The sequence below is a fragment of the Bidens hawaiensis genome, unplaced genomic scaffold, assembly GCF_021521415.1.
Source record: "Bidens hawaiensis isolate Kalapana, Puna unplaced genomic scaffold, B.hawaiensis_p1.1 tig00051326_1, whole genome shotgun sequence".
Taxonomy (NCBI): domain Eukaryota; kingdom Viridiplantae; phylum Streptophyta; class Magnoliopsida; order Asterales; family Asteraceae; genus Bidens; species Bidens hawaiensis.
Genome location: NW_027499193.1, coordinates 17,640 through 81,985, shown reverse-complemented (window position 1 = coordinate 81,985; position 64,346 = coordinate 17,640). Strand labels below are relative to the sequence as shown.

General features: G+C 35.6%; 3 protein-coding genes across 3 annotated transcripts; all 3 read right to left on the bottom strand.

Annotated features, from left to right (window-relative positions):
* Positions 1 to 5,437: 5,437 nt before the first annotated feature.
* Positions 5,438 to 6,911, bottom strand: LOC143598976 (UPF0481 protein At3g47200-like). The gene has a single exon (XM_077077053.1). It carries the CDS (start codon positions 6,909 to 6,911, stop codon positions 5,592 to 5,594), a length of 1,320 nt encoding a protein of 439 aa, XP_076933168.1. The 3' UTR covers positions 5,438 to 5,591.
* A 14,287-nt stretch (positions 6,912 to 21,198) lies between these two features.
* Positions 21,199 to 21,726, bottom strand: LOC143598977 (uncharacterized). The gene has a single exon (XM_077077054.1). It carries the CDS (start codon positions 21,724 to 21,726, stop codon positions 21,199 to 21,201), a length of 528 nt encoding a protein of 175 aa, XP_076933169.1.
* A 4,612-nt stretch (positions 21,727 to 26,338) lies between these two features.
* LOC143598975 (uncharacterized) lies at positions 26,339 to 30,339 on the bottom strand. Its single transcript, XM_077077052.1, has 3 exons — positions 29,688 to 30,339; positions 27,583 to 27,766; positions 26,339 to 26,818 (listed from the first exon to the last, which is right to left on the bottom strand). The coding sequence occupies exons 1-3, from the start codon at positions 30,330 to 30,332 to the stop codon at positions 26,379 to 26,381; spliced, it is 1,269 nt and encodes a 422-aa protein (XP_076933167.1). The 5' UTR covers positions 30,333 to 30,339; the 3' UTR covers positions 26,339 to 26,378.
* Between the last annotated feature and the right edge of the window lie 34,007 nt (positions 30,340 to 64,346).

The window sequence follows — 64,346 nt, the reverse complement described above, 5'->3', positions numbered from 1 at the left end:
CATAACAAATTATACAATAAATCTATTTTGCATTCTCAAACTTTTAAAAATACTCAGAAATTTCGTTTTTGACCCGTAACAAATTTTGACCTAAATGTAGTTAACTTGTACCAAACAATCTATTTACCAACTTTTGACCCACAAAATCAAATTTAAGTTCCAAAAAAAAACCCGAAACAATTTTCATTTGAGAAACATGATTTGTTGTTGATTTTTGGAATTCACCAAGTACTTTGAAATATAGTAAAATAATATGTTAATATTTATATTTACAAAAATATATAGATATTATATAAATATAATTTAAAAGGATATTATATAAATATAATTCACCAAGTAATTATTGATTTATTACATATATTAGTGTATATGAGTTTTGGTGGGAAAAAATTATGAGAATTAACCAAAACATGATAAGTGTCCACATTTATTTTACTTTATTAGAATAGGTAGATGGGGTGATTTAAAAGTATTTTTAAAATTGGGTGGTTTAAATTATCATTATTAGGGTTGATTTATTATTATTATTATTATTATTTTAACTAATTTATTATAAATTTCTTTTATTTTTTTTATTCAATCGACCTATTATAAGCTTTTTATTACTTTTCTTCAATTAATTCATTACAGTTTTTGTTTATTTTTTAATTAAGATATTATAATTTTTCTAAAACAAAATAATGTTAGATACAACTAAAAGAATCGTATAAATAAACCTGAAATGTGAATTACGATGAAATAGAAAAATTCAACAAACATTAAAACTACAATCTCAAGATAAAATTCAAACAAAAAAAAAAGACAATTCGCTAATCATCTCAATGTATTTGTAGAAGCATTCAAGCTTCCATCTTCAGAGAGGTAATCACGTATCTTAAAGAGCATCTTAACCTTGAAGCCACCCCATCGAGCTAATCATTTACTCCCACCACTACCTTCGACACCATTGCCTTCACTGGTTTCTACCCGTTAACATTGACTCCTACGAATCTCACTTTATAGATAAATGAAAAACTTTGCCCTGCCACAATCTCTAGCTAGGGCTGCCATTTTTATTTGCAACCCTAAAACCTGACCCAAAATCTATTAACCCAAACCTAAAAATACACATACTTATGAAACCTGAACCACAATCTAACAAACCCGAACCCAACCCGAACTAATTCGAGTTGAATACCGAGTACTTTTTAGTGGTTTTCATGTAAACCTGAATAACTAGTTTAACCTAGTTGCCAATAATAAATGCTATCATATCGCACACTCATATTCTGCATTGTTCTATGTTGTATCGCATGTTTCAATTCTACCTGTTACTCAATTGATTGCATTGTAACATACGTTTAAGATTTATTTGAATATTCCCTTTAATCTTGCAATCATATTTTTAGAGTAATGCAAGAGTTTGGTTTGAGTACATAAAAATACAAATGGATTATTTTTAAACCAGCAAAACTATTACATAAATTTTATAACATAATGAACTAAGGGTATGTTTGGTTGAAGGTAATGGAATGAAGGGAGAATGGAATGGGAGAAGTAATGAAATAGACAAGGGAATGGAATGGATCATTACCATTCCTTTGTCTTGTTTGGTTAACCTATGGGAATGAAATAAATTATTACTTTATGTTATTTGGTATCCAAAGAAATTGTATGAATTAATTACTTGTTGGGAAATAGGTATTATTAATAATTTTTTTTACCAAAAAAAAGAAAGAAAAAAAAACCGCAATGACGATGGTGGTGGTGTTAGCTCCGGTGACTAAAATGGTGGTGGTAGTGGCGACGGTGATGGTGGGGGTGGGGGTGGTCAAGCGGTGGTAGCATTGGTAGTGATGGCGATGATAAGGTGGCGGCGACGGTGGTGGTGGTTAGGAAGCGACAGTGGCGGCCGGTGATGGTCAGGCGGCGATGATGACAATGTTTACGATGGTTACGGCGACGACGGTGGCGGCGGTGGTTGCACGGGTGTTAAGGTGGTGGTGGCGGAGGCGGTAGTGGTGGCGACGGTGGTGATCAGGTGTTGGTGGTGGTTATGGTAGTGGTGGTGGTTGTGTTATTGTTAGGTGATGGTGGTGTTGAGAAAGTAGGGTAAAGGAGGAATGAAATGAAAAAAAAGAAGGGAGGTGGGAAGGAATTGTTTTGATGGAATGGGATTCCATGTGTAATGGATGATTCCATTCCATTAAGCAACCAAACACCATTTTTTTCATTCTCACGCAATGAATCATTCCATTCTTCCTATCATTCCTGCATACCAAACGCTACCTAAATGTTTAATTATAAACTTTCATAAAATATTATACGAATAAGAAAACTAATAGGAATCTCGTTACAAATTGTTCCCCGTCACATCGCATGAGTTTCCTCATAATAGTAATAATAATAATAATTGTAGTAGTAGTAGTAGTAATAATAATCTCATATATCTGGTAATTAAAAAATTATTAAAAAGTTAATGGAAAGAAAGATTATTGTAGCGATTCATATATAAACTATTAATCTCATAGATAGTAACAAATTCCGAAAACGTTTAGTACACATGCCGGTAATAATTCAAAAATTATGGTAAGAGAAAAAAAATGACGGTAAGAACTCCTGTAGTTCAATTCTTATTTATTTATTTTCTTTTTATATTTGAATTAAAAGCTTAAATATTGAAAACAGTAAACCAGGATAGAAGATAATGAAATGGTACAAAGGTTAAGTTTGTATCATGCTTTCATGTATCAAACCTTTTGTGATTTTCGTTTGTATATCTAGACCCGTATCTTTGTTTTTGTGCCGCGTAAGAAGTTCGCATTCCTACGTAGTCATTTTCTCTTTCGCTCACAAATCCTCTCTTGGTCCCTTTCTTTTTCTTATTTACTAGTGAACATTGATTTTATATTAGTTACAAAGTTTTAAGTGTGAGAATCGTAGGAAATTATTTAAATGTTTGATATTACTAATTTAGCAATATTGGGGCCGTGACAAGATATAAATGTCTGAAAGTGTGAAAAAAAATACTTAAATTTAGGCTACATCTAGCTTCTATCAAATTTTTAAACTCAAAATTATATGTTGACCTTTTCTTTTTCTTAAATAATCAGACGTATGTATACGTTAGACTTTTTTTTAAAATACATAAATAAATATAATTTATATTCTATAATAATACAAGAGTACAATTATAAAGAAACAAAATTACATTTTTCTTAATGTTAAACAACATATAAAAGAATTAAAGAATTAAAGTAATTTTGTATAAAGCATACGCACTTGAGGATCGAATACTTCACTTGTCACCTTCTTTCACAACACCACCACCAAGGTTTACGGTCTTGACTTTAAAACGCTCAAGTTTCTGAGTCAATTCGTCGTCAATACTTGAACCTCTTTCAGTGACTACAAAACCTTTGTCTTTTTGAGCTTTCAATTTATTGCCTACTTTAGTGACCATCTTTCCCAAAAAGTCGCTAGCTCGCGAGTCCCCTATCGCTTCTCGTGCAAGTGTTGCTATTGGAATTTCGACATACCCATCGGAAACAACTTTGCTGAACAATTCTTTTGCTTTTATATCAATTTCATCTAAGCATTCTTTAAAGGCGCCGATTATGTGATTGTCCATCTCATTTTGGTCTTGTTCTTCCAAATATGTATCACCTTGTAGTGTAAATGATGGGATTCTTTCGAACGTTGAGTTGAGCTGAGGGAAATATTGGGTGGATTTTGTGTCACGGACAAGCTCGTTTATCGTCATTATGAAAGTTGTAAATGTAAAATTAAGTAATGATATGGTAATACAATAATTGTTTGTGGGTTGCTCGATCGGGATTATTGTCAGATGGTTTGTGAAGGTTTTTGTATTTGTGAATTTTTCTTGGTGATAAATCTTGATGAGATATGTGAGGGTGTGGATGATATTTATATCTAATCTTGGTGTGCCAACAAGCTTGACTTGAACATTCCATGGTTGACTAATCAAAGTTCTATCTTTTGTTACTCGTTTTCATTGTTTCTAAATTCCAATTGTCTAGTTGAACAAGTCTTTATTGATTGCTTCCACGCCAAGGTACCTTAGACTCCCTACAAGAAACATGTTTATAAAATTTTTACGAAATATACAACATATATATAGAATTAGAAACATTGTCTTCGTGAACTACTCGGGACTAATTGTCTTAAATTTTAAATCTAGTCAAACTCAAACAAGCTCGAGTTTAAAACTAAGTTTGTTTATTGAACGATCCCCGACATCACTAATTGAGATCGAGTATGTTTGTAAGCCTACGGTAACGTTATTAATATTCTTTTTCTAGCTGATTTTATGGTTCATTTATGATTATATCATTATATGTGTATAACTAATCAAACCAAATCAACAATAAAATCGATATCTATATTTTTTTCAAAGAATTTCAAATATTAAAATTAACTCAGCAGACTTAATTGATCAAACATTCAACAAAATCTTGTGAAAAAACTAGCTTTAAACTTATACTAACTTTTTACCTAAGTCAAAGATACAAAGGTAGAAGAAGTTAGCTGACAAAAATAATGTTCAGTTGGTCAGATTTAGTATGCAAGTCGTTGAAGGCTAATGAAAAAGTCATACGGTCCATGGCTGCCATACAACACAATAATGTTTTCTACCTAACACTTGTAATAATTTTATGGCGTCATTATAATTGTATAAGCCTATTTCACATCTGTCATATACCAAACTTCATTTCTTTTTAATAATCTATCACTAACCGAAAAACTCACACACCTATTAATATATATACGTACATGTTAACCAATAGGTTAGATAAATTACAATTTACGCTAATAGGTGACCTTCAAATGGTTATTATTAGAAACAATTTGAATCGAGATTCGAATTTTATGCCTATGTAAATGAAGAATTAGGTTTTTACAGTTTTCCACCATGTACCCATTTTTTTGTGTAATTAGGTGGAGATTTGAAACAGATTGTTTTGATAGAAAATTAGGAAGCATGTTTATGGGTATATTTTGTGTTTAATAATTGTGAGCAGAAAGTTATTTCATACACGATCAATTTTTGATTTTCTTATTTCATAATACTGGATAAGTGTATGTTGATACCGGAGATTATTTCTAGTTACTTAAATAACATGAGAATTCGGTAAAATATATAAAACAGTTTATCACCACTCGTACAGTGTTGATAAAGTATATCACATGTTTCCTCATTGTAACTTAGAAACTGATTAGTAAAAACTCAAAACACGTCATTTGACTGAATGATAACTGAAAATTTCCTTGCAAGTAAACAACACACTCGCCACCTTGAGTTAACAAGATATAATTTCGATAGTTGTTTTTGTTTGACCTAGACAAGCACAAAAAGCAATATTGTATACCACCAAAACTTTTCATGACCATAATAAACCATGAGACATATATACATCAATGGAACATATGTTATTATCCCACCTAATGTGGTTTTGCTAATATGCTAACTTGCTAATGGACATTATAATATAATGACCACTTCATACGAAATATTTACCAACAACCTCATATTAAAGTATACAAAGTTCTAACAAAAAATGATCAACACTCTATGGTTGTACGTAAACTGATCAAGGAGGACGAACATAGCCAAGTATCGTGTAAAATGTCTGCGCAACGGTTAGAATCAACAAAACCAAAGCCGCCAACGCAGACACCAAAGACCAAGGCGTGTTAAAATAAGTGTACTTGAAACTCGCTAATTGAACATGCCACCCACTATGATAATGTCGGTTTACATTGTCAAATAACCGAGCCAAGTAACACACATCGATGTCGAAAGTAATATCCTTTCCCATATTGTTAAAAAATGTTGCAACTTCAGCGTCTGTACCCAAATAATTCTCGATAATGTTCCAATCACATAACAACTCGACGTCTTTAGACGTGTTTATTAGGCAATCGAGCAACGTAGCGTATGTGGTAAATATTTTAAAGGATCCGTTGTGGCATTGTTCAAATGCAACCGTGTTTAATAAAAACGCACACATGAAATCGTCGATGGCTATAGTCGGCATGTGGATTACACCGTGTTTGAAGTTAACCACAAGGAAGCTTTCGGCTTCCCATGGCTTTAACTTTATTCCCGATCGCCGCAGCTTTGAGATGCTGTGAATTACATGTGGTGGTGGACGGTTGTCGGGTTTTGTGGAATATTCGAGATCCGATGGAAGGAAACTTGATCGGAGAAGATCAAGCAAGTGTTTTGCTTTAACGTTGGAGTATTTCTCCAAAACATGTTCAGGCCTCTGTACAGCTAAATTGAAGAAGCCCAACGCTAGCGTAGCTAGCGTTGGGCTTTCAGAAGTTTTGGTCAATTGGAATAAACATTCCAGAACCACATACGGGATCTGGTTCTCCAGCCGAACCAGATCCCGTAAAAAAAATGAAACGATCCGCGACATGGCTATAAGTGGATCAGAATCCTCAACCTCCACCAAGCCACCAAACTTTCTAAAAAGCTCAATTATAAAGCAACCGTCGAGCACCATCATCTCAATGAACTCGTCGGTTGTGTAAGGAATAGTAACAGAATAACACTCACGGGCCGTGACCTCCAGCTGTTGCACGGCCCGTAAGTAGTCCTCCAAAACCAACCCTCTAGGTTGCGTTCTGTTTAACAACTGGCGTAGGAACCGCCACTTGTGCTCCTCGATCATCTCGAGGTGCGGTTGACCGTGGTGGAACGGTCCGATGGAGATGATGTGGGGTTGGTATGATTTACCGTTGATGTCTATTAGGGTTTGTGGGACTTTGAATATGGAGCAGGTGGTACGGCCAGCCGCGACACTTAATAGTTTCGGTTTCTCAGAAAGTTTGTGGTGCATGGCTGTTACTCGATCTCTGTTGATTTCCCATATTGTGACGGCTTGTTGTTGATCAATATCCATCTTTTTGTAATTTGAGAGACAAAACTTATTGTTTTGATTGATGTTTAAAGTTAAATATGTGAAGGGCTGATTAGGGGTAGAGGATACCAACACGTTAGTTTGTTGACCTGAAACAGTGAAATGAATAATTTATGAACAGCTTGTTTTTGCTGGCTACCACTCTTCTTTCTTTTGTAACGTTTTTCTTGCTTTTTGTTTTTAGCCGCCGTATTTCATTCTCACGCAAACGCAAAATTTGAATTTCTATTAGGCTGAGGGGTGTGGAGCGCTAGAAAGGGCGCAAGAGGCCAGACGATCGCGCCCCGGGGCGCGAGCACCACACCACCGAGGCGCGAGAGGGGCGCGAGAGCGGAAAAAGAGGCAGGCGCCAGGGGGTTCGCGGGACAGGTTGAGCGCTAGGGTGCTTGGGGTTTTGTGAATATAGCCGTTTGAAAGATAAATGAGCCGTTGGCTCTTAATATTTAAAAAAAAAAAATTTTTTCTACTACTATATATTACCCATTTTATACAACACTTTAACACAACTTCAAAAAACACCAAACTTACCCATTTCTTTATACAACACTTCCTATATATTACCCATTTCTTTCAAACTTTTTTAAAAAAAACCTTTACAAAATCCTATATAATACCCCTAAATCAACCCATTTTTACCATATCAAACACAACTTCAATCTCCAAACAACCCATCGTCCCATTTTTTTTTTTTAAAATAATGTCGTCGTACTCGTCTGATTCCGACTCCTCCGAAGAGGATGATTTGCTTCTTCATGTAGGGGGAGTTTTGACCGCAGCCGTGGTAAATCTCTTGCAAAATCAAGCCCATCAACCCCGACTCCCGAGGGTTAGAGCACCACCTCGTGATCGTGATCGATCGGGTGCTAACGATACTTTGATGAGGCATTATTTTAGCCCTCAACCGGTATACGCGGAGTCGGATTTTCGAACTCGTTTTCGAATGAGCAGGCAATTGTTCACGCGTATAGCGAGTGATTTAGAGGCACGGTATCCCTTTTTCCAACAAAGGGAGGATGCTAGGGGTCTTCCCGGTTTTACCCCTCTTCAAAAATGCACGGCTGCTATCCGTCAACTAGCGTACGGCATCTCGTCGGACGCTTTGGATGAGTATTTACAGATGTCGAAAAGGGTTGCACGTGAATCCCTTCATTTTTTCTGCCAAGGTAAAAAACATTAATTTTACTTTTTATTAAATATTTATTACATTTTTTAATATATATTGTACGTAGGAGTCATATCGACTTACGCTCGGAGATATCTGCGTAAACCTACAACGTATGACATCCAACGCATATATGAGGTGCACGCAGAAAAACATGGTTTTCCTGGGATGCTAGGTAGCATCGATTGTACGCATGTTGGATGGGCTATGTGTCCAACGGCCTGGCGAGGTCAGTTCCACCGTGGTGATCATGAAGGGCCGACCCTCATACTTGAGGCGGCGGTGTCACAGGATCTTTGGTTTTGGCATGCTTTTTTTGGTGTTGCTGGGTCAAATAACGACCTTAATGTTATCGATCAGTCACATTTGATCAACGACCTTATCGACGGGGTTGAACCACCTCAATCTTTTGTTGCAAATGAAGAACTCTTCAAGTACGGGTACTATCTGGTCGATGGTATTTACAACGAATGGGCTGTGTTAGTTCAAGCTTTTACAGATCCAGTCGCCGACAAAAGGAAGTATTTTACGAAGAAGCAAGAGTCTGCTAGAAAAGATATTGAAAGAGCTTTTGGAGCTATAAAAAAACAATATTATGTTCTGGCGAACCCGATACGTTATTGGACTCGGGAGAGGATAATGGACGTCGTCTACACGTGTCTTATCCTACACAACATGACGTTAGAAGACGAGGGCAAAACTATATGCCAAAACTACCAAGGTGACATTTCGCCACAACCGTCCACAATCAGTGATCAACAAAAACTTCATAACATAGCAAATATCAAGAGCCGTGAGATACACGGGGATCTTCGACATGAGTTGGTTGAACATTTGTGGGCGAGGCGACCAGAGGATCTTGTATTAGATTAGTTTTATTATTAAATATTATTGTTTGTTTAATTTTTAGTATGTTTTTTTTATTATATGAATTTTCAAAAAAATTTGTGTTTTTTTAAATAATTTCTTGTTTTTTTAATAATACGTTTTTTTAATACATTTATAAAAAAATAAACCGCTCGCGCCCCCTCTCGCGCCCCTCCACACCATGGCCCGGGGCGCTATCACCACTACCAACACCCATCTTATCAAGTTTCTCTCTCTGCCACACGTCACAATATTATTGGCTCGCGCCCCCACTCGCGCCCCCCACACCCCTCAGCGTGTGGGGGGCGCGAGAGGGGGCGCGAGTGGGGGCGCGAGCCAATAATATTGTGACGTGTGACAGAGAGAGAAACTTGATAAGATGGGTGTTGGTAGTGGTGATAGCGCCCCGAGCCATGGTGTGGAGGGGCGCGAGAGGGGGCGCGAGCGGTTTATTTTTTTATTTTTTTATAAATGTATTAAAAAAACGTATTATTAAAAAAACAAGAAATTATTTAAAAAAACACACATTAATTAAAAAAACACATTAATATATAAAAAAAAAATTAAAGTACTAAAGAAAAACATTATTCTTATTCTTCGGCTTCGTCTTCTTCGATCAACCTCTTCCGGATACGTTCCTTTTGTTTTTCCATCAGCATTTGGTCGACCGGATTTAGGTGGCTGAAGTCTCTTGCAAGGAAGTCCAAATCTCTCATTCTTTTTTTTTTCCTTTTTGTCAATAGAGACCACCTCCATGGTTTTGTTGAATTTATTGAGGGATTCAACAAGATCGTTGATGTTTACGGCTTCCCCCTCAGCCGGTTTTTTCCCCCTGGCGTCCCTTCCCAATGGCCGCCTCCTCGGCGGTGAAGACGTTTCCTCCCCCGCAACGTTTAGGTCGAATCCAACCCGGCAATCCGACCCGGCGGAAGTGCTGTACGCTCCAGACGAACTAGTTTTAGTCCGTTTCGGCCCTACTTCCGCATCAAGGTCCGGCGCCACCAGCTCAACCCACTTGGAACACCTTCTCAACCTCTCCCACACCTTTACACCGTCCCACGTCTTCACCGTCCCATACCTCCGCAGGCACTCCTGCCTCCACTCTTCGACAGTGAAATTATAGACCGCCAAATCGTCACTGCCACTTGGTCTCATACGACCGGCGTTCCTGTTGAACAGATTAGTAAACAAGCCGACAAATTTTCTGATTTCGGTCCACCGACCCGAAATCATATCGGGGTTCCGCTCTGTACTCCCAACGAGCGAATAGAACGTCTCCCTAACCTTTGTCCAAAAGACCTTGCTCCTTTGGTAGTCGGCTGCAAAATGCATAAATAAATTTGTAAGTCATTTAACTTTTTTATTTAACTTTTTTTTAAAATCATTTTTAAAAACGTTAAAACAATTACCGCAACGCCGATCCTCAGAAATGGCTATCCAAGCCCGACACAGGGCTTCCTTCTCATCCGATGACCACGGAGTGATTTTCCGTTTCGCCCTTCCGGTCGAAGCCGAACCCGACCCGTCCGTTGCAACTTGTTTTTTCCGGTGGACGCGTCTTCTTTGTCCCGCAGCTTCACCTTCTGGTTCTGGTTCTTGTGTCTCCGGAACTACAAAGTTAGGAGACGGTTGTATGTTGGATGGTTGAAAGCCGGATGGTTGTTGCGACCCCGAATAAAACATCGGTTGGTCCGGTGCCGACCATAAATCGTCGTAACTGTAATCTGATTCTAGGTTTGGGTACCAATTTCCAGCCATGTTTTTAAAAAAAGGTTTGGAAGATGGGGTGATTTTGGGTTTTGGGTGTGGTATGTGATATTGGTATGTGATATTGGTGTTTGTTTGGGTTTGATATAGGTTGAAAATCGAGTTTGATTTTGTGTTCCGGATGGTATGTTAATATATAGGGTTTGAAATTTTTTTTTTTTATTAACAAAACCCACCCAACGGCTCTTTTTCACGCATTCCAAGCCACATTCACGCCCCCCCCAGTCGCTAGCCCACCCGCGCCTGCCTCTTTTTCCGCGCTCGCGCCCCTCTCGCGCCCCTATAGCGCCTCGGTGGTGTGGTCCTCGCGCCCCGGGGCGCGACCGCCTCGCCACTTGCGCCCTTTCTCGCGCTCCGCACCCCTCAGCCTTAGAGTTTTGACTATCTTTTGAATTTGATTTTTTTATAACTTGCTTAACTCTCAGTCACATCAAATTTACTGATGATGCAATTGTATTATTCATGTGTTCCATAGATCATATAAAAATATATATTTTTTCGTATTTTTATGGGTTAGAATCTTAAACCAAAAATAAATTTTAAGAAAAAAAAAGTTGATTTTTGTTTATTTTTGTGCTTCTTAAAAGTTGAGCCGGCATTTGGTCACTCAACAAATAGGAAATTTGTTAAGAAATAGAGAATAAATAAGATAAAATTCGAATGAAAGAGAATAAACGGGATTTTATTTGTGTGATCCCAACATATAAAACTAAAAGCATGTTTGGGATTGAGTTTGAAAAATGCTTATTGGCTTATTGGTGTTTTCAAAAAGCTAATAAATTAAAATGTGTTTGGCAATCACAAAAATCTTTCTTATTTTAGCTTTTGAAATGGTTAAAAAGCAGTTTTCTAAAAGCCTCAAATCCTGGCTTTTCAAAATGACTTTTTAAAAAGAAAATAAGCCAATAATCATTTTTTAAACGTAATCCCAAACATGCTCTAAGTATAATATTAGCTAGGTTAGGGAATATTAAGCCCACTAGATAAATCTCACATTGACTAGAGACATCAATCTTATCGGATATGAAGGAGCAAACCTCGTAAGCGCCAATACATCTATAAGATCATACTACATGTCCGAGGAAAATCATAGGTCAATCGTGGGTGTGGACATGATAATTGTAGGGCTCATAAGTAATGTTTGGCATGCCGGATTGGACCAATATGTTTTGATGAATTAGACGTTGATGGAAAAAAAAGAATTATATAGTTAACCGTGTTTTGGTAAAAACAATTTGTGTATTATGACTACACTCATGTATTATGACGATATTAGATTTATGGGTGGTCAAATGTTACACAATAATAGCTATTATCTTTTAGACATAATTACAAAGTTTGTCCCTGACGTTTTCTTAAAGTAACAAGATTGAGTATTAAGGTTTAAAAGTTATAGGTATGGTACTAAGGTTTTAATTTTTTTAAAAATGTTAGGTACTAACTTTAAGTTTCGTTAAAAGTTAACGGAATGCGTCAACTCGATGTCGTAACGCTCGGTTTAATTGTCATTACACATTCTCACTAAATTATTTGGCAAATTTGTGTTCAGGAATATTTTAGAAATTCACGTTCTAATTAGTATGACAACTAGTGATTTACCAGTGCGTTACACGACGAATTCGATTGGTAAAACTCAGGCGTTGCAGTTGTGAGTCAATGTGAACTATGTCTGTATTGATTACGTTTCTCACGGTACCGGAACTAATCCTAAAAAATAAATTCATCATATTAGCATATTTAAAAAAATAGCGGCGCTCGTATAGCGTATTATTTTTAAAATTATCATGTTTAAAACAATAATTATTTGGCCGGTAAAACCGGGCATTATGTTACAGTAGCGTGTTGACGCGTATTCGGTGGGTATTTGTTACGTTAGTAAGGATACCTTAATAAGGCCAAAATATAAATTTGTTAAATTAACTTTTAAAAAGATTAACATACACAAAAAATTAAAATATTCAAAACAAAGTTTATTTGGTCGGTAAAAATCAGGCGTTGGTAAAATTCGAGTGTTGAAACCTGTGCATTGGCAAACCAGAGCGTTACGACGCGAGTTTACGCAAATTCCGTTAACGTTTAACGAGTTAGTACCTTTTACATTGTTACAAAATTAAAACTTTCGTACCCATATCTGTAACTTTTAAATCTTAGTAGTCAACCTTGCTATTTTAGAAAAACGACAAGGACTAACTTCGTAAATGTGTCTACCTTTTACTTAAAGTGTGCTCTAATTTTATATGTTTTTATATGCTTTTTTGAAATAAATAATAAAGTATGTTGTGTTTGTTTTGCATACACAACTACTATATATAAAAAATAAAATAATAATGCATTCAAACTAGCCTTTATATATATTATTATTGTTTACTTTTCCACAACAAAATACGTATAAAAGGTTGATAATATATATTTTATGAAAAGCTCATTCATTTCTTCACATTCGATATTTATATTTTTCCTAAATACCCTGCTAGCCAGGTTGATATGCTACATTTCATATATCGAATTTTACCAAAAGTGTCTTGAAACTTGAATCTCTCTTCTAATGCATAATGTATTGTTATACATAAACAGACTAGTAAACAATAGTTATAAAAATTACTTTTTATGAAGAGTATTGCATTCTCTGGATTAAACATATTTAACTTTTTCAATCAATTTATTAGAAAATCTTTAAACCAAACTTTAAATACTAGATTTAAGAGAAAATTAAAATGCAAAAGGAGACAAAAATGAGAAGTCTGAGAAAGATTTATAGTTACACAAAACCACTCAAAAAAAATAATAAAAAAATCATAACTCAAAATATAAATAAAAATGAAAAAATTTAAAAAACCAAAATGTTTCCCTCGTCAATCCTGTTAAAAAAACGAAAAGACACAATGCTGAAAATGAACAAACAACACAATGATAAATAAAAAGGGACACGATATATCATAAAATATAGCAGAATGCCGAACAAAATATAACACAGTGTTAGGTAATATAACACAATATCAAGAAAAAATACACAATATCAAGAAAAAAAGAAACAATCAATGACAAAAATAAACAAAAAAAAGACAATGATAAATAAAAAGACGCAATGATCTTTTTCTCAACATTGCGTCTTTTTTTTTGGTGAATGAGGAAGACAGTGGAAACATTTTTGTGTTTTTATATTTTTCATTTTTTAATTAAATTTTGAGTTATGATTTTTTTATTAATTTCTCATATTTTTTTGAGGATTTATTTCCTACAAATCCTTCTCATCATTCTTATTTTTGTCCCCCTTTTTAGAATAACCTGACCCTACATATTAAAAATATGCAAAGTTATTCGATTTTTAACTTGCGCGTAGCCATGTGCTTCATAGGACTTTGAAGTTTGAACGTGAGGTTAGAATAACCTAACCCCACGAGATTTCGTCGACATCTGGTTTCTTGATCAACCGTTAGGCCATGTGTTATAAATAACACCTTGGACGTTTTGGGTGCCGAATTAAAGCTACCCCGTGCCGGACTGCCGGGACTTTAATGTGCCGACGCTATGGAGGGGACAGTAACTCTTTAACAAGTGTTATGAATGATTAATGTGTCTAGGTCAATTCAAACAACCAATCAAGCGTTTTTGTTTTCTTTTTGTTTCTTTATTCCTACACCTCATAACTATCTAGTTAACCACAACGCCAAATTAATGGGTATGCTAGTTAGCACATAACACATAGCCTTATAAAGGGTTTTCTAATTCTTTGAACTTTTGGCCAAACATGATATAACGTTGTGACGACTCAAATTTACTGTTATGTAATTCGCAGTATATGTACTACTTGTTAATAATACGAACTTGGTTACCCTTTTATAGGTAGTTTATCGTCTACAAGTCAAAAGTTCGAGACATTATCATTCTTGTAAAATTTTAGGGGTAATTTACGCACTAATAACCAAGTTTTCTAAGTTTTTTACTAAAGTCACTCAAAGTTTGTTCACTCAACTTTCATTAATTAGGTGTTACAACTCTATATAGTTTTTTTTTCTTTTTCATTTTTTAAATAACTAGGTGAGACAAATAAAGCATACATGAATCTCGGTTAATATTTATTAATTACTTTTTTAAGATATATTTGAATTTAACAATTATGAAACTCGGTTATTATTTAGTGAATTTTCTTTATTCACTATTAGCTTACTTCGAGTATAAAGAAATATATATCACTTATTCGTAACCAAGATTCATACGTGTGTCATCTGTCCTCATTTAAAATTTTAAAAGATTAAATATTTCGGGAAAAAATTATGTATGATTAAAACATTCATCTAATGAAAGTTGAGTGTCTTTACAAAGAAAAAAGAAAACTATAAGTGATTCCATAGAAACATTTAAAGTTGGTTAGTATCGAATGAAGTTTCTTAATATTTTAAGCCATTCTCGTAGTAATTTTAGTATGCAGTGGAAGTGAAAGACGAATTGGTTATAAAAATCTTTTGAGTTAACTACGAATAATTTGATAGCAAATAATTTGATAGATACTCATTGAGTGGGTTGGACTCAATATTGAGAATATATATAACTGAACCGTTGGAACAATTTTCTTTAGTTTCATTCATATCTTTCATTCATAAACTCACTGCCTATTTAAAGACTTACATAAACATAGGAAATAGGAACAAGGTTATAATGGTATAACTATCCACTAAAGTATTATCAAAAAGAACGCTAAGAGCTGAGTGAGTGCGGCAAGATAAGCCACCCACACACCACCCTACCCCGCGACTTCAGGTTCTTTTTTTGTTACGAAAACAGCCTGACTACTTTATTGAATGATAATCTTCAAAAATACAAAGAATACCTGATTTGTATCTTCAGGTTTTAAAGAGAAAGTAACCGGTATTGAAAAATAAACATTCGTCTCTTAGAAAGAAATAGAAGATCTTGATAATAGTTCACATAAACTCACTAGCGGGCGACACTTGGGCAGGCTTCATCAACCAGCAACCGTCCACTGCTCCAGCCCATATCATCTTAAATTCTTAATTAAATGTTACCTTTCAACCCCCCCCCCCCCCCCCCCCAATTCATTTCTCGAACATGTCAATCATGCCCAACTTTCCACACAAATAATCATGTTGAACAGGGAATAAGCCCTTAGTAAACACGTCTGCCAGTTGATCTCCAGTTTTTGTTTTAACCACTTGATAATACCAGCCGAGATTCTTTCTCGCAAATAAAACAAATCAACTTCAAAATGTTTAGTTCGGTCATGAAAGACCAGATTAGCTGCAATAGATATAGCTGCGGAATTATCACAAAACATTTTAACCGGTAAAGTCACATTTACTTTTAATTCTTTTAACAAGTTTATCAACCAAACGATCTCACCAGCTGCTGAACACATTGATCTATACTCGGCTTCAACTGAAGACCTCGAAACAGTTAATTGCTTTTTACTCTTCCAAGAAACAAGAGAGTTTCCCAGTAATATGCAATATCCTGTCACGGACCTTCTGCTATTTAAACACTTAGTCCAATCAGAGTCGGCAAAGGCTTGTAATTCAAAATTTCCTTCTTTACTTATCAGCACACCCCGCCCAGGTGATTTTTTCAAATACCTTAAAAGTCTCATAGCCAGCCTTAAATGTGAACTTGTTGGACTGTGCATATATTGACTCAAGAATTGAACAGAATATGAAATATCTGGACGTGAGAATATGAAATATCTGGACGTGTGTGTGACAAGTAAATAAGTTTGCCATTCAATTTTGATATTTGGATATGTTCTCCAAAGGAGAACAATCCTTTATGCAAAAAGTAGTCACAATATGATTTTGTTCAATGGGAGTATTAGCAGGTTTGCAACTTGTTAAACCAAACTCAGCAAGTAGCTCCACGCAATACTTTCTTTGATTCAAACAAACTCCAAAATCAGAATAAAGTACTTCTATTCCTAAAAAATATTTAAGTATACCAAGATCTTTAATAAGAAACTTGGTTTTCAACAATTCTTTCACATTATTAATTTCTTTTGTACTACTACCTGTGATGACAATGACATCAACATAACTAAAAATATAACAATAGCACTACCTAAGGTTCTAACAAACAAGGAATAATCCAATTTACTTTGTTCAAAACCAATTTCTAGTAGAACCCCGACTAATTTTTCATTCCACATTCTCGGGGCTTGTTTTAGCCCATACAAAGATTTTGTTAATTTGCACACTTCAGTATCAGTTTTAGAAAAATAACCCTCTGGTAATGTCATATAAACATCTTCATAAAAATCTCCATACAAAAAAGCATTGTTAATATTAAGTTGAAAAGGTGACCAATTATTTTTAACAGCTAAAGAGATTACTGTCCTAACAATAATCATTTTTACCACTGGTGAAAAAGTTTCACCAAAGTCAATTCCTTATCTTTGGTTAAAACCTTTAGCAACTAACCTTGCTTCATATCTTTCTATTTCACTATTAGACCTATATTTAATTTTATAAACCCATTTACAACCAATGGGTTTTCTTCCGGTTGGAAGATCTACAATTTCCCAAGTATTATTCCTATTAAGAGCATTCATTTCTTCATTCATAGCATCAATCCAATTTTGGTTAGCTGATGCTTCCTTAAAATTTCTAGGTTCAAGAGTTTTATTTAACACAGAAGTAAAACAGAAATTTTCTTTTGACAATTTGGAGTAATTTAACACTTTTTCTAACCCAAACTTAACCTTTCCCTCAACAACGTAGTCGTTTAGGGACTTAGGTAACCTGGACTCCCTAGAAGACCTCCTCATATTTGTTTGGTTATTGTTTTGAGTATTATTTTGATTACCCTCAGGAGCGATATTTTTGACATTTGTAGTTTCACCAGAAACTACCTCACTAGGGGTTTCATCAAGATTGAGAGGCTGCTGATTGACATGTGTGAATATATATATAAATTTGGATAAAAGTTCCACACAAACCGGGTTTTAAAAATAGCTTTTCACCTACAACTAAACCACACACGAAAGGCAAGTGTACCTATCGTTTGTAATAAAGTGTCGGCAAGAACCGAGTGTCAATCCATAGATACGGTAATTTTCTAGTACTGAATCTTTGTAAATGACTAACCAAACAAAGAAATCATAATTTGAGTTTTTAACTAACTAAACTAGTATACAACAAAACAAGTAAAAATACAAGAAACAATCAATCCAACAAAACTACCTAGACATGCATCCACTCTACCAATGTGATAAAATAGCAATGATATGGTAAACATCATGAATCTAAACATAAATACTAGATTACAATCAAGCAACCTAATACTAACAAATAATCATCATGATGGGCTTCCAATCAAGAATTAAACATAGACTAACTTGTTTGTCAAAACAACAAAGTCTCATAATCAAAGGAAAGTTAGCATGAACAACATTTTAACCACCTAAGATTACACTAAATTAGCTAAACTCATAAATTAAACATCAACTTATGAAACTTTAACTAGCAAGTCATCACCAAGTCAAGAATCAAAACAACACTCATCAATTTTCCAATATCAAGTGTAGGGTTTCATGCTCATTAATAATATTATAACCAAACTAATCTTTACTAGTCATTCCTAACTTAGCAATATAAACAAAGAAAACATGAACATTCAAAGTTTACAAACAAACATCTAGAACATAGTTTTCCAACATGGATGCCTAAACATTTGTAAGACTAACAAGGCATGCAATTCTAACAAGCATGAACACCATCAATATCAACTCATAACTTCAACATTTCCTTGAAAGAAAACCAAATTACCATACCCATACATAGATAAAAATCACAATGGTAAAAGCTTCAACAATGTCTAGATAGTAAATGTTTTTAGCCCATAAGGCTTAATAAAACTACAATCAATCTAGAAATAAGCTTACAAAACATGCTATTAAACATAGAAATGCAAACCAAAATCAAGCAAGGATTGAAGGATGGAATGATGAATCTTATGTTGGTGGAAGCCTCCAAGAATCCCCTAAAATTGCTGCACTTGATTGAGAGAAAATCCCCAAGACTCCACACCATAAATGAAGAGAATTGAAGGCTTATAAGCTGTCTGGTCACTTGGCACGGTCGTGCCCATATATAGTAAGTCAATGTTTTGCTTTCTCCCGACCAATTTTGCAGTTTTCTCTAATTTGGCACGGTCATGCCAAAAAGTGGCACGGTCGTGCTGCTCGGCACTGGCAAGCATGGTCGTGCAGGTCTGGCAGAATGCTTATTTTGACCCCGAAACGCCCTCTTTTCATGTTTTCTTTGTTGGGCGGGCGCCCGGACCTGTAATTTCACAAATAATTCTAGTAAGTACCAAAACCAATGAATTTGCATGGAGTTTAACACAAATATGAGGATAATTCAATGCAATAAGATGTACACTTTGGGTTACATCACTGATCCACAATAATATCAACCCCGCCTTCAATCTGATGATTAGTCCTAGGTGGGCCGTTCACTAGTGAAAGTACTGCTAGCTTCCCCCTTCCCCCCCCCCCCCCCCCCCCCTTCATCATCGGGTGTATTTTCACTTGAAGAAAAAAGAGTGTCATCATGAAAACAAATCAAAAAAGTTCAAAGAATTAACAGAAACATCACAATTTTATTCAAAATCATTTTGAAAAATACTATCTTTAAACAGGTAAACGGTTTAATAAAACTTTACATCCCTGAAGAAAAAATTTTGTTTAGTATCCAAATTCCACAACTTATATCCCTTTTTTTGAAAAGAATATCCCAAAAACACACACTTATTAGCTCTTTTTTCAAATTTATTAGTATTGTTTAAAATTGTGCTAAAACAAAGACACCCAAAGTTCCTCAAGTGATTAAGAGAGGGCCGAAAACCAAACAAACATTCATATGGAGACTTACCTTCTAAAACGGAGGAGGGGGTCCTGTTAATTAAGTATGTGGCAGTTAGACTGCATTCTGACCTAAAAGACAAGGGGACTCCACTTTCAAACAACAAGACCCTAGCAACATTAAGTAAATGCCATGTTTCCTTTCAACAATACCATTTTATTGAGGAGTGTGAGTACATGAAGTTTGATGTAAAATTCCATTATTTCTAAAAAAACTCTTGAGTTTGAGAATTAATAAACTCGGTAGCATTATCACTTCTAAAAATCTTAACAGTTTTTCCATATTGATTATCATATTAAAAAAACTCTCTATATTTAAAAAAAACTTCATTCTTACTCCTCAACAAATAGACCCAAACGGCCCTAGTAAAATCATCAACAATAGTCAAGAAGTATCTAAATCCTTCTTTACTATTGACCCTATAAGGACCCCACACATCTAAGTGAACGAGCTCCTCAAGTACAAAAGATTTATGATCACTTAGTGGAAATGGTTCTCGATGTTGTTTAGCTAAGTGACAAATTTCACAAGGAAAGTTGTTATTTTTAGCAGTTATTTTCAAATCATCTTTTAAAACATCAAGTACTTGGAAAGTTGGTGTCCTAACCTAGAATGCCAAATATTAGTTTGTTCAACAGTATTGTAACACACCTTGGCATGCAAGGTAGTATCACCACAAAAGTATAGACCATCTAATTGATTACCAGTCACCAGGATTCTCTTTGTGTGTGAGTCCTGGATGTAACAATGATGTTCATTAAATATAGCAGATAACTTGTTATCGCATGCAAGCTTATAAATAGATAGTAGGTTAACATTATATTCTGGAACAACAAACACATCATTCAAAATGACATTATTACTTAATTTGACACTACCTATTTTAGTTACCAAGGCACTTGCACCATTTGGATGTTTGATTTTAATATTAAACTCAGTTACATCAACTTGGTTAAAAACATTTTTATCATTCATAATCATATGTTGGTTAGCTCCAGAATCAACAACCCAGGTAGACTCAGAAGAAGCGGGCAAACCACTTGTAAAGCAAAAGAAACCTTTAGAAAATTTACACACATAATTACCTCCAACATTAGAGGCAGAAGAACCCTGATCATTTTTTATCCAACAAACCTAACAATCTTGAAATTTGAACAGGAGTAAGAGTAGTAATATTAGAGTTGGATGATGTACCATATTTTCCATTATTAGAACTATTAGAAAAATTTTTTGATCCATGATTTGAAAACTTATTGGTTTTGGGTTTTGAGCCTTGTGGGTAACCGATAATTTCAAAGCACCTCTCAACAGTATGACCAATTTTACCACAATGAATGCATTTAAAATTAGGATTAGGTCCCTTATAAACAACTTTTTTATTATCAAAAGATTGATTAGCTTTAGCAACAAATCCAAGATTTTGAGATTGACTTTTGGAACCATTGACACTCCTGTGAGATTCTTTCCTTGAAATAATAGCAAAGGCATCTTTGACAGATGGCAATGGATCCCTAGTCAACAAATTAGTCCTAACAGGCTGATAAACATCATCCAATCCCATTAAAAATTGCATCAATTTAATCAAGTGACTAAAATCATTAAAACCCTATGAGGCTTGACAAGAACAAGAAGGCAATTGAACCATAGCATCAAATTGCTTCCACATTGAAGACAACTTATGATAGTATTCAGAAACTGTTATACCATTTTGACTTGGTAAATTTATGTTTTGATAAAAACCAAATACAACAGATCCATATACGTTATCATAAGTGTCTCTTAGTTCTTCCCATGCATCAAAGGCAAGTTCAAAATAAATTTGACCCACGTAAAGTTCATCACTAACAGAATTTAAAATCCATGTAAGCACAACAGAATTACACCTATCCCACTGACCCGCAAGCACCTCATCATCAACAAGTTTTAAACACTTACCATTAATAAACCCAACTTTGTTTTTTACTTGTAAAGCAAGTTTCATAGCATTAGCCCAAACACGATAGTTCTCAGTTCCTTTAAGTTTCACATTAATAATAGATAAGGTGCATGAGTCGATGGGATGAAGGTATAGAGGATTACTAGCTTCTATCTTACTAATCAAAGTTTCACTACTAGAAGCATCAGAATCACTCATTTTATCAACTAGTATATTAACTCAAGCGTAATGAAGCACACAAGTGCACACACACAGATCAGTCAGAAGACTGATGCAATCACACACCAATTAAACTAAGCACTTAGATGATGCAAAGGAAACCCTAGGATGCCTAGTGCAATAAAAACCTACAACAAATTCAGCAATACTGGTCCCCCTAACCCAGCCAATTCATGCCTAATGCAATACAAATAAGCAATAACAGAATGTAAAATAAAGAAAGGAACAATCTCACAATGATAATCTCCACAGATGACCCGTAACCTTTACTTAGGGTTATGAAGCCACTCTTCAACACAAAACCAATCCCTGCAATCAAGCCCTCTTAATCCAATCAGCCGTAAAAAACACGAGAAATTAGGATTTCAAATCTGAAAACCCTCGTAGCCACTCTTCAACACAAATTCAATCCCAGCAAACAAGCCCTCTTGATCCAATCGAGTAACAAGACGGCCGTAAAAACACGAGAAATTAGGGTTTCAAATATGAAAACCCTAACTCCAAAAAACAAAGAGTAACGAATCGCGGAAGAATGATGATTCAGATCTGTATTGGCTCTGATGCCATGTTACGAAAACAGCCTGACTACTTTATTGAATGATAATCTTCAAAAATACAAAGAATACCTGATTTGTATCTTCAGGTTCTAAAGAGAAAGTAACCAGTATTGAAAAATAAACGTTCTGTCTCTTAGAAGGAACTAGAAGATCTTGATAATATTTCACATAAAACTCACCCACACTTGGGCAGAAGGCTTCATCAAATAGCAACCGTCCACTGCTCCAGCCCATATCATCTTAATGGAGAAGCCCAAAATAGTTCATATTATTAAACATGAAAAAATAAACAAAAACAACACGTTAGAAAATTAAATTGGCACAACAAATAATAAGAGAATGAATTGTAGTTAAATGTTACCTTTCAACATCTTTAATTGGCCATGATGAATAATTCTCTAGTAACTATCAATCATATATCATATTTGGTGTTGGATTGATTTTTCTAACATTTTTTTTATTATTTTTCTAATTCTACATCATATTAAAGTTAACTTTTTTGTTTTTTTTTTACCATCCGTGTATTACACGAACTCTATCCTAGTAAATATTATAGCAAGAGGCATATCATTTAAACTTAGGGGTGTTCGGGATTCCTTGTTTATAACCTCCTTATAACTTTTTGACAAAAGTTAATAAGTCAGAATATCCTAACTTATTAACTTATCCTCTCACAACATAAGTAATTTCAAACAACTTATTAACTTTTTAAAAAGTTAATAAGTTATAAGTTGAAAATAAGAAATCCCAAAGACCCCTTTAATATTGACATTTTATTGACTTGATTTTTTTTTTTTTTTTTTTTACAATTTTATGAAAAAGAATTATAACAACTTTTAACATGACAACCAATAGTGTTATAAATAAGTTTTTTTTTAACGGTCGACTCTATATAAAGGACTAGAATAGACGGAAAAACTCACTTATCCCATGTATCCCTACCAATTTCCCCTATTTCCCCCCTAGTTTTACAAATAGATTATTTTAAAATATAAAAATATAATGGCATCTCTATTTAGCATTCAGCAAACGAATTGATTTAGGTGAAGTGGTTTATGGTCAATCTCCAAACAGATTGATTCTTACGCTAAATACACCCGACAAGAGATACCAAGTACCAACTATTTTATCCAACAAATAAATTAAGAAGCTTCTTTCAAATTGCTTGGTCTCATTGGACAAAGTGTTTATTTTAATATACATGAAAATAAGATTGATAAAAATGATTTCAATTAAATCTTAAATCAAATGTATTCTCACCAGTTAACCCTTTTAAATTAATCTGATGATTTGGGTCAAGTTACTATTAGGGTTATCATCCTTCGGGTTTGATTTTTTATCTGTTTAGCCTTTATGTACATTGTTTAATCTCAATGATTTTTTTAAACGGTCTACGAATCTTACAAATGGGATCCTGGAGAAATTCATCTAATCGGGACACACTCGCCTCGAACTGGGGAAAACCCTCTCATAGGGCCGACGCGTAGTGAACACTTGCCCGAAGGCACGATATTGTGGTAAGATAAAACTCTCTCGGTTTAAGGATTGAACTAGTAAACCCCGCATATTCTTCTAGTCTCGTCATCACCAGGTGCCGCCGAAACTAAATATTGATTGAGAACATGAATCAAACCTAAATCATATGAATAATTTCAAATTAACTTGTTAATTCAAAAGTAGCTTAGTCATTTATAGACAGAATTACAAATTTTGTCCTTTAAAATAAGACGAATTACGGTTCGTGTCCTTTTCTAAGTTTCCTTGCAGGCGGTGTACTTTAAACTTTTTTTTCCTACAAGTTTTGTCCTTTACGCTAATTGGGTTAGAAAAAGTCAGTTAAATGCCCTCACGTGAGACGCATGTGAGGGCATTTTTGTCTTTTCGTCTACCTGCAACTTCTTCTTCCTCTTTTCTTCTTCCCCCTATCTCTCCTCTCATGTGCATCCACCATCACCACCCACCTTCTTCTTTCAACATCCAAAACCCCACCACCACCTGTTGCCGACTGCCACCACTACCCACCACCTACCGCCGCCACCATCACCTTCAATCTCACCCACAAAATCAAACCATCATCATCCCAATCCAAATTCATTTCAATTCAATCGAAAACCCTAAAAATGATCGGTTCCGATCACCACAAACAACAACCCTCAATCTACAACCGATCTTACAACATCAATTCAACCTCAGCCATCGATTACCCACTAAAACCCTCACCTAATTCCACCCTTAATCGCTCCGAATCCGTCAAGAAACCCTCCGATTCAATTTCAACCTGAAACCTGTTTTGACCTGGAAAAAAGAAAGAAAGAAGAAAACCCTTCCATTGGATTAGCCAGCCGTCTCTAGGTTTGTTCAGTCGGGCCGGGTTTCGTCAATATTTAGTAGGAGACTTGAGTCACGGTGTTCCTCCAGACAAGAAAAGAATGAACCAACAGGTGCAGAAGAACACCCTCTACGTCGGTAAGAAACACACCCTTTTCCCTAGTTCTATATTCATATTCATACTCATACCTGTAATTGAATATTTGATTAGGTGGGCTGGCGGAGGAAGTAAACGAAACCATACTCCATTCAGCCTTCATCCCATTCGGAGACATTAAGGATGTCAAGACACCGTTAGATCAGGCCACACAGAAGCACCGCTCCTTTGGCTTTGTCACGTTTCTTGAGCGAGAAGATGCCGCCGCTGCCATGGATAACATGGACGGTGCCATCGATTACCAGTTGTGATGGTGGCGGCGGTAGGTGGTGGGTAGTGGTGGCAGTCGGCAACAGGTGGTGGTGGGGTTTTGGATGTTGAAAGAAGAAGGTGGGTGGTGATGGTGGATGCACATGAGAGGAGAGATAGGGGGAAGAAGAAAAGAGGAAGAAGAAGTTGCAGGTAGACGAAAAGACAAAAATGCCCTCACATGCGTCTCACGTGAGGGCATTTAACTGACTTTTTCTAACCCAGTTAGCGTAAAGGACAAAACTTGTAGGAAAAAAAAGTTTAAAGTACACCGCCTGCAAGGAAACTTAGAAAAGGATACGAACCGTAATTCGTCTTATTTTAAAGGACAAAATTTGTAATTCTGTCTCATTTATATATCAAAGTAAAAGTTTGTATATTTTATTGTTTTTAGATGTTACCAAATTAAAAACAAAATATATGTTAAAAGGTGAAGATCCCGAGCCGTATATATGAAAATATCTTAAACATACAAAACGAGTATTTAGGTATGTGACCGGGTATTAATTAGATTAAAGATATATATTTAGTAGGTATAGAATAGGAATATGATTAGGTGATACAAAGCCCAATTGCCTAACCTGCTTAATCGAATCTGTACCTGAAAATTTTTTACTTCATTTTTCTTTATCTTTGTATAGTAATGATTAATTCAATTAGCTTCACTGGGCCGATTGTTGTATTTTGATTATATTATTTATAATAGATATTTGATTTTATCATGCAACTACATGTTTTAGATATTTCAAATATTTTATTATGGTTAAGATATATATGTAATTTATTATATTGTCATCCCCATTTCATGGGACACACCATACTCTTTTATCTTTAATTTTCAAATTTTAATATTTTTAAATTTAAAGTTAAAAGTAATAAAGATTAAGAATTAACACAGAAAATTTTTTTTTTCTTTTAAAGTTGTACGATCATCTTTTTCTAAATAAAAGTTCATTATAAAGATAGAAGTTTGATAATAGACCATAATATTTCTTATTTGGAAAGTAATAATTGTGGCATATGATAATAGTACTAGTATATATATAATATGTCACATTATTGTTACCGCCAAATCTGGAAATAATAAATATTGCTGCTACTAATACTATTATTTGTTTTACTTTCAATAGAAAATAACATATAATAATACTACCAATAATAGTAATAATAATGATACCAAAAAAGCCGAACAAAAATACACTTACTCATTAAGATCTTTTGTTTCTCATTTATGACATATAATTGACTTATAGATAAAAGAATATAATATCACTATTTCTTACCTATAAGTTAATTATATGATTTTAAAGGAAAAAGATTATTGATAGGCTTGTTGATTATTAAGCCAATTCTTCAACCAAGAGTGTAAAAATGGCCACCTCTATATCCATCACCATATCTCGAACCGTCTCTTCATCGCATCTCTTCCACCCTTCACTTCTTAAGTCCGCTTCTACCATCATATCGATTGTATCAAGTTCAACCACTTTCCATGAATGCAAACGCTTGCATACCCTTTGCACAATTTCATGATGTTCTTCATTCTTCTTTTCTTCTTCAATGAGGTCAAATACAAGTTTTCTCATGTACCAAGGGATTTTCCCGACACCTAGATGGTTCAATATCTCCCTAAAAAGCGTTTCGTTAGTCATCTCTTCTTCATTCACATCTTCATCTTCATTGTAACATAGTTCTAACATGTGCTTTTCGAGTTTGATCGGATCTAACCCCGCAAGCCTCTCGAAACGTTGAAGCTTTAGTAATAGTTGATGTTTTGCTCCTACCAATCGCAGACAAATTCTTTTAGAAACCACATAAGTAATATTGATCACACACACAATATGTATGTATGTGTGTATAACCGTAATTAATATGATTTTTAATTAAATAAATAAAAAATAATATTTTTTAGTATTTAAATTCCACGGTCCCACAAATAGACCTTGATTAGGATTTAGTTACATTTTTTCTTCTATATAATAAAAATGGCCCACATTCCATCAATGAAGAGATGTGTAATTAAGAGCTATGATGCATTATCTCTTTTTAGTATTATTAGATTGTACAAAACAAGACATATATACAAAGTTAAAGAACGTAACTCAATTATAGTCAAATGTCATTAAAAAAAAAATTATAGTTAAATGAAGTTGATAGATGTCCTTTATTTATTTATTTTTCTTTTAGTAACAAGCATGAAGTATACAAATTTTAATTCAAGATGTACAAGTCACTAAATTAAAACCAAATCTACAGACAAACAAGCAATGCAAGACAAACAAGCACAAAACATAAATAAAAAACACCTATGATCAGAGTTGAAAACGACTGCTTAACTATAGAATATAAACGTGACATAATAAACATCAATTGTTTTAATTGAACAAAAAAAAAACTCTAGCCATGTAGTTCCATGTTGTACTTTAAAAATAAATACGTACTTGACATACATATCTAGATTAACGGTGTATAAATCATATGTGCTATATCATTTATGAGAAAAGTGTATTTATTCATGTGCAATAATTAAAACTCATCACTTACTTTGTACATTAGCATAACTACATTCGATATCGTAATCTTTTTCCACAGCCCTTCCTTCACGTTCTTCATCATCACCGTCATCAAACAAAGGATCAAGTACCGAAACGGGGCTACATTGTTCTTTCTCTTCATCCTTCTGTCGATTTTTTTCTTGAGGACACTCAACTTCATAACCTTCCTTGTCCTATAAATTACCAAATTTCGATAAGAAAATATTAATATTAGATATATTTAAAAGACGAATTTGGCAAGTTGTATTCCTTAGGCTTCTGTCACCAAACGTTAGCATATATATATATATATATGCGCAATTTTATTCACAAACTTTGTTTTATTATACTTTTATCTTCAAAGTTTCATATATATATTTGTTAACAGGGCCGGCTATTATATGTGGCAGGGGGATCGACGGTCATAGGCCCGAAAATTTTTAAAATTTATATATATATATATTGTTATAAAAAAATTGTATTTGAACTTATGGTCTTAGATCTTTAATTTTGTTTAGGCCCATATAAAATCATGTCAAATTGTTCAAATTATTTGTAGGTCTATAGCCCAATTACAAAATATTTTTATTGTTAATTTGTTATTTTGTTATACCGCTCAAAAAATAGAACTGTAGAAGGCAGAAAGCTAGAAAGAAGAAAGCCAAACAACCTTAATCCACCGCACGACTGTCGATGGCTTGCTTCCGCCTTCCGTAACTCCGTCCGTCCGTCACCGGACCGCCGGTCGCCGTCCAGACCTGCACAACCACTGCAGCACCACCATCGCCAACCTCCAGCCTCCATTCTCCAAAATTCTGAATTTCTGATCTAGGTAAGTTACTTTTTTGATTAGTTTTATAAAAGTTATTTGACTTAGAATAATAGAATCTTAGATTTAATTGTTCATAATTCATGTTTTGTTTGTTTATTGAATTATGTTGATTTGTTGTATATGTCAACAACAGTATGCTTGAAATTCAGTTATTAATCAGTGTGTTTAGCGAATAGACGATAAGACGAATAACACATTTAACTAAGTAACTAACTGAACTCGGAACTAAAGCATAGATTATCAAGAATTGATCGAAAGTTTTGCTTCAATAAATGCAAGGAGAGCATCGCGTTTCGTTTAGGTATTTAAATTAGATTATTTTGCCACAATATTTATGTTTTGTGTATTGAAATTACTATTATCATCATATGATTTACTTTTTTTTTATGAGTTATCGAGTTTATTTTTCGCTTTAAGTCTTTAGGCCCGAATTTAGGCTCGCTTCTGGCCCAAAATTTTTTAGCCTTTCTCAAAGCCGGCCCTGCTTGTTGACCCTTGATTTTAGTTTTACATATTTATTTTTTTGGCTCATTAGCTTTAGCGATAGAATATTTGCCAAAAGACTTTTACTGTAACAAATCAAACTAATACCGTCCAACTTTTTATCGTGCACCAGCTATGATAGCTTTCAAACATGTAATACATTTACCCCATTACGTCGTAAATATTAGAATATAGTGGTTGTTTTAAAACACAGATATTAAAATATGTTTTCCTCTAACGATTTAATCATTTAATCATAACGCTATAATTGTCGATGAAAAGTTTTTGACTTCTCATATAGCATGTTCTATAGACACTACCCAATCACCTATACTAGCATTGTACATGTGTGGTTTAGTGGTTATTGGATTGTTTGGTATTTTACTATTTAATTACTAACAAAGATACAAAATGTAAATAAGACAATTATGGTTTGTCCACTTGTGGTATATTAAATTCTTATTTATATTATAATAGTAGTCTATTTAATAAAGAAATAAATAAGTAATCAAATCATTAAAGTTTTCACCTTGTTTTTAGTGTTTTTAGAGTAGAATCTTAAATATTATAAACAATATTATAAACAATGGTTACATGTATAAATACAAATTCTTTTAAGCACTCAAAGTTCTACCATCAAAATGTAAAACAAAAATCGGCGAAATAATGAAAATATATTCAACAATTGTAAAACACGCAAACAGCCTTAACAATTATCAGAAAACATAAAAATCTAAAAATACTTTGTTAACTAACGAGACCAGATAAATTATTTAATAAACAGGGGATGAAAACAAAACCTGTTTAGTTCGGTGGCACGGAGATGCCACTAATGGGGACGAACCCTGTCGCCGTCGTGTCGGTGACGGACTTCTTTGAAGCGAAAACTGAAAAGGGCTTGACGGATTCGAGCAAAAACACTCAATTTCTTCAAATTCATGAACTGATCTAGAACTACATGAGGTATCCATCTCTGACGACCACTCGCCACTACCGCCGTCAACATTATTTTTCGGGCTTCTTGGTACATTAACCGATCCAATTTCCCGGTCTTTTGTTCTAACATTCCGATCCTTCAACCGCCGAAGAAAAGACCCGAGTAACCTGAACCCGGTTTGCTTCGACTCGGGTTTGGGTTTCTGGACCCTTGTGGCGGCCTCAAGCAGCAAGGCGGCGGTTCTTGCCGGAATATGGAAGCCGGTGGCATTGTTGCATGGGGTTTTAATCTCCCTTGCAGGAAAATCAAGAACCGGTGAGTGTTTAAACTCCGGCGAGTCTTGGAATGTAAAACAGACATTTTTGATAATGGGTTTTTGTTTTTTAAGGTTTAGAGATGTTTTTCCGGTGGGTGGTTTGAGGTGGGAACGGCGGTCGGCGATGAAGGTTTTGAGGTGGAATGGTTCTTGATCTTCTTTTAGTAACTCATGTAAATGTTTATAGCCCATGGTTATGAATTTTGATGAAGAGGCTAGGGAGTTTGCTATGATTGGAATGAAATATATTAATAATAATAAGTGATGATGAGTTTGAAAAGAGTTAGTTCAAGTTGAGTTTGTTGTTGAAGAGGTTTCAACACCAAAAGGGAAAGATTGGAAATTGTAAAATAGAGAGTGGGAAGGTGATGATGAGGTTTCTAGTTTTAAAATTATGAAAGGACCAACAAGGTTGTCCCCACCGCTATAGGTTGGGTAAAAAGATACTTCAACATTTATGTCGTAATGAGATTTTAACAATATTATGCGATGATGCTTTCATTGTTGTTAAACTTAACAATTTAGAGGTAGAGTTAGATTTTATGTTAAAATAAAAATGTGTATAGGTTTTATTTATCTTACTATTACACTTTTCAAACCCTCTTCGTAACTTTTTATTTGTGTAAACTACAATTTGTAGGTTGTTTACATTGTACAATTTACAGATCATACATGGCGTATGAAGCCATAACCCCTTTTAAAAAAATCTGGTTTTATATTTAGAGACTATAATGATTGAAACAAGTACATGTAAGCTTACTTACCTGAAACATCACCGGTCATGGATTGTGTACTTGTCTACTTCTCATGTGTATAGAATGAATACATGAGGCATGTATTTATACTCAAATGATCTATCTCTTGAATAATGTATTATCTTTATAATGAGGAGATTTCAGTCGATTTTGTAGTTAGTGAAGCACTGAAGCAAATCGTTACCGCGGTTGTAATGATTAAAAGATAGTCGATTACGATTGTCATGGTTTCTAGAATAATATACTAATGTTGTTACATTGTGTTCCATAAAATGAACGGCTTTTTATCATGGTACACCAAACATGAGAAGAATTGCTCGTATAAAGATATATTGTCATCGTTACAGAAGGACAAAATACACACAAAATGTAACGAAATTTAAAAAGTATTTTGAATAATTAACCTTTCCACTCAATTAAAGTAATAATTTTCTACCATTTCTTTTTTGCTTTGAACAACGTGTGAAACCACCCTTTTTACTTGAGTGGTTGAATAGCATAGGGTGAAGGTTAACACTTGTATTCTTATGCAAGTAAATTATTAAATCCATCATAGATGTAAACAACCATTAATTTCCGATCAACACATATCAACCAACTTATATAAAACTTGATGCAAGCTAATTATTAAATCCAAGATCATAAATGTAAACAACCATTTCCGATGAACACATATGAACCAACTTAGAAAGCATTAAACGTTAGTTATCTATCTTAGAAAACACTCAAAACTGATTTAAAAAGTAGTAACGTTAACATGATAGGAATAAACATTAATACTCATTAACATGGTAATATGGCATGTAAACATGTGGCCAAGGAAGACATAATATTATAGAAAATTTATCTATATTAGAAATAGAGAGATTTATGAAACTAGTAATTTTAACGTGTGTGTGTTATACTGTTAATTTTAGATACGTTACAACTTACGATACACATATATCCATAAAATACGCAAATCGGTGAATCACTCGTCCCGTTTCTACTTGAATATGCATATTAATCACTTACATCCTAAAATAGTACATAGAGTATATCCAAAATAAATGTTACGAGAACTCATTTTTAATATTAACTTTATGATTCGTGTATCTCAATAAATCGTGTTATCATACCCGACGGATCATGGTACGCAACTCATACTTGTGGATATTTATATGCTTGTGCTTACTGTCTATAAAATGTCTAGTCAATGTGAGACGGATCACGTAAAGGGTAAAGTTTATGTATCGTCAACTTTCTTTTCTCTTTCTAATTAAAGTTGGAAGTTACAAAAGGAAACACCGGCCATAATTAAGAAACATTCGAAAACGATTCACTCACAGACAAGACAGGTAATTCTAGTGATGTGCTAGATGAAGTAATTTTCAAGGTTTATTTACTAGTGTACCGTACGCAGCTGATAAACCTTAACATTTGTGTAAAGTATTTTTTTAAGTTGATTCATCATTATCGAATTTAGAGGGTCCATACACACGTGCGCGCGCGCACACATACACACACATATATATATCCTCCGTATTACGGGGATTGCTTTACATTTTTCTTTTTTTAATATTTATTTTTTGGATTTTTATTTTCTTTATTTTAAGAAAGTTAATAATATACTTAGGCCATGTTTGAGATTCCTTATTTGCACATTTTTTTGACTTATATAAGTTGTTTTTGATAAGTTACTCCCTCAAACTTATCAAAATCTTATTTTTCCTTCTTTAAAAACTTAAAAATCACATTACCAAACACCTTTTTAACTTATAAAAGTTAATAAGTTACAAGGAGGTAAAAACAAGGAATCTCAAACACCCCATTAGGGTTTGATGATGAAAGAGTTTTACAAATAAATGATATGTTATAATTCGTTTAAAAACTATCTGGATTTGGTGACCCATGACCCCGCTTATTTTTTTTTACTATAAAATTGTTTCTTAAGTATAAATAATATCTTCTTTTTAAAAAAATCGGATATTAATTTTTAGTATATCCCTATTTTATAGGATTTTCATATCAAATATTTGGTAAGATTAATATTTAATTTAATAAGATGTTATAACCCGTTTAATAGTTATATGGGTTTGGTGAGACCCATACCCGTGAATTCGGATCAAATGCATGAGAAGCCTCCATTTATATATAAAGCAATCCGGTGGCTTGAGAGAATTTAGAGAGCAACAGGATAGTTTTTAAAGATGTGTGTGTGTGTGTGTGTGTGGGTTAAAGTAAAAAAAATAGTTTTCTAAGAAAATTAAGAATAGATCTAAACCCTTTTATCTATGATATAGTGGCTGAGATTAAAAGTTTCCAAATTATCAAATAGTTTCATATGATCTAAGATTTAGACTACATAGTTTCCCAGATAAACGCACACATAGTCTTCTAACTTTAAATTTTATACCCCTTCTTACCATTTTTAGAAACCTTTTATTTTTATTTTAACCCTTTATATAATTAAAATAATTGTGGACACGTGCGTTTTGTGGTTATCCTCACAATTGTTTTCCCTGCAAAACTAATAACCCGTTTTTTATACATATGGATCTTAATTGACCATACTACATGTCATATATATAGGATGAGTAACATTACAGAACTTTTAAATTATTTAAGAACTTAAAGAAACTCTTAATAACTAACGGTTTTTATAAAAAAAAAATTTGTATGTTAATGTTATTTGAGTGTAGTTTTATCACTTTTTATATCTACAATTACGATTACAATTATGAAAATTAGTTTTTACACATATCTAAATATTTATTTACATATATGTAAAATTGTTATTACATAAATTTTACACATATGTAAACTTGTGATTTATATATCTAATAAATTCTTTCATATAAAACATGGTAAAACTAGTCTCAAACAATGTTAATATATTAAAAAAATGTTTGGTTGTTATGAGTTTTTAAAAGTTCTTAACTTTTTTGATAGTTTATTTATATAGTTTTCCATAATTTTTAATGGAGGTTTGTAAAGGTTTGGTGTTGTAAAAAAAACGAGGATTTTTTAGAAAAGTTTATACCTGATGTACCGGTTTATGGACATCCAGCATTATTGGTGCTCTTATTGTTATCTTGTAATCTTTGATTATACATCTGCTACAATCTATATATTAGTGTTGGTCATCAATGTTACATTTTAAATATTCGTGATTTTCTAGTGGTTTGGAGCACATTTATCATCTTTTTAGTTGTAAAGTTTTATGTTGATCATTTGTGACCTTGTAGCTTTGGTTATGTGTTAAAGTCAGAAATATTAATTTTCTATTAAAAATGAAGCTTTGGTTATCCGTAAAAAGTTTACGTTTTCTATAAAACTACATATACAATGAGATGTCATATAGCTTTACTAACACCTGTTTCATAATAACAAATAATCAAGATAGCATGGACCTATATAGAGATACATGTTTCGGTCATTGGCTTTATCTTGAGAATACATTGAACGACTCTATGCTAGTACAACATACCTATTAGGATATTCGAGATAAGTTTTTTTTTTCTTTTTCTTTTTTCTTCTGAATTTGGGATCATCAGTCGGATTTTGATGTGAAGAGATTTGTTTCATCACATGATTCTGATGTGTATCATGACCAATATGGTTAAGATAAGGATCACTATAGCAATCCAATGTTACCAACAATGTTTCTCCGACATGAATTTGGTTATGAACGTCCTTAATAAGTTAGTAGTTGGGGTAATGTCAATCCAGCAAACAAAGTGAAGAAAGCTACCACATTGACACTACATACCACAAATAAAGTTGCATTGTGCTCGAACCATTTCCTCCTACAAAGAAATCTAACTGATTGCTACTAGATAAACCTTAAGTGTGTGTGTAAATGTTATTGTGTTGATAATCGTGATTCAAGTAGGGTTACAATTGGGGTCATATATGATAAGTTGTTTACATAATACTATCTTACAAGCTAAGGGCGGGAGCGATGTGTCGCTTGGAGCGTTAGTACGTGAATCTTTGAGTTAGTAGTAGCCTTTTGAAGATGTACGCATCTAATCGACAATTGATATAAATTATACATTGAGTTACACCTTATGCTACTATTTCCATGAACAAAGTAAAAACCAATTTCAACGTATCTTATTTGAGCATGTAAGACTGGATTAGCCGCGGGGTAGGTTGCATCCAGTTTGTCACACTAGAGAGTAGAAGTAGATTTTTTTGTCTATTCCAAGTTATAGAAAGAGAGCTTGAAGACAACACCCTATTTAAGGATTGTGTCGATAGTCCTATAAATTTTGTGTCTGCTTTTTAGCGAACACTAACGAACTTTTCTATGGATTGTATAGATAGTCCCGTAGAAGTCTATGCATATGTTCTTGACCTACCATACGATGAGAATGTGTGAGAAAACAACAAATCTCACCAGGTGTGTGGAGCTTCATATTAAGAGGTTGTTTGACAATCTTATGCTAAACCATTAAGCGGTTTGAGCTATTAAGATGTAGCATTTGAATAATTCAGTATGCTTCTAAAACTTACCCAAAGAGGTGTATTTGAAAATTTGAAGTTAACCAAACACATTTTATCTCTGACCGGTTTAAAGGTAGCCTCTTAATGAAATCTGATACGGGAAGATCAAGATGCTATCTTTTATTATTTTTATGTTTATCTAGTTTTCATGTTTATCTCTTTTTTAGTATAAGTTAGGGTTGAAGGTTCTTTAGTTGGCGGTTTTTGAGTTTTATTAACAATTGTGAACTTTTAAGCTCTATCAAGAAACCTTTGGAGGTTCTTGATCAAGCTTTTGATTTTAATCATGTGTTCTTAAGTCATTTAATTGCTTTCGTTTCCGCATTTTAGAATTGTTAAGAACTAAGCAGTTAATGCGGAAAAATATCGGATATCGGTCAAGGACTGATATTGAGATATCAGTTATCGCAGTGAGATATCGGTGGGATATCGGTAATTTTAATATTATGTAAAATTCATATATATATATAGCAATTTAACACTAATAATTTAGTATATCCTCCTACCATTAACAAATTAGCCTTTGACAAATTGCAAAACACTAACAATCGTATCAAGTAAGAATTAATTAAGACTTAAAACAATAACATTGAACATTAAAAGTTGATAATTAAGACTTAAAACACTTATATCGGTAATATCGATAACATGTCAGTCAAATATTAGTCCAATATCGGTAATATTGGTCAATATCGTTGATGTTATCGGTACCGATATTCTGAACCGATATTCTGACTTATAGATCGCCAAGGAACCGATAACCGATATATCACTGATATATCGGCGATATCCCAAAAAAGTGGATATCAACAATTTATGGGTGCTTTGTTGATCTTCGACATGTTTCTTCCAAAAGAGGAATCAAAGTGTTCTTTAAAAAGAAAAGGGTACTAAGAGCATTCCTAATCCGTTCCCTAATTATGTGAGGAGAGTTTGTAAATTATAAGGTGAGGTTGTGAATGTAAATTATAGGGTGGAGAGAGAAAATGCAATGATTTTTTGTAAATTTGAGGAAAAGATAGTGATTTTTTGTAAATTATAGGGTAGAGAGCGAAAACTATAATGATAAATGTATAAAAAGTATTATTTAATTGAATAGGAGAGAGAAATAGGCCTATTCACGAGCCGAGCCCGAGCCAAGGCGAGCTGGAGCTCGAGCTCGATATTTCGAGCTGGCTCGGCTCGAGCTCGATATTCAATCGAGCTGAAAACATGAGCTCAAGCTCGGGTCGGTTTTAAATCGAGCCGGCTTGGCTCGACTCGACTCGATTTGGCTCGAACTTTACCAGTTTATGTGATTGATAGCAACTAATTAAGCAGCGACAGATTTATGTGATTGATAGGCTGATAGCAACATCAAACTAACTAAGCCGCAAATCAGAGAAATGGTGAACTGGTGATTGGTAGCAACAGCTAAGCGTATTGGTGACGGAATGGCCGGTGGCCGAAAAAGCAGATAACCAGAGCGGCGTGTGGTGCCGACCATCGGAATAAACAGAGGGGCGGAGGCCGATCATTGGAATAAGCAGAGTTGTGCGTGCGTGAGATATCAGATGAGAGTGAGCGGCGTGCGGTGTAAGGCCCCATTCCCGGTAACCCTACTTTGGTGTTGGATTTACTCATAAACACAATTCTAATATCAGAGTTAATTTAAGGAATAATTTAAAACTTCAACATCACATTACAAACATTCATTTTTGTCATAACATACAAATTGTCTTTTCATAACATAACATAAAATAGTCTTGACACTTCTTCATAGATGCCAGTCTCTTTAGCTCATGCCATGTGCCCCGCCTCAAGCCAGCTGCCTTAACCTATCTGCCTGTTTGCATACTAAAAGTCAGCTACACTGGGTGAGTTCTAGTTAATCAATTTAACATACAATACATTCTTATCCTTACTTATACGCGTTCGAAGATACGTATTCATACCTTACTTTGTTATTACTTCTTTCACACATACTTTATATACATGCATACGTACTTACATACTTTCTTTCGTAAAACCCTAAGGTATACCATAAACTATTCTACATTAAACATCACAGATATTATAAGGGTCTGGTCCCTACTGCCTCGAATAACCATACATTTATCATACGTGTGTATTTTACCTGTCTCATGTATATAATATAAATATATATATATATATATATATATATATATACACATGCTCATTCATACTATCATTATATAGTAATAACATCCAATGCATAGTCATACACGTATCATACACTTATCAATTAAGTAAATGTATTAACTATCACATAGGAGTATGCACACAGCCCCGAAAACATTTCAAAGAGAAATGGGGCTAGAACTCACCTGGAGTCGATTTCTCTCGCCGTTAATGGTAATTCCCTTCTAAATTTATGAAACCCTCAACTAATGGGGGTCCGGGGGCAACGCCCCTGGTAGCGGGGTCTAGGGGCGCCAGCCCCTAGTAGGGTCCAAGGGGCAGTGCCCCTAGCTGGGGTTGAGCTGCCAGGTCAGCTCGGAAAAAAATTATTTTCATTAACAGTCCTTTAAAAAAATGCATCAGGAAATGAATTTTTATAAAATTTCGCATGGAAGAATTTCGCTTCGCATGCATGGAATTTCGCTTCGCATGGAACTGTTTCGCTTCGCATGAAACAGTTTCGCTTCGCATGACTGTGCGATGCGAAATTACCTTTTTCGCTTCGCATGGTCATGCGATGCGAAATAGCCTTTTTCGCTTCACATGGCTTATGCGATGCGAAATTCTTCTTTTTCTTTGTTTTTACCGTTTAATGGCCATTTTACTTCGTGACTCTTCCTTAGGACCCGATAAGGGTTTTGGGTTGTACCAACTTTGTATACTTGCGTTTTATAAGGCCCGAACATCACATTTCTACCATATAACATTCTCGTGGGGTTATAACTTGTCAAGTTCATGTTTTTCTTCCATCATATACCCCAATCTATCTTTCTATCGGTTTGCATGTCGAATCCGACTTAAAACTTAACCTTTAAAAACAAAACTCACCTTTTGTTGGTCTTGGGTTCGGATCTGGACAGATTCGTGGAGCTTGGTGGTGTTTCTTGTTGTTTTATGGTGTTTACACCCAAGATTCTTCCTTCCTTTTGCTTGGATCCGAATCCGAATTGCTAGAGAGAAAGTGTGTGTTTTCTAGTGTGTGTGTTGTGTAAAGAAATGGTGAAAGGATGGGGAATGGCCTTATATAGGGATCCATGGGCCCCACCATCCACCTCCATTCCAATCTTATCAAACTACAAACACGCACACAACCAAACTAACGACACACCGATAATAATAAAACTTTCCGTTATTAATTCTCAAAATACGGATGTTACATGCGGCGGCCTACCATCAGAATAAACAGAGGGGCGGCAGCCGATCATCGGAATAAGCAGACCTGTGCGTGCGTGAGATGTCAGATGAGAGTGAGAACTGAGATTAGGGTTGTGTGTGCGTGAGATGTAACAGGTGAATTGATGATAGGGTTATGAACTTGTGGGTATTTTGTATATTGTGTTGGGCTTAGGAAGAAAGCCCACATGTTAAATAATTGGGCTAGATAATTATATGTATGTGTGTGTGTATATATATATGTATGTATATAATAAATTAAAATAAAATAGTTTGAGCCTATTGAGCGAGCTCGAGTCGAGCTGGGGATAGCTTAGACTCGGCTCGAGCCGGTTTTGAGCGAGCTTTATCCGAGCTTTTTTCGAGCGAGCTTCGAGTCACGAGCTTTTTAAACAGCCCTAGAGAGAAATGTAGTGTTTTGTAGTGTAATTATAGAGATGGGGATGAAAGACGGGCTGAGAATGCTCTAACAACCTTCCCGGGGGTTGTGAAGAAAGACTTTTGAAACATTCTATACACCATTTCATTTATAAAATTTATCAATTATGTTTAGTATTTATCGACTAATTTACTTAATAATCTAATATATCGAATAAGCAATACAATAAAAGATTAATATTACTAAATATATTAAAAAAACAACTTTCACACTACTCATATAATTACTATTTATTTTTCCTTCCTTATTATTAATTGTTTACATAATATTCTAATTTGAGTTTGATGGTTGTATTGTCTACTTATCCAAACAAAGTTTACAATTTACCAACAAATAAAATATATATATATATATACTTTTGTATAAATTTCAATTTCTTGACTGTTATAGTATGGTAAGATCTTAAATTAACCGTGAACCCAATGATATTTGATTAATAGGAAATGCTTATCTTAAATATCAAAACAAAATTAGTTTGCAAACTTAACGTGTCTCAACACGCGAATTAATATAGCCAACATATGTGTGGGCAGTTTAACGTTTTGATCTAAATTTTGTTTACATTTTAATGTGTTTTAACTCACGACTTGCAAGTTAACACACCCAACGTGTATGAATGGTTTAATGTTCGCAACTTAGTTTTTGATATGTTGTAACAAAATCCCGCCTCAACGCGCGGGTTTAAAATGCTATGGTTATTAATAAAATAGAAATTCATGCCTTTCATTTGAAGGAAAGTGTAAGAAATGTTTGTTTGATTGGCCAAATCCTCAAAAGAAGAAAGAGTAGCTATGAAGTTATATGCAAAAATGGATCATCCCTACTTTTCGACAAGACAACTAAAAGAAAAAGGTATTTGCATTATTGCTCGCCTTTAAATCTAAAAAGGTGTCTTTTGCAATATCCTTAGCATAGAGATTAATATTCATAGTTTTAATAAAAGGAGAAAATCATTTTCATATAAACCAAATCGGGCTATATGAATGTTTGTGGTAAGTTCATTAAGACAACAAAAACTTGTTGAATTATCGTTATTATTAGACCAAATCCAATGCAACAGAAGGATTTTTAACACATAATCACATTCATCATCTCTTTCTTCATATATTCTCATACACTAACAAACATTTTCTCTTTCCGCACTTGGCCAAGTGCAAAACCCATTTTCTCTCTTATATATCTCTCTCTTCTATGTCATCATCCACCTCACGAAATACATGTTAAATGCATTTGCATTGGTGATGGTCTTATTATTTTGATAACAAGTTTAAAGTGCGAACTTGAAACGATTAGACTTTGTTAAACTTGGATTGGTATATATATATAGAAACTTAACGAGGGTCTTAACTTCATACAAAATACTGAAACCTGATTTGATTTCATGTAACACGTAGTACTTTTAAAGTATAATCAAACATAAATGTTGATGTGTAACTAAAAGTAGATACGTGACTATGTTTCATTATATACTACGATTAACCATTTAATTGCTGATATAAAGGTTAGCTAACTAACAATTAAATTTTGTTATTTGTTAGAGCATTCAAAATAGGATCTATATCTTCATCTTAAATTTAGAATTCTCTTCTATTTTGCATACATTCATCAATATGTCTATCTCTATCTCTATATTATATATAATATTATATATAATTTTATGAATGATGATTCTCTAAATATTGAGACCATTGTTCATCATCTTTATAAATATTCTGAATATATCATAAAAAGAACAAAAATAATAGGTATATTGGTTTTTAATGGTTCCAACTATTGTCTTTTGGTTACTACTGGTCTCAACTAATGAATTGGCTACTGATGGTCCCAACTTTTAAAGTATTTGTTCCTAATGGTCCGCGACTAACAGAATCCTAACGCTGTTAGTTTTAGGTCGTCGGGAAAATGTTTTTGGCCGGAAAACACCACCTCATGAACACCGCGCAACCACCGCCAATTGACTCATCGCTAACCAATTACCACCACTTGAGCACCATCAACCGATTCCGACGATGGTTCTAAGGTTACCAGCGACCTCAATAATTGGGGCTTTTACTAGAAAAAGGTTCCTAAGGGTCCGACACGAAGTTACGAAGAAGTTTGGAACGAAAATGTTGAGTTTTCGGGAAAAAAATTGAGTTTTCCGGCCAAAACCGTTTTTCCGGCGACCTGAAACTAACGACGTTAGGATTCTGTTAGTCGCGGACCGTTAAAAACAAATACTGTAAAAGTTTGGACCATTAGTAGCCAATTCATTAGTTGGGACCAGCAATGACCAAAAGATAATAGTTTGGCTTATTAAAAACCAATATACCTAAATAATAAGATGAGTGGTTGCGTTTTGCTTGTAACTTGTAAGATAAGAGTACTAGAATTGATGTTAATGAACCTGCATATAGTTTCCACCAAAATCTTCATCTACCAGAAAAACATGTGGCATATCCAAACATTATGCGTTGTTAGTGTTGCATTATAATATTAGGAATACATTATTAAGTTCTGTACAAATCGTGGATGTTCTCGAAAGCAAGGGTTGTGAACGGGTAGTGTGTGTGTGTTGAGGGGGTGGGGGGGGGATCGATCGAATTTGAGGTCTAGCATTATATGACGACAGCAGATAAACCATCCATGAATTATTCTCTCGTCATAAAATATGTCAAGAAATGTGAGATACGAACATTATGCATGTAATATAACAATATGTAGGACTTTTAACTACACTCGGTTGTGCATAGTTTATGGTCGTTCGTAAGCATGAATGTGCACCTTAAGTGCTGTAACATTCGTTAATTTTCAAACCCGAAAACCCGGGACACTGCATGTCTTTTGTTTATATTTTTCTAAATCCATTTATCTTATATATAATATATATATTTATAAATCATTTTTAAATTAAGTAAAATTATTTTTAATCAATTATAAAATTATACTTAACATTTTTCACTTAAAAAGCAAACTCTCAAAACCCGTCAAGTTCGTTTTAAACTCGTTCAGCATTTACATATTTATTTATTGTTCGTTAAACTTTATAGTCTGTTAACACTTTTGCTTTCAAAATATACCGTTACACCAACATTCCGTAAATGTTATAACATACAAACTTAGTATTAATCTTGTCATTAAGATAATATTAAAATAATAATAATAAAATGTGAACCCATTAATATAAATTCGTTCATTTTAAAATCGTTAAGTTTTAAATCACTTGCTTAATTCGTTAACTTATATTTCATTAATCGTAATCTGTTAACTATAAAATTTGTTAGCTTATATTTTGTAAACCGCAATCCATTTGTTAACTCATAATCCATTAGCCTATGTTCGTTAACTATAAACTCGTAACGTTAATATAGTTCGCTATAAATCCCGTTAAAATTAAATATAATATTATAATGCCATAAAATGCTAATAAAATATATAAAAATAGTGCAATATCCCTTAAACCAAATTACTTAACTTTGAATCCCGGTAGCTAGTTCTTGATTTTGTATTCTTGTTATTATTTATAGTTTATGAGATTCAATCGTTTCGGATTCTTTAACGCACTTTCGATTTCGGTTGCTTTGGTTTCGTTATTGTGCTTTCGGCTTTCTTGCAAGTTTATCTTTAATCTCAAGGTGAGTTCTTCATAACCCCATTTTTAACGCTTTATAATGTTTTGGGGTGTAGCACGTCACAAGTTTTTCTTTCGTTAGTTATGAGTTGGTTTACAAACCGATTCACTTATATCGTACATGTTAATATTATTCGTGTATATTGTTATGATTATACGTGAACTTGCTTGCAACGTGTTTATTGTTTTATTGGTGGAAGTTACGCAAACGCAAACGCATACACTTAGTGGGAGGGTCCGACGGGACGTACCCGCGCCGTCTAACGTTACGACTTTGGTTGTTTACGTAAGGTGGTTCTCATTTCCCTTACTCCTACAGCTTCGGCTAAATGAACGGGAGGACGACACTATTTGATTTCATTTACATTATGTTTGAATGTATATTGCATGACGATCGTTGAATCACGCATTTTATATATATATACACAAAACTTATGAAAACTCACCAACATGTGTTGTTAACAAAATATATTATTTTAAACGTGCTGCAGGTTAAATCGATGATGTGCTAAGGATGAAGATCATTAGTATACCTTAGGTTATTTGAATAAAGGACTTATTTACTTTTTGATGAAGTGTTATTGTTTCTTTTTTGACTTATGAACAATTTGTGTACTTGCGAAGATATGAAATTAAATAAATATAATTATTGTCGCTTTAATAGCGTTACGAAATTATAAGTGATCTGTACGTTACACCCGAAGCGTATTCCGCTTTAGCCCGGGTGTTACAGGTGCATACCACCAAATCCATTTTCAACCAATTTACTTACATATATTAGTTACAAATATGTATCATATATTAGTTACAAATATGTGAGAAGGTTCGGATGAACAATAGTGTAGCTAGTCTAACATTGAAATTATACTAATCTCACACCATAGCAATTGTATAAAATAACTGAAATACTTAATCGAATACAATACACATTCTTTCCTTTTTTTTTCTTAATTTATTTGTTTTAATGTAACATGTATAGATTAATCTTAAATAAAATTCAAAAATTTTGGGGTCGATGTCTCAGGAAACAAAAAACAATTCCATAACCTCACGATAAGCAAAATAAAAAATATCAATGTTATGAGAGGTTGGATGTTACAAATTGTACAAGAGTAACTCCTATTTTATGTTTACGATGGTGGAGCAAACCTCATTGGAGTGATGAGTTCAGGGGTGTTTGTAACAATTTTCACAAATCCTACATCGTTCTGTTATGTTCGGTCTATGCTGCTATAAGGGATGTCTCACATCGTATATCACCAAACGTGTTTTGGCACAATTGCTCTGGGCGAGATGAAAACCCAGGGCCGGCTCCGAGAAAGCAAAAAAACTTTTAGGCCGAAGGCGATAATTTTTTTTGGCCTTAAATAAAAGGAAAAATGGTTTTTATTGGTCCCAACTTTTTTATTTTTGCCGGCGCTGGTCCCAATTTTCATTTTGGCTGGCAACGGTCTCAACTTCAACATTCATTGCTTCCATCAGTTTGCGACTGACGGAGCACTAACTCCGTTATGTTTTTGCTTACGTGTCAATCTGAGTTGTTAAAAACATATTACGTGGCAGCCACTGTGGATTATTGGTTTATTACGTGGCAGCCACCAGAACCCTAACTCTTCAACGCTCACTCAAAACCACCGGATCCGCCATCTCTGTCTTCGCTTCCGGCGAACCCCTCGCTGTCGCCGACCAAACTCCCGCCGTCCTCCTCCCCACCCCTTCCTCCACCTCCACCAAACCCCCTTCATTCCACCGCCACCAACCCCCACCACCGCCGCCGGCGCCGTCGACCCGGTCTCCATCTGTTGCTAGCTCAAAACCCAGATCGATTCCGGCAGCCGCCGTTAACCTCCATCAATGAACCTGTTTTAAATCAATGAACCTGTTTTAAATCGAATCTGATTTGAAGAGGAATTGGATGCGTACCGGTAAGACCAAGGGAGAATTTGGTGATGATGGTGCTGGTGATGGCGAATCCAACGAGGAACGGCCAGTTCCGGTTGAACTCTCGCTTGAAGAATACGGGCTATGGATCGAACTTCGTCATTCTCTCTTTCTCTGTGTGTTGTGTGGCGACTCAGTGGTGTTTGTGTGTGAAGGGGGTTTGGTGGAGGTGGAGGAAGGGGTGGGGAGGAGGACGACGGGAGTTTGGTCGGCGACAGCGAGGGGTTCGTCGGAAGCGAAGACGGAGAGAGCGGATCAGGTGGTTTTGAGTGAGCGTTGAAGAGTTAGGGTTCTAGTGGCTGCTACGTAATAAACCAATAATCCACGGTGGCTGCCACGTAATATGTTTTTGACAACTCAGATTGACACATAAGCAAAAACATAACGGAGTTAGTGCTCCGTCAGTCGCGGACTGGTGGAAGCAACGAATGTTGAAGTTCGGACCGTTGCCAGCCAAAATGAAAGTTGGGACCAGCGCCTACAAAAATGAAAAAGTTGGGACCAATAAAAACCATTTTTCCTAAATAAATTGAGTATTTTGTTGGGTTTAAACAGTTTAATTTTTATATGGCCTTATTTGGTTATAATTTGGGTTGTGTAAAAAACTTTTGTATAAAAAGAAGAATTAAACATGTCTCAATTGAGGCTAGAACCTACAACCTTTTGGTTAAGAGTAATACCCATTTGCCACTAGACCAAGCTAGTGGTTATGTAATTATGTTTAAACATTAAATATACATATTGTTTTTAATAAAAACACATATAATTTTTTTCAAATTTTTTTTTCGGATCTAGCGAGGTGTCGGGCCTGGCCGTCGACCATCCTGCCACCCCTAAGGGCCGGCCCTGTGAAAACCCTATTGTTTGAGTGAGAGTAGTGGATGAGTGGAGATTTTAAGAAGTCTTCAATCGAACAATCAAAAACAAATTATTGAGTTTGTAACGGACAAAACGAACAACATTAAAGGTATGAGATACCGGATGTTAAAACCTTGTAAGAATAAATGAACTTTGTTTCTAACCAATAACAAATCTGTCAAAATAATGACTCTTTCGTGTATATATAATTTTTTTTTTTTGTGAAGGAATGGTATTAAAAGAATATGGAGAGCTAGAAGGTAGTTTTGTGAAAAGCAACTCTCACACCCATAAATTTGTCTGAATCGTTGCACGTTGACAGATACGAAACCACTCATATTGACTGTCTAAAACGGATCCGTACCTTTTTCTGAACCGATCAGTCCACTTACTCTTAAATAGTCCACTTTAATTCAAACTGTTCTTGGGTAACAGTATACATTTTCGTTAACTTTGTCTTTTAATAAAACAATCATTGTGTTTTTTTACGCATAACAATTAAAGTTGATTTAATTCCGTTTTAACATGTTTTTGTGTACCATACTAATTTTGTATGGCATATTTTTTTTTACTATACTAATATCAATTGATTTTAAGTTCAATTGATTGTGCGTGCCAAAAGGTGTGGTGGTAAAAATGGTTTGATGTAAATATGGAGGTTTGGGCCTTGGGGTTCGATCCCTATTGAGGGAAGGGTGTATAAATATAAAATTTGGCCCTTAGTTATAGCTTAATCTTTAAGTTCGGGACGAAATTTCTTGCGTCATTTCGAAATTAGAGATTAAAAACTCAAATGTTTCCTGCGTCATTTTCGTTCAAAAAAAAATGACGTAAAGACATGATGCCGAGATCAAAGACACAATGACAAAAATGAACAAAAAAGACACAATACCAAGTAAGGAAAAAAGACATAATTAATGACGAAAATAAACACAAAACACAGTGATAAAAAAAAAGAAACAATGATCTTTTTCCATCAAGATCGTGTTTTTTTTAATGAGGAAGATGGTGGAAACATGTTTGTGGTTTTACTTTGTTTGTTTTTTATTAAATTTTTGGTTTATGATTTTTTTATTATTTTTTGGGGTTTTCATGTGTAGCTATAAATCCTTCTCACCCTTCTTATTTTTGTTTTTCTTTGTAGAATAACTTGACCCATGATTTTAATAGGATTTATAATAAGTAAACCACTTTGCATGGTTCCCTTGTCTCCTATGGCGTTTGTAAATATATTTAACAGAATATTAAAACCAAAACTAGGGTGAGCAATAATCGAACCGTTAACCAAACTGAGCTAAAACCCAACGAAATTGAACCGAAATTAACCAATAACTTAATTAACCAAAAAGCAGTTATCGATTATTTTTTGTAACCTCGATTAATCGAAATTAACCAAACCGAATGTAACATATCGGTTTTTTTTGGTAATCTTTGCCCGACCCAGTTGGTACTCGGGTATTTAGAAATAAAATTCATCATTTTTAGTATATTTTATTTTATTTTGTTTTATTTATTAATTGATATTAACTGTAAAAAATATACAAAATCAACCCTAAACTAACATTACAACTGGAGTTAAAGGACCAGCCAATTAACATAAAAGTTTCCCTCCTTCCTTCTTCCCTTCCTGTCGCCCACACAACACCATCGCCTTTTTTTTTCTTGATCCATAATTCACGTTATAATCAATAAAATTGATATTACAAAATCATTTGCATGCCTTAAACGATCCTACCAACACTCTGAATTGGGAAATTGATTAACTATTGACAACTAATTCATAAGAATCAAATCCGCAGCTGCCCTTCGACCTAAATCACTATAAATACATGCCTATAATGCAATTAAACTCGCTCACACCTTCCTCTCAACCTCGCGACACAAAACCCTAACTCAATTTCTCTATACAAAGTCGTTAAGACTTTATTTGATTTCAAGTTCAAGCCGTGAGCCTATTTTGTCATTAGGCCCTTAATTCGTTACGTTAACTGGTAAGTAATGTCACACCCTAACCTAAGGCGAAAATGCTGGGGCGTGATCCGATTGCTCACTGCTCGAAGATATTATCATGAATATAAATGACAATATCTAATTAATTATTTTATTCAAAGAATACAAACAACATCCAAATACAACAAAACAATTCAAGTAAATAAATTAATAAGTTTAAATTCATGTTTGTCTTTGTTAAAACCCTAAGGTATTTCTAAATGTCTATACTTCAACTTTAGGCAACCTGCATATGCGTAGAAAACAGAGTTTGTCAACATAAAGTTGAGTGAGAATATCACCAGTTTTGCATGTCAATATAAATAACCATAAACAAGTATGAAGACCGTTGCCAAGCGAATCAGGCGTTGGTCAATAGCATGAGCACCCAATACATGGGAATACGATGGACCCCTCCGAATATACGAATGAATGAATATTAACACACGTAAGCATGTAACACGTATATTTGATTACGTCACTCACAATTACACGTATGCATTTGTTTGATATATATATAGTATGTAATACGGATAGGTAAGCATATATCCCCAAAATGTTTAGAAAAGTTGGTAAAAAAGGGGAATGATAAACTCACCTTAGATTAACGACAAACGAATATAAATACGAATAAGCGAGTCGTCCACTACATGTCAAATGGTATAAACAATTCAGAATCTGAAATTTTGAGTTATGATAATAAAAGTAAAAACAAACTTGTTTTCGCTGGAATCAACCCAAACGGACATTTATAATTCAAGTTATGTTTGTTTTAAGATTTAAGCGAGCTGGTACTGACCAGAATCTGAACAGCGAGTCGGAAGTCGGGTTTTGGTCAGTAGCCTTAAAATTTCGTTACGAGAATAAAATTATTCTGGACCGAACGTTGAATCCGACCAGAAGTATGAGAAAACGTTAAGTCAAACTAGTTGACTATTTTGTCCTTTAACGAGTTTTAAACGATTTGACCAGTCAACACCCTTCAACCACCGAAATTAATTGAAGGTTATTTACTAGGGAATATATATGAATGATTTCTGTATTTACAACTTACCCGGAAAGTGAAAGAATCAACAGAAACGATGAGTCAAAGGTCCACTCGTAGGCAAAGTTAAACGAACAAGCTTGTATCTTTAACAATAATGCAAAAACCGAAAAATTTTATGAGGCATAGAGAGGGGTGACGGCTGAGAGTGCTTCTTAGGGTTTAGGTAAAGTTTGTGACAGAGATTATGAGTCTTGTTTATATAAGAATATCAAAAGCGAACCATATTTGAAAGATTTACTCGTTTAAGTAACTAAATATGATATTAATGACCAAATCAATGAAATAAGTTGTAGATTTCATGCATAATCAGTAATTTATGAATATGGACTTGTATTTTAGTTATAATCCTTTTCTTAGACCTTAATTTACTCGATTTATGAAAAAAATAAACGATTTGAATGCTAAAAACAAATTAGGAAACAAAATAAGCTATTTAATGAGAAAATCTAGTACAATAACTAACAAATTTTGGCTTGGACACCCAGAAAATGAAATTGGACCAGCTATAACATTTCTTGGAGTTTAAGTTTCGCTAATTTAATCAAAAATATGAAAAAAATTGACAAAATTAGTCCCTATAGTTCCCGAAAATGCGATTTTTAGCCGTTTTAAGCGATTTTAAATGTTTATAAGGATTACTTGGCATGAATAAAAGTTATGGAATTATAAAATAAGTTAAATACAAGTTTTAATCAGTTCAAAAGATCCGAATAACATTCTTGAATCAGTTTAAACAAATACGAAAAATCCGAGATATTACAAGTAATACATGCTTTTAGTTCGTTTTTATCTGTTAATAAAAAATCCTAAGTCAATTTTTTTTAAATATGGATCAAATAAACCAATTCGAGATATAGGGTTTATGGGTAAATAAGAATATTTGAATCTGTGTATATATTTAATTAGTTTGATATGTTAACTGAGTTAGACACCTGCTCTGGGGCGCAGATTCGAACCCCCAGGCCCGATTTTGAATACGTTTTTTTTATTAATTCATTTTAAACATGTTATTGTTAATATAATATCTAAGAAACTTTATTTTATTAAAAACCAAACCCCAAGCTATTATTTTCCGAACTTTTAAACATTGTCCCGACATCTACATATCATATTCAAACACACACACACACACACAAATATTTTATTGATATAAATGGATTACCAATAAACATATATATATTCGTCTTATATTAAAATAAACCGAACTAGTGACCGATTAACGTCCAAATATTTATAAATATACATAACATGTCATCAAAAATTAGTATTTATCTCATTCATCTATATATATATGTGTGTGTGTGTATGTGTGTTTGTTCATATAGAGATGCTATATAATTAATTATTTGTTAAGTATTTATAATGGTTGCTTATTTATAATTTCATTGAAATAAATATCATATATTGGCCACATATTTTATTTACCAATCATAATTACCAAATAATAATAAGCAACAATATATTATTAAAATTAAACCCTAAAAGTCTTCGAACCTTTCAACCCTCAAGCGCGTTATATGTCTTGATAATTTTCCTTCGATTATTAATACTATCACTAACAATTAGGGTATTTTTGTTGACGTACCTCGAAGGGGTTGACGGTTTCCATCCTCACTTTTTATTATTATCTCCTCATTAATCCACCTGTTAAGGTAAGTAATTCACATCTCCCTTTTTACCGTTTTATATTTTGGGAGCGTTATGCGTTCACAACTGTAACATCCGTATTTTGAGATTAATAAATAAAAGATAATTTATTGTTACATGTGTGCCGTTAAGTTGATTGTGTGGGTGAATGTTTGGATAATATCTAGATTTGGGATTGTGAGTGGGTTGTGGGACCCATAACCCCATATATAAACCCAACCCCTCCACCCTTTTCACCATTTCCTTCCCTTCACAACACACGCACACTCAAGAACACACACACTTTCTCTCCACATTCCGGATCCAAATCCATGTTAAAGGAAGAACGTATCGTGGGTGTAAACACCATAAAACAACAAGAATCACGTCCAGATCCTCAAGTTGTTTCAGATCTGAACCGAACCCGAGAAAAAAAGGTGAGCTTATGCCAGAGGGCTAAGTTTTATGGTTAGAATCGACATGCAAACAAATATAATGATAGGTCGGGCTGTGAAATGTAAGAAAAACATAAACTTGGTGAGTTTTAACCTCAAGGGTGTGTTATAGAACAAAAGATGATGTTCGGACCTCATAGAACACGGATATACAAAGTTGGTACAACCCAAAATCCATAAAAATGATAGAATCGGGTCCTAAGGAAGAGTCTCGGAGGAAAACGGCCTTAAAATGGTAAAAATGACAAAAAGGTGAGTTATTTCGCACGAAAAAGGATTTCGCATCGCATGCCATGCGAAATCTAAGTATTTCGCATCGCATGCCATGCGAAGCGAAAAAAAATCATGCGAAGCGAAAAAGCATGCGAAGCGAAAATCTTCCATGCGAAATTCTCTTATGCGAAATTATTTTTTAATTAATGAAAAACATAACTCGATTCATTTTCTGATGCGTTTTTGATAAAGAACCTGTTAGTGAAAATAAAATTTTTCTGAGCTGACCTTGGACCCTGCTAGGGGCTGCCGACCTAAACCCCGCTACTAGGGGCGCTGCCCCCGGACCCCCGTTGGTTGAGGGTTTAATTAACCTAGATGTAAGAAGTAGTAGTAATGGATAATTGACGCGCGTAATGTATTGTACAGTTAGCCGTGCACAACTAAGGAAGGACATTACCATTAATAGCGAGAGAAATCGTCTCCAGGTGAGTTCTTACCCCATTTCTCTTTGAGATGTTTTCGAGGCTGTGTGCATACTTGCAAGAATAGTAACATATATACTTATGTGCTTAACGTGAATGATTAATGTAAGAATGAAAGAAAGATGTTAGAACTTGTATACGTTAGTAGTTTAACTTAACATGATTGTAAGAATCTAGAAAGAATGTGAAGTCAGAGTCAGGGTGGCAAGCCCTTCTAATACCTGGGCAAGAATAGTAAGAGTCAGGGTGGCAGGCCCTTCTAATACCTGGGCAAGAATAGAGTGGCCGACTCTATGATATCGGTGCAAGAGGTCGGGCGGCAGACCCTTATAATATCTGTGCAAGAGGTCGGGTGGCAAACCCTTACAATATTTGTGCAAGAATGTATGTATAATTGTATGTTTGTAAGAATGTGTAAGAATAATGCAAGAGTAGTACAAATAATACTTGTATGTAAATGAAAGAATGTGTAAGAATAATCCTATAAACTGTTAAACTAGAACTCACTCAGCGTAGCTGACTTTTAGTATGCACGCAGGCAAATACGTTGAGGCAGCTGGCTTGAGGTGGGATACATGGCATGGACTGGAGAGACTGGCATCTCGGGATAGAAGTGTTATGAATTGTGATGTCATGTTAAGACAATTCACTTTTTGTTTAAGACAAGATTTGTTGTTTTTGTAATATGATGGTGAATGTTTAATTATTCCGCGAAAGTTTTAATTAACTCTGATTTTAGAACTGTGTTTATGAGTAAATCCACGCCAAAGTAGGGTTACCGGGAACGGGGCCTTACAACAACTCAACTATTTTATTTCACACTACAATTCCATTATTTGCGTTTATATGCTATCGCTCAATTAGTTGTACGTGCAAATGTGACTAGGTTCTTATTTTTTAGTTATGGTTGTTGGTATCTTATCCTTATCCTCATTAGTAAGATCATACACCGTTGGAGTAGCTCATTATCTATGTGATTCGAGTGAAAAGACAACTTTTATATTATTGTTATGCTAGTTGTAGTAGTTCATATTTATCGCAAGTAATTGTCTTTTCAATATTTTATATATTTAAAAACCGTGATTACTTGATCAACTTTATGTTGACAAACTATATATTTTCACGCATGACGCATGTAGCTTTTTGGGATGAAGAAGGAAGTCAAAGAACAGTTTGGACCTTAGGATGCATGATGAATAATAATGAACTTTTCTTTTTAATTATTTTAAATTGTAATGTTTATTTCTTTTGAGACAATGCCGTGCTTTGCGTACTTGATATATGGAATGAATAATTTAAATATTGACACGTGTATTTTACTTTAGTGGCTTCTAAGCTATGATATAATTATGTAGCGCCCCGACATACTCCGCCGTAGGTTGGGGCATGAGGTTTTGGTATCAGAGCCGAAGGCTATAAGATAGGTGGTTAAACGTAACGGCCTAGTAGCATGCTTAGGGTCCCTATACGTGCACCATACTTGTTTAAATTTTTGTATATAGCTTAATTTATTTAAATGTTTTATCACATACAATTGTACACAAAAGCACACACTTATTTCGAGGCTACGCCTCACCCTCAAAATTATTTTAAAACTTTTAGAACGATTTTTAATTAGGAATTTCCTTAAGAAATCCCACCTTTTATTTCCCCTCTCCTTAAGGATGATTCGTGTGACGGATACGTAGTAACTGGAGGGGGACACACTTTTACACTGAAACCCTTGACACCAAGGCTTGCGAGCCTAAGGAAGTGCAATCCGCACAAATCTCAATCAACCGCGAGACTCAGTTTCCTTCTTGGAGGGTTTGGTGTGGGTGCGAAACCTATTAGGCCAAAGCGTATCACACTAGACGTTCACGAATCTACTACCCTCATTGTATCAATCGTGGTCATGTGACCATCACATCCTTAATTTATAACCGAATTCATGGTGATACATAGCTAAACTCGGTTTTAACGTATTGTGTTTTAAGTTTAATGGGTGGATGAAGTATACAAATACGGGGTAGCCCCCAAATTACTTCAACCATCTGCTTCAACACCCCTCACAACTCCATTTTAATCGATTTTGTTGAAGCTAATACATGATATTTCAACAACTTTTATTTTGTTTTCGATATTTTTATTTTGTTGGAAGGAACCATGGTAGTTTATGAAGTCCAAACCAATGAATTAAACCCTATATTTCAATTTTAAGTTATGCTATTATTTTACTATTTTATTTTTCCCGCATAATGTTAACGATGATAAAACCTTGTAAAATCAAGTCTCATAAGTGATGCAATTCTCAACGTCAACCACAATCTCAACCTTAAATTGTTAGTAAAATTCACAAGTATCAATTTACACAAACTCATATACTTACAATTTTTATCCGAGTCTCATAAATTTTTCACATTTTATCTTTGCAGCATGTCTTCTCACCTCATCAACCGTACACATCGCTGTCACACCCCGAATTAGGTGACCAGTAGTTGGTACCTATTTTGTAAATATATCAGAGCTACGGGTTATTTTAGCGGAAGACTTATATGTTTAATAAAATATTATTTACATTGGAAAATTTACTTGGGATTTAAATACCCAAGTTAGTGTTTTACAAAAGTATTGTTTTCATATTACAAGGATTATAATATTCAAAAATTGAGCCATCTTGGTCTGCGAGCTTCTAACTCCTGATGACTCTACTCCTTGCATCTATCATCAAACTTAATTACCTACAAGTGGGATTAAAATACGTCAGCTATGTGCTGGTGAATCGTTATGACTCTAAAAGCATATAAATAACAATCATAATACAAATATAGTTTTCTTGACAAGCTCAGCAGGTATATTACTATACCCGGCATATGTAACACCGTCCTACATACACACAAGTCTCTGAGCCACGTAGCCCATTCCAGAGAAACTATATATGACCATTAGCCCGCGGCCACGTAGCCTTTGACTGTTTAGGATTAACGGTTATGTTTGGATCCAGACATATGTGTATTTGGTCTGAGTTGTTTTTATTCTCTATTTTGTATTACAATGTTTTAGAGATCACGAAATCTCATGCAAATATTTGACCAACTCTATAAGACAACAACCTGTCTATTTTATAAAGTATAAATATGGTTGACTGTTTATAAAGGTTTAACGTATTCACCTGTTTCGTTGGTGTGATTGATAAAAACCTTGCTTGATTGTGAATGATTGTTAACCTATAAACAAATAGGTTTGAATGATCACCTTGATGGTGTTTCTTGATTAGATTGCATACCATAAGTCTGGTTTTAACCTTGATTAGGTTTGTGAATGTATTTTGAAATCATGATTGTATTTGTGTGATGTTTGGTATAGCATGCTTTGGCCTAATAGGGTCTATCACGTTGGCAAACTGTACGAATTACTTACCTTAGGCAAGAAGAGTCTATTAATGATATCCTCCTTCAAGTTACTACATACCCGTCAAAATATAGTTTTGTATAACATTATATTTATTAAAATAATGCTTAATTGAAATCTGTTTGTGAATGTTTTTGAAAATACTTTCAAGGTTAAAGGCCATAGCCTTGACTGAGTCTAAGCTTAATATAATAGGATTGACAATAACTTAAACTGAGATTCTACCTTAGTGAATGCTCGGGATACTTATGCTAAGGCAGAATGATTGCTTAATTGGCAGAACTTCACTCCTAACTCGCTTATCTGCTCTACAGCTCGTTATAACTTCAATACTTGCACGAACTTCAAGAAAACAGGGCCTCGGAACTATACCGCACTCGGGCACGTTTTCCAATGCTAACTATGTAAAAGTGATGGTGAATGAGGGATGAATGAGCTTCAAACCCGTAGCCCCCCTTTTATAGTTGAGTTTTAGGGACCGTCGCGTAGCGTGATGCCCTTTCTCCTTAGGCCGTCGCGTAGCGTGACGCTGCAATTGATGAGGTGATGCCACGTGTTGACACGTGGTTGGCCATGTGGCCCTGATTACTTAACGGGGTATCGTGTAGCACGATGCCCATCTGATTCTGGGTCGTCGCGTAGTGCGGCGCCCCTTTTTTTCTAATTTCTGGGAATCTGCATCGCGTAGCGTGATGATATTGTTTATATGCCCATCGCGTAGCGCGATGGGTCTAGAAAACCAAAATTTTCATTTTCAACCCTCTATGTTTCAGAATTGTCATTTTTAGTCCAAAATTGAATTGGGTATTCCCGAGATGTTACATCCTCCCCACCTTTTGAATAATCTGGTCCTCAAGATTTATTGAAACAAATATGGGTACTTTCTTTTCATTTCTGATTGAAGTTCCCATCTATACTCAGGTCCACGCCTTGAATCCTAACGGACTTTTACCAACTTAAGTCATTTTCGTTTGAGGAACTTAATCATACTATCTTCAATTTGAATTGCTTGCTCCACAAACTTAAGTTTTTCCTTAACGTCAACATCCTTTATCGGCATTGCTAGGGTTTCATCGGCTAAACACTTGCGTAAATTTGACACATGAAACACAGTATGAATGCCACTCATTTCATCAGGCAACTCCAATCGATATGCAACAGGTCCTATTCTTTTAAGTATTTTGAATGGTCCTACAAATCGCGGACTCAATTTTCCGTTTTTTCCAAATCGTACTACACCTTTCCTAGGTGATACTTTGAGTAGTACATTATCTCCTACTTGAAATTCTAATGGTCTGCTGAGAATATCAGCATAACTATTTTGTTTGTCTCTTGCCGCCTTCAATCGTTCTCGTATTTTGTAACATTCGTTACTTTTCAAACCCGAAAACCGACCCATTTTAATATTTTTGTTTTTGTTTATATATATATATATATATGTATCTCAAGTTCGCTTTGTGTATTTATACAGCTTCTATTAAATGAATTCAAATTCGTATTTGTGTTCATTTAAATGGGCCATTTAGTCGTTTCTTTGTATCTGTGTTTAGCGTGCATCGTTAAATTTAATATTCACAATGGTTTACGTTTATCATTCGTTTTCTTTTCATTTATTCAATTTACAAAATTTCGGGATTAACGCTTTTGTTCAAAGTTTTATTAAATTAATCGAATTCGCAATCGTTACCGGTATAATATAACATACAAATATATTAACTTTGTTTTCATTCATTATAACTTTTCAAGTATAAGATTTACTTTGTAATTCTAAAATTATAATATAGTTTTAAAGGAAATTTGAAACTAGAGGGGCCAGCAACGTAAATATGATTTAAATATAATAATACTAAAAGAAAAACCAGTCCCCCCCCCCCCCTTTATCCCCGTCATACGTTTTTCCGGCAACAGGCCGGCGGTGGCATCAGTTTTCCGGCGAACCCCCAATCAACCCGTAATCCTCGCGTCTTGACCCGTTAAACTAGTACAATAACTTTAGCCTTCGTCAATAAGCATTAATCAACATATTAGTTGTAATATAATGCTCAAATCGTTGATCTAATCCTGCGAAACCCGCGAATATTAGCCGCGATCACCTCAATGTAATTAACTCATTTTTGACTCAATTGTTAGTATAAAAAGGATACAAACCTTCGACTAAACTCATCCATAACCATTCTTTCATCTAAAAAACTCTCTAAGGTCACTAATAAATCCGTCGAAGTCCGTTTTTTGGCCAACGCTTGTTCTCCGTCAATCTATAACCATTCAAGGTAATCTTAATATGCATATTGGTCGTTTTTCACCGTATATCAAAAGCCCTAACTTAATTTTAACGAACAAAGAACCAAATAGCAGATTAAGGATCCTAGGGTTAGTATGAAGAAGATTGTAGCGCCCGTTAATTCCGATTTAAAGAATTAAAGATTGTAGAGTATGTATAATTCTCGGGATTTATCCGATGTTTCTCGGAAGCCTTTACGTCATCCCGGTACGTCTAATCGCTTAAAATTTCTTCCATGTTGCATTATTATTATTTTCCGAAGGCTAGAATGAAAAAGTTTCATATTATAACACTAAACAAAAACCCTAAACCCTATTTTCTGTTGCTGTTGCGATCGGCAGGAAGAAGAAGACCAAGACCCACGATTTTCTTTTTTTGCAGCCAATTCTAAGCCTTAGAAATTCAATTCAAGGTGTGTACTACGATTCCCCAAGTCTTTTACATGTTAATTGATCCTTATATTGCGCGTATTGATCGAAAAACGTCTTGTTGTAGGCTAACCGGGTGGCTGCCCAATTGAGCTTTTCCGGGGCTGTTTTGAGTGAGGTCTTCGCATCCAAATTCCGCTAGGTATGACATGTACATCATATTATAATTTCATGGCCAATGGAGATGTTTAGGTCGGTCAATCGATTTTAGTTCGAAAACTAAGGTTTATCGGGCGTAGAATTGCAAATTGTTGAGTTTGATGCGTTAATTGATCGGGTGACCGACCGAATCAGTTTGTACAGCCCTAGGGGGTTTAAGGGCTGTGGAAAAATTATTTTTTTGATGCTCGGGGCTGTTGTGGTTAGTGCTTCGTCAATCGAGTCGGCGGTGCGCGAATTTTCGTTTAAATGTTAAAGTAAGAGCTGTAAAAAGGAACCGTCAACCCTATCAACTCGAGTGACATAATCTTGATGAATGAAAAGATTTAAAATGTAATTTGGTCCATTTGGGGCTGATTCGTTTAACGAATGGTTTTAAGGTTTATTACACGCGCATTCGACCCGATTTGATTTCCCTTGGGCCTTGGTCCAAGTTGTTGGGCCTTGGGCCAAGTGTTGGGCCTTGGGCCAAGTTGTTGGGCCTTTGGCCAAAGTGTTGGGCTTGAGCGGCCCATTAGGCAAGTGTGTTCTTGTGGTCTAGTTTAGTAACGCGTTGTGTATAATTTACAGGCCCTTGCTTGTGATTGTGCACTTAGGGATTTCCTAGCTCGTTGAAGGTGTTCGATTGATTTCAGGTGAGTTCTTGATGCCCCGTTTAACTCTTTTTAAGTTTTGGGCTAGCATGCACAACTAAGTGTTTTTCTTACTTGATGAAATGTTTTGAATGGTTTTACATAGGCTTGCTAGTATTGGTAGGCCTTGGAATGTTATAGAATGTGTATGTATATATATATATTTATATATATTTAGAATGGCCAATATTTGGCGAATGTTGTAGTCGTCTCGACTACTGAATGTTGCGTATGCCTAACTTGTGTTTGCACGCGCCGAATGTTACGTGTTTGGGTTGTACGTTTGCTCGACCCTGAATGTTTGTAGTCGTCTCGACTACCGAATGTTGCGTATGCCTACTTTGTGTTTGCATGCGCTGAATGTTACGTGTTTGAATTGTACGTTTTCTCGGCCCTAAATGTTCTTATTGAATGTTATATATATATATATATATATATATATATATATAGGAATGCACGTATAGAGATGATCACACGTAAGAATGACTATTTATTGAATGTGGTGACCTAATCGATGTACTTCCGTTTGCTGTTTTAAAACTGTTGGAATGATTATAAAAAAAACTATTGCTACTTATTTAAAACTTGAACTCACTCAGCGTAAGCTGACTTTGTGTGCATGTTAGTGTGAGTTTCAGGTTAGGAAGAGGATGAGTTATCGCTTAGACGTGCACGGAGCTACTTGGACGGTGAAGGGCATACTGGAATAAAGAATTAATTATGAACCTTTTATTTCAAAAGACTTTTAAAAGTTATAATTAATTTTGATTTTGGGAACTTATTCATCTATTTACGTTTTCCGCCGAATTATACTCTGTAATGCTATTTTAATGCAAAGAATTGTTTTTAAGTTTAATTATTTTTGCGAGTGTTTGGAATGATTACCAACTGTGGGGTTCCCGGGGTTCGGGGCCTTACAAGTTGGTATTAGAGCCATGGTTCGAGGGATCCTAGCATCCCCGAATGCTTGGACTCGAACTATAAGAAAAGAGACCAGTATGCCCACCGCGAGTAGCTGCACGCTAAGAGGTAACTTTTAATTGTTTTGTCATTCCTTTAAATTTAAAAGTTCTCGGTATGTGATTAACTGTTTAAGTGTTAGATGGAAGGCTAACGAGGTTAGGGGCAGGGGGTGGTTAGGACGGGCGGGTAAAGTAAACGACTAATTACACCTGATCAACGTCATTAGCAGTTTACCCTTACCTTACATGTTCTAATTACCACTTATACTTGACCGTGTTAAAATTCTGTCTTTGTAGGGATAAGTCATGGTTGATACTCGAGCTGCTAAGAGAGGTGGTCCTAGTGTTCGCGGCCGTGGTCGTAAGCCACGTGCCGAAGCCGAGAGAGAGATTCCCACTCCCCAGCGGGAGGAGACCCCGATTCTTGAGGAGGGGGAAAACCCCGCCTGAGATCCAGCTTTGCGCGCGGCTATCACGGATGAGGTTTACCAGGTGCTTCATAGCGCCATTCCGGAGATCGTTGCTGAGGCCGTCAGGGCCATGGAGGAGTCGCTGGTTGGTAAGGGTTCGGATAGGGGAAGGAAGAGTATGGAGGTGCAGGTCGAAGAGGAAGAGGAAGTGTATGTGCCGAGTGGGGATGAAGATGAGGTGCGGACTGTTAGTGTATCGACCCGGGGTTGCTCGTATGGTGACTTTAAGAAGTGCGACCCCCTTCCTTCGATGGTACTAAAGAGGCTTTTGCAGCGCATCAGTGGGTGAGAGAGATGGAGGCCGTTCTGAGGGTTAGTAAGTGCAAGGGGGATGACATGGTCACTTATGCTACCGCCTCGTTTCGTTCCGAGGTATTATGTTCGTGGGATAATCTGGTGCAGGCTATGGGTGATCGATCGATTAGGAGGATGACATGGGATGGATTGAAGAAATTGGTTCTCGATCAGTTCTGTCCTCCGCACGAATTGGATAAAATTGAACATGAATTCTTGACCTTGGAGGCGGGCAGTATGACACATCGGGAATACACCACAAAGTTCAACAAGATGGCTCGCTTATGTTCCGATCTGGTTACCCCTGAGGCAAAAAGGATTAAGAAGTATGTGAAGGGCCTCCCGATGGATATTCGTAGTGGTGTGGTGACCACCGACATGAACTCCTTTCACTTGGTGGTTACCTTGGCAGGTACATTGTGTGATCAGAGGGAGAAGTTACCGCAGAACGAGGCTAGGAAGACTTGGAACACTAATTCGTATGGTAAGCGGCCTGGGGGAAACCATTTTAGTTCGTCTGGCAAAAGAGTGAAGACTGAAACTTCTAAGTTTAGAAGGGATGCGGCACTCGGTAATTGCAAGAAGTGTGGCAAACTACACAAGGGGGAGTGTAAGAGTGGGTCCGGCACCTGTTTTCGTTGTGATAAGGTTGGGCACCCCCATTACGAGTGCCCGACTCAGACTTGTTTCCGCTGTAGGGGTTTTGGTCACTTGTCATCAATCTGTCCTACCAGTAAGGTGGGGGGGAGGGGTCCGGTCAGGGAACTTCCTCAAGAGGGAAGATGGAAGAGAAGCCGAAGGCCAGGGCAAGGGCCTTCAACATCTCCAAGAAGGAAGCGAAAGAGAATGCAGATGTCGTTTCAGGTACTTTTTCTTTATTTAGCTTTCATTCCACCGTTATAACTTCTTGTTCCTTTGAAATCGTATGTGTTGATCGTGTAGCTAAGCAGTAGTATAATATCGTCCCAGGTACTTTTCTACTTGATGAGTTACAAGCATCAGTTTTATTTGATTCAGGCGCCAGTAGGAGTTTTGCGTCTACCACATTCTGTTCCTCGTTGAATAAATCACCCGAGCGCGTAGTCGATGTGTTTGAGGTTGAGGTTGCCGTAGGAAAATCCATGTCCGTGTCTAGGGCTATTCAGGGTTGTTCCATCGAGTTGTCTGGTTATAGATTTCCGGTGCGATTGTATTTGATGCCGCTTGGTTGTTTCGATGAGGTGCTCGGGATGGATTGGCTCGCAAATGTTGATGCTCAGATCATTTATGGTCAGAAACTCGTTCATCTAAGGGCCCCGGATGGGACTCGAATTACGGTCTTCGGTGATCGGAATGTTGCGACGCCACATATTATATCCATGCTTAAGGAGGGAAAGTTGATGCAGCGGGGGTGTGGGGCGTATCTGGCGTATGCTATGAATGTGAATACCAAGGTGGCTACCGTTGGTGATGTTCCTATTGTTCGGGATTTCCCGGATGTATTTTCCAGATGATTTGTCAGATGTGCCGCCGGATCGCGAGGTCGAGTTCCAGATAGACATTGTACCGGGCGTCAAACCCGTTGCCCGAGCTCCCTACCGCCTAGCACCGAATGAAATGAAGGAACTTATGGCTCAGTTGGAAGACTTGCTCGATAAGGGCTTTATTCGACTGAGCATCTCGCCTTGGGGTGCTTCGGTCTTGTTCGTAAAGAAGAAGGACGGTAGCATGCGAATGTGCATTGACTACCGTGAGTTGAGTAAGCTCACTGTTAAAAATCGGTACCCGCTCCCGAGGATCGACGACTTATTTGATCAGCTCCAAGGGGCTAGTTGGTTCTCGAAGATCGACCTTAGGTCCGGGTATCATTAGCTGAAGATTCTGGAGGAAGATACTCCTAAGACTGCCTTCTGCACTCGGTATGGACATTATGAATTTTTGGTGATGTCTTTCGGTTTGACCAACGCACCGGCTGCGTTCATGGATCTTATGAACCGGGTGTGTAGACCGATGCTCGATCGTTCAGTTATTGTGTTCATCGACGACATTCTTGTGTACTATAAAAGCGAATCCGATCACGCCGGTCATCTCGTGGAAGTGTTGTGTAAGGCTCCGAACCCGGTAGCCCTACTTTAGCGTCGGATTTACTCATAAACACAGTTCTTCAAATCAGAGTTTATTAAAACTTTTCGCGGAATATAAAACATCAATCATTTGTTACAAAACGTTAAACCTTTTCTTTGATACCATAACACAAAACTTTATATTTAAAACATCTTTACTTCTTTCTTCAGATGCCAGCCGTTCAATCCATGCCGTGTGTCATCCTCATGCTAACTCTGTAATCAGCTCACCTGCGTGCATACTAAAAGTCAGCTACGCTGAGTGAGTTCTAGTTAATCAAACGCCATACAATACATACACATACATACATATCCGTAGATACATATCCATACTTTACTAGTTACCCTTCTGTTCTACTTACATACTTGCTACCATACATACATACATATCTACAATCACTAACCTCGGTCTACCGAGAGTACGTTCATAGTTCACCGTCTATACCTGTACTCAAGGTCGTGAACACGTACAAAGGTCCGCAGTCCTTACCTATGTTCACCCTTTATGGTACGTGCAAGGTCCGCAGTCCTTCCCTATACCATCCTACATCCACAACACGTACAAGGTCCACAGTCCTCCCCTATGTTGCAACCTAAACCATAGCACGTACGAAGTCCGCAGTCCTCCCCTATGCTACCACAATACAACTACAGCACGTATAAGGTCCACAGTCCTTTCCTATGCTGATGCCTATCTATAATACGTATAAGGTCCGCAGTCCTTAACTACGTTGTCGTCTATTATCTGTAACACGTATAAGGCCCACCGTCCCTATCTACGTTCACATATATCATCTACTTTACGTATAAGGCCCGCAGTCCTTAACTACGTTTACATCTATCACCTACTTTACGTATAAGGCCCGCAGTCCTTAACTACGCCATCACCAGCCGAGTCTATGTCCGACAAAAGCTAGAGGGATTTGCCATCCTAACTTACTATGTCGAACGTAGAACTCACATACCATTCGTGTACCTGTATACACCTACTTCACCTATACAACAATTACATCATAGCATAAGAACACCCTAGGCGTTCTTTACATCATTCATTTAACAACCATACCTCTTGTCGATACGTGCAATATCCGAAGATCGTTCACGCCCCGACAAGTATTCATTTGTAATGTTCATACATCTTCGATGTATAATATTCGCACCTTTATTTTTGACCTGACAGTACGCGCAATATCCGAAGATCGTTCGCGTACCGACAAGCAACCATTCATATCCATCACATATATCACATATGGCATACATTTATCACTTAGGATAAATGTATTAACAACACATCGAGTATGCACACAGCCCCGAAAACATAACAAGGAATGGGGCTAGAAACTCACCTGAATACTGTTACGCTCTCCGTTAATAGTTATTCCCCTCTTGAGCTGTGCACGGCTAACTGTATAATATTTACACGTATCAATTAGCTACTACTACTTATGTTGCGTTTCTATCTTTATATGACCCACAACGAACGGGGGTCCGGGGGCAGCGCCCCTGGTAGCGGGGTTCTAGGGGCGGCAGCCCCTAGCGGGGTCCAAGGGGCAGAGCCCCTGGCTGGGGTTAAGCTGCCAGGTCAGCTTGGAAAAATTTTATTTTCGATAACTGCCTTAACACATTTTCCATTAGGTTTTTAATTTATTTTCTAAACGAACCTCACTTCAGGCGAAGTTAAACCTCGGGCGAACTTGGCTTCAGGCGAAGTTAAACCTTAGGCGAACTTGGCTTCAGGCGAAGTTAAACCTTAGGCGAACTTGGCTTCAGGCGAAGTTAAACCTTAGGCGAACTTGGCTTCAGGCGAAGTTAAACCTTAGGCGAACTTGGCTTCAGGCGAAGTTAAACCTTAGGCGAACTTGGCTTCAGGCGAAGTTAAACCTTAGGCGAACTTGGCTTCAGGCGAAGTTAAACCTTAGGCGAACTTGGCTTCAGGCGAAGTTAAACCTTAGGCGAAGTTACGCTTGAAGGCGAAGTTACGCTTGAAGGCGAAGTTCATCAGGCGAACTTAATCTTGCAGGCGAAGTTGTCGCGCTGCAGATCTGTTTGCCCATAACTCCTTCGTTTCTTAGCCAAATAACTCGATTTTGGTACCCACGGAACCGTATGATCGGCGCCTACAAACCCCAACCATCAAATCGGCCTAAAATCGACGTTTTAGGGGTCCGATTTGGGCAGTTGGGTTTCGGGTCCGGTTAACCCATCCAATCCTAACCATTTTCAG

Excerpts from the sequence above, each read along its gene's own strand:
- LOC143598976 (XM_077077053.1), bottom strand. The coding sequence starts at position 6,911 with ATGGATATTGATCAACAACAAGCCGTCACAATATGGGAAATCAACAGA.
- LOC143598977 (XM_077077054.1), bottom strand. The coding sequence starts at position 21,726 with ATGAGTGATTCTGATGCTTCTAGTAGTGAAACTTTGATTAGTAAGATA.
- LOC143598975 (XM_077077052.1), bottom strand. The coding sequence starts at position 30,332 with ATGGGCTATAAACATTTACATGAGTTACTAAAAGAAGATCAAGAACCA. Across the intron at positions 27,767-29,687 it reads CGTGCCACCGAACTAAACAG|GACAAGGAAGGTTATGAAGT; the intron begins GTTTTGTTTTCA and ends GGTAATTTATAG. Across the intron at positions 26,819-27,582 it reads TAGTTATGCTAATGTACAAA|GAGCAAAACATCAACTATTA; the intron begins GTAAGTGATGAG and ends TGCGATTGGTAG.